At 45.1% G+C, this 70,799-nt stretch overlaps 8 protein-coding genes and 1 pseudogene across 8 annotated transcripts in view; 2 read left to right on the top strand and 7 right to left on the bottom strand.

Moving 5' to 3' along the window:
* Positions 1–4,204, bottom strand: part of Sras (Ras converting CAAX endopeptidase Sras) — a 12,297-nt gene extending 8,093 nt beyond the window's left edge. Inside the window, exons 1-6 of the mRNA XM_089556653.1 lie at positions 3,998–4,204; positions 3,517–3,622; positions 3,337–3,417; positions 345–405; positions 163–221; positions 1–80 (exon numbers count right to left, since the gene is read on the bottom strand). The exon at positions 1–80 is cut by the window's left edge and continues 29 nt beyond it. Of these exons, the coding sequence (XP_089412779.1) occupies positions 1–80; positions 163–221; positions 345–405; positions 3,337–3,417; positions 3,517–3,622; positions 3,998–4,110 (500 nt within the window). The 5' untranslated portion in view covers positions 4,111–4,204. The remainder of the gene's footprint in view (positions 81–162; positions 222–344; positions 406–3,336; positions 3,418–3,516; positions 3,623–3,997) is intronic.
* A 207-nt stretch (positions 4,205–4,411) lies between these two features.
* CycC (cyclin C) lies at positions 4,412–6,960 on the top strand. The gene has a single exon (XM_089556654.1). The coding sequence runs from the start codon at positions 4,577–4,579 to the stop codon at positions 5,423–5,425; it is 849 nt and encodes a 282-aa protein (XP_089412780.1). The 5' UTR covers positions 4,412–4,576; the 3' UTR covers positions 5,426–6,960.
* A 3,678-nt stretch (positions 6,961–10,638) lies between these two features.
* LOC149331481 (uncharacterized) lies at positions 10,639–16,099 on the bottom strand (annotated as a pseudogene).
* A 5,170-nt stretch (positions 16,100–21,269) lies between these two features.
* Positions 21,270–29,361, bottom strand: LOC149331480 (uncharacterized). The gene is made up of 3 exons (XM_089556647.1): positions 29,321–29,361; positions 26,639–26,707; positions 21,270–22,639 (listed from the first exon to the last, which is right to left on the bottom strand). The coding sequence occupies exons 2-3, from the start codon at positions 26,640–26,642 to the stop codon at positions 21,975–21,977; spliced, it is 669 nt and encodes a 222-aa protein (XP_089412773.1). The 5' UTR covers positions 26,643–26,707; positions 29,321–29,361; the 3' UTR covers positions 21,270–21,974.
* A 4,092-nt stretch (positions 29,362–33,453) lies between these two features.
* Positions 33,454–36,847, bottom strand: LOC149331479 (uncharacterized). The gene is made up of 3 exons (XM_089556650.1): positions 36,623–36,847; positions 35,904–35,972; positions 33,454–35,653 (listed from the first exon to the last, which is right to left on the bottom strand). The coding sequence occupies exons 2-3, from the start codon at positions 35,905–35,907 to the stop codon at positions 34,998–35,000; spliced, it is 660 nt and encodes a 219-aa protein (XP_089412776.1). The 5' UTR covers positions 35,908–35,972; positions 36,623–36,847; the 3' UTR covers positions 33,454–34,997.
* A 2,185-nt stretch (positions 36,848–39,032) lies between these two features.
* On the bottom strand, positions 39,033–48,771 carry LOC149331478 (uncharacterized). The gene is made up of 4 exons (XM_089556646.1): positions 48,346–48,771; positions 46,688–46,755; positions 44,289–44,597; positions 39,033–40,967 (listed from the first exon to the last, which is right to left on the bottom strand). Exons 2-4 carry the CDS (start codon positions 46,689–46,691, stop codon positions 40,306–40,308), a joined length of 975 nt encoding a protein of 324 aa, XP_089412772.1. The 5' UTR covers positions 46,692–46,755; positions 48,346–48,771; the 3' UTR covers positions 39,033–40,305.
* A 99-nt stretch (positions 48,772–48,870) lies between these two features.
* On the top strand, positions 48,871–58,543 carry LOC149331477 (uncharacterized). The gene is made up of 3 exons (XM_089556649.1): positions 48,871–49,191; positions 50,222–50,290; positions 54,234–58,543. The coding sequence occupies exons 2-3, from the start codon at positions 50,287–50,289 to the stop codon at positions 54,893–54,895; spliced, it is 666 nt and encodes a 221-aa protein (XP_089412775.1). The 5' UTR covers positions 48,871–49,191; positions 50,222–50,286; the 3' UTR covers positions 54,896–58,543.
* A 4,475-nt stretch (positions 58,544–63,018) lies between these two features.
* On the bottom strand, positions 63,019–68,112 carry LOC149331476 (uncharacterized). The gene is made up of 2 exons (XM_089556652.1): positions 68,062–68,112; positions 63,019–66,582 (listed from the first exon to the last, which is right to left on the bottom strand). Exon 2 carries the CDS (start codon positions 64,375–64,377, stop codon positions 63,832–63,834), a length of 546 nt encoding a protein of 181 aa, XP_089412778.1. The 5' UTR covers positions 64,378–66,582; positions 68,062–68,112; the 3' UTR covers positions 63,019–63,831.
* Positions 68,113–68,895: 783 nt separating this feature from the next.
* The window catches only part of LOC149331475 (uncharacterized), a 6,507-nt gene continuing 4,603 nt past the window's right edge, over positions 68,896–70,799 (bottom strand). The window contains exon 2 of the mRNA XM_089556648.1: positions 68,896–70,715. Within this exon, the coding sequence (XP_089412774.1) occupies positions 70,054–70,715 (662 nt within the window). The 3' untranslated portion in view covers positions 68,896–70,053. The remainder of the gene's footprint in view (positions 70,716–70,799) is intronic.

Here is a 70,799-nt window from a genome sequence, read left to right as displayed (position 1 = left end):
ACAGCGGCTCGGTGGCCCAAGCAAGGCACCAGAATGGGAAGCATGCAGGCACGAAACGTGAACTCTTCTGAAAATGGTGCCTAGAAGAAAATGAAAATAAAGTGAGTCAGCATACACACACACTCATTACATGGGCTTCGTGAACGGTTGCACGGCACTTACCACAACATGGTTCCTGAGCCAGATGAGGTTCCTCAGGTTCAAGTACCAGTAGCGCGGTTCTGAATTTCGAGTAAAACAGACGACGGGGAATTACAAGAATGTATGAATTGTCTCGTGCTGCTATATCTGACTAAAGCACCACACGAAAATTGAAATGATGAAAATGGGAGGAGGCTACTTGCCCATGTAAAGGCTCCAGACCCCATCAAAATAGTGCAGTACCAGAGGTCCCGCAAAGAGCACCTACATTAATAAAAGAAAAAAGGAGGAAAAGAGAAATTAACGAGAAAAGGATGCAAGCCTGTCAAGTAGCTCATACAACAAAGTGCTAGTAATAATAGATTGGGCTGAACCCTGTAATGCTCGGGCATTAAAATGTCACGTGAAAGTTACAAACAACTCCATTTTGTCGACACAGGAAGCTAAAAAAACCTGCCCCCCCCTCCCCCCCCCCCCCCCACACACACACACACAAAGATTAGCCTATAAATCCACCCTTGCAAATGGTTGTCCAATCTCATACAAAATTTAGAGGCAACTGACGAATCAAAACATGGTCAGCGAAATATGCAAATGACTGCACACACCAATTAGAATTTGCCTGGGGTGCTATTTTACGCCTTTCGCGTTTACATCGATTTCCAGTTTATCTAAGACCTGCTCTTTATGAAAATGATTGGCCGGCAATAAGTGGATAATTGTCGCCACAGACTACCTGACACGCTATGCCGAAACCAAAGCGGTGCCGCGTGACACATCGTCTGAAATTGCGCCGTTCTTCATGCATCGCATTGTTCTGCGACACGGCGCCCCGTCCAGCGTAATAACCGATCGGGGAACGGCTTTCACAGCGCAGCTCATGCACGAGGTATTCAAGTTGAGCCATACCAGCCATTGCAAAACTACTGCCTACCACCCGCAGTCCAATGGGCTCACCGAGAGACTCAACAAAACTATAGCAGACATGCTTGCTATGTACGTAGACGTCCAGCATAAGACTTGGGACGAGATCCTTCCATACGTGACTTTCGCGTACAATACGGCAGTACAAGAAACCACTCACTTTACGCCATTTCGCCTTGTTTATGGGCACGATGTGCACACCATGTTGGATGCCATGTTTCCATGCACTGCTGACGACCGGGCGCTCACGCCACACGCCGAAGAATTTCTCCAAAACGCGGAGGAAGCCCGCCAACTCGCCCGCATGCACATCAGGAGGCAACAGGGCTCAGATGCACGCCGCTACAACCAGCGACACCGCCACGTCGAGTACCAACCGGACGACCAAGTGCGGGTATGGACCCCTGTCCGTCGCCCAGGCATGTCGGAAAAACTCTTATGCCGCTACTTCGGCCCATACAGAATGTTGCGTCGCATAACAGATGTGACTTATGAAGTTCTGCCGGACGGTTCTGTGCACAGTGCGCGCCGTCGACCCCAGCCAGAAGTAGTGCACGTACTGCGTATGAAGCCCTTTTTCACGCACTGACAGCGCTTGCACAGTTGTTTCGGTTTTTGTTTTTTCCGCAGAGGCCCGTTTTCCCCCTGTCATTTTGCCCCTTCGATTGTTGTTCCCCTACTTCCTTCAGTCACCTCGTGGCGTCGTAGTGGTTTTCCATATCCCCTTTCTTTTTTTCCGGGAGGGAGAGTAATGCCACCAGGTGGCCCCAGGTGGCATCAGAAGAAAAAGAGGAGAGAGTTGGCTCACGCGCCCTGAGGGCTGATTCTGTTAGTGCTGCTGGCGAACGGTGTCCCCTGCCTTGGTTCCGTGACAATATATATGCCACCCTGGAACACTAACCTACTAATTTAGTCAGGCTTGCTACTTCCCTCTAGTGCTCCTTTAATGTTTTACCCCATCCCACCACATGGAATCAGTGTCAACCTGTCTTTACAACACAAGGCCACAAACATGTCATAGAAGTTTAAGCTTTGTGATGCACAGCCCTCCCCTTGATATCAAGCTAGGTGTTGCAGAGTTGGGTGGGGTGATGAGATTGGTCCCTTTAAAGCGCTCCTCAACCCTTCACATTAAAATGGGTGAAATGGAGTATTCTGATCCCGTTCAACTGATCCATTCTGAGCCTCAGCCTCATAGCACTGTGGGGCACATTCAACCTGAAGGTGAAGTCAGGTTGAAGTGGTCAAGTGGTTACGCCCACTTTAGTACTTCCCACCAATCTCGGCGCAGGTGCAGAGCTGAAAATGCAATATTGCACGATTTTGTCGCGGTGAATAGTTACGCAAAAGTTCTCTGAAATTACCAGCCTGCGTATTCAGCTTATACACAGTTTCTCGAGCTCAGATCCACGGCGGATAACCAGCGCACAAAATAATGCGGACAAAAGAACACATACCACATGACAAGGTACTGTGCTCTTTTATGCACTGGTTACCCACTACAGCAAAATACGAATAACATGGCCAGCTTGCCGTTCTTGTTGAGATTTAGGGCTTCCATCGCATCTACACACTTTTGAGATGGATGATGAAAATGGTCATCTGAATGAGCCACATGAAACTTGCTTGGATAGGGAAGCAGCAGCTGACACAGGTCGCGGCTAACTAGGAAACAATGGGAAATGCTTTTGTCTTTCCATGGACTTGACCTGGCTACAGCCGACAACAATGTATAGCCCTCTCACAGCGATGGAATTTCAACCATCAGCTTGCAACTGGATGAGACGTAAAGCAATTTGCAGGGGTTATGACTGGACTTTTGAGGAGCTTGCAGCCTCTGGGCTTATCAAAGCACGGTGTTTAGACGTTTAAAACTTAAGCTGCGTTTACATACATTCCCTGCACTGGACAACAAAAGGCTATACAAACGAAACATCACAGTGATTCAAGCACACAAACGAACACACCTCAGCTACCAGAACATTCCCACATGCCTCGCTTTTAGCAGTCAAGGCTGCACACTGTTACCAAAGGAAATCTTGTTAAAAAAAAAAATACTACGCGGGAAGAATGAAGGCGGGTACCATAAAGAACCTTCATTTTGAAAAGAAATTAGAATATTTTGAGAGTTTATGAGAAATGCGCATGATAAGCACGTCGGTATTAACAGCACGTGAAATGTTTGTTTTCGCGACGTGAATCAATTTTGCTGCGACTGCAGCTGCACAATTTTTAAACCTAGGTGTCGAATGAGACCTTCGAAAAGCTTACCATTGTGAGAGCTAGCGGTAGAACAATGGCTTGTAGCAGACCTGCCAAGCGAAGACCCATCACCGCTGGCACGCTGGCATTCTGTCAATGCACAAAGGGAAAACAAATGCCGCGATTAAAATGCCAAAGCGCACTTACACGGGCGTATTCACGGCGCTAACATTCACACAGGCTACGCACCTTCTTGAAATGCCCAAGATCCGCGCCAAAGACAACGAAAAGAGGCGATATGCATATTATGGCGAACACGCTGATGAACCTTTTCTTGATGGTGGCCGGATGATCCCTGCACAAGGTGACGGATATATATCAACATCGCACTCTCTCTATGCACTTCAATGCACGTGGGACTGTAAGTAGAACGCGACATTGCACCGGCAAACCGGTGAGGCCGCACCCGCGAGATAAAAGTTCACCGCTACGTAACCATGAACTTCCTCGGCGTTTGTTGACCTTCTTTTCAAAATCGCCGGGTCGCGTCGTTTACCGTTCCAGGCGTTCTCGGAGCCCTCGATGCAACTGTCCAGTCTCGGACATTCAGTCATTGCAATGAATCGGGATGTGCGCGGATTAAAAGAAAGCTGTCAAACTTGTTAAAAAGTTCAGCCGGCAGAACATTGCGGTCTCGAGCAAATCTCGGCGCGAGAACGGCACCGCTCACCTGTGATCCTTTGTCCTCCAGATGTACAGGCTGCCCACGTAAGTGAGCGCCAACATAAAGGTCCAGAGTATGGCACTGAAACAACTGCTTCCCGTATTCTCTGCAGAGACCATAATGTCATTCTCGTTGTGCAAGCTGACCTACTCGCTTGACTGACAGTCCATTGGAAAGGAAGCGGCCATACTGTTTCGTTTCGTGCTACTGGAGTGCCGTCTAGAAGCTGCTGCCAGCGCGAGCGCTGCTAAGAGCTTGGCCACAGTTTTTTCTGTGCTGTTTTCTTGCAATTAAATTTTTATTTCTTCGATAAAAATTTTTGAGCGTTTTACGAAAGCAGTATGCTGCTTAAACACTGCTTCTTTTATGACTGAAGAGTCGTTAGCAGTAGGGTGAAACGGCGAAAAGGAACATCGAGTCTGGACACACTGAGGGCAGTTTTGGTTTTGCGCTCGTAGTTTTTGTTTCATCCTTGACTCTTTGTAGACGGTTTCTTCTTGCGCGTTTTGCCGGCTGTGCATTTCGCTTGAATATCGTTGTGTTTTGTGCAGCCGCGACGCCACCCTACCAGCAGCAGCAGAAGTCATGGCAGGAAACTTTTGGCAGAGCTCGCAATACCAACAGTGGCTGCTGGACCGGCAAGACCTCTTACGCGAGCGACACGGCGACTTGCAGGTGCTCAGCGAAGAAGAGTACCAAAAACTGATGATCTTCTTCGCCAACTTCATCCAGGCACTGGGCGAGCAGCTTAAGGTGAAGCAGCAAGTGATCGCCACAGCCACCGTTTACTTCAAGCGGTTCTACGTACGGAACTCTCTCCGTTGCGTCGATCCGCTGCTGATGGCCCCGACGTGCATCTTCCTCGCTTCCAAAGTGGAAGAGTTCGGCGTCATCTCCAACAGCCGCCTCGTGACCACCTGTCAGACGGTAGTGAAGAACAAGTTCTCGCACGTGTTTCCGCAGGACTTTCCGTACCGCATCAACCACGTGCTCGAGTGCGAGTTCTACCTGCTGGAGATGATGGACTGCTGCCTGGTGCTGTACCATCCGTACCGGCCACTCGTGCAGTACGTGCACGACATCGGGCCCGAGGACAGCCTGCTCTCGATGGCCTGGAAAGTGGTCAACGACTCGCTACGCACCGACGTCTGCCTGCTGCACCCGCCGCACCAGATCGCGCTGGCATGCCTGCACGTGGCCTGCGTCATCCTGCAGCGCGACTGCAAGCACTGGTTCGCCGACTTGAACGTCGACATGGAGAAGATCCTCGAGATCACGCGGCAGGTGCTCACCCTGTACGACACGTGGCGCAACATGGACGAGAAGAAGGAGCTTCCGCCCATCCTAGCCAAGGTCCCCAAGCCGAAGACCCAACCGTCCAGGCCGCCGTCGCAGGGACCCAACGACCAGACGGCGGCGCCGCAGCCCAGCTAGCCCCACTCGCCCGTGGCTCCCGCTTCACCGGACTGCATGGCGTGACAGATGGCGTGACCAGACAGTGAGGTGCGACGTGGGAATGCCACCCTTGAAAGCACTTTTTAGCTGCAACAGTGATTTGTTTGCTTTCTGGCTTCGTAGTCTCTGACGCGAAGGACAGGCTCACTCCAACCTGCCTTGCGGAGCAGCGGTGTTTTACGTCACCGACGGGGCTTGTTGCTGTTCGGAGCCGAGCAGCCTAGCAGCAGGGCTTCCCGCAGAAACACTGTGTTCTGCTCTTGGATGTGATTTTACAAAGCAGCGAGCTAATCCGGTGTACAATTCGCTTCGTGTGGTGTTTGTGAACAGTCATGACAGAATGTAATATGTGCGCTCGTCGAATGGAACTTGTGTACTACCTCAGATGTTCGTTGAAATGACCTGCAAGTTACGACCATGAAGAGGCTGCTGTGGTTGTGTTTGCAGCAATGTAGTTACAAGATACGTAATTGTTTGTTTCGAGACCACATTATGTTTCTAGGACTCCTTTTAAGCATGCCAAGTAGGAAAAGCACCACAAGCTCATGTTAATGTGTTCACAAGCCTCTATGTTTGCTTTGGTTGAAAGAACGAGAAAGTTCGCCAACTCATTGTGCAGTTTTTCCACATCTCAATTCGAATAGTTTGGTGCCAGAACAGAAGAGATCATGGAAAGGCGCAGAAACACAGCTTCTGGGCCTCTCCATGTCCATGCTCCCTGTTGTTCCATGCTTTGTTAGGCTACAAACCAGCTAGCCCAGACCAAAGTATTATTCATGTGCTGCATGTATGTTGAAACCATTCGAATTTTTTTCACAGAAAAAAGGCACGTCTCATATATGATTATTACAAATCCACACAAGTGGCTTTGTTCTTAGCTGCCTCCCATCCAGCGGGAGCGATGCCGACACGTCCTGTTAGCTATAAAAGTTCTTATTAAGCAGCATTTTCATAACGAGCCTTGTTTACGAGGTTAGATGCTTTCAAAAATGCGCTTCTACCAGGCCGTTGCGAGAACAGCACAGACAACTCATACTTTCTGTGCTTGTGCTGTGGTGTGGTGTGCTTTCTCCAGAATGAATTGTCGTAGTTTTCTTCATCAACAGCATTGAAGTGAATTAATAAAACACGGTACAGGTTTGATTTATGAATGAACAAACTTAAAATTTTTCCCCGGTGCTGCATTTTTTTATTGTTGTTCTTGAGTCGTGTAATTTCTGGAAGGGCCATGCTGTGGAGCTATGAGAAGGATAACTGTCACTGCTCAGTATTTGCTGAAGGGTTCTGTGATGTGCAGTGGGTAGTGTCTGCCTAACAATATTTCCAGTAAAAACGTCTGGGACCATTGGCACCTGCTCACGTTCTGCTGCTGAGCGCCAGGTTATAGTTTGGCTGCCTAACCAACCTGCAATCTGCTGCACAGTTGTGATGGCTTTATGGCTCATGGCCTCAGTGCAAAGATGTCCTTGTCCTGATGTTTTGGGTGATATTAAAAAAGTCCTGGCAGTGTCCGATACTAACCTGGAGTCCTTTACTGCTGCACACTTCGTAAGGGTAGCTCATGGATACTGAACTTGACGACAAGTAACCCTATCTCTGTATCGAAACTACCAATACGTTTCTCCGACCTCAAGCCGAGACCTGGGAACCATGGTCTCAGTTTCAGGTTACCTTTGATTATCCAGCAGGCAGCAGCATTCAAGGGAAAAAGAACTGCTGTAAAATATGAGATGGAAAACATATGTATTCGTATTTCATGCTTCTCATAACCAAAGTGAAACTTGCAGTACCCCAAATGAAGAGTGCCATTCTTTAGGAGACTAAGAGACACACAGAGCATATTGCTGTTGTCTCCTGTGTAGGGAGAGATGTGCGTCTGTCTACATCCAAATGTTCAAGCTGTCCCCACAAATGGACCTCAAATGAGTATATTCTGAGCAATGACTAGTGAGTTCAGAAGGGGAGAGCAGATGTTAAGGTGTTCGTGCCAAGCACAATGGCAAAATAAATTCATCACTGTCACTATCATCAGCCTTAGTACACCCACTGCACGGAAAAGGCCTCTCCCATTTCGCTCCTATTAACCCTGTCCTCTGCCAGCTGCAGCCACCTTGTCTGTGTAAACTTCTTTACCTCATCTGACTGTCGGTTATCTTGCCTTCACATTGCATGCCCTGCACAAGCCAATTCTTCCTCTTGATTTCGACTAGGATGTCATTAACCCGTATTCCCTCATACACTGTGCCCACTTGCGGTCTCTTAATGTTACACCTATCATTATTCTTTCCATAGCTCGCTGCATTGCCCTTAATTTAGGTTGAACCCTTTTTGTTAGCCTCCACATTTTTGTCCCATAGGTGAGTACCGGTAAGATACAGCTGTTATGTACTTTTGTCTTGAGGGATATTGGTGAACTGCCATTCATGATCTGAGCGAACCTGCCAAATGCGCTGCACACCAATCTGACTTTCTAGTTATTTCACTTCTGCCAGCGCCTCGCTACCAGCGATAAGCTGCTGTTTCCTTCCAAGGCTGTTAAACATTATTTTGGTTTACTGCATATTAATTTTTAGACCCACCGCTCTGCACTGCCTGTCTTAAGCCATTGATCATTCTTTTCAGCATTCCCTGAGCAGCATAGCACAGTAGTGTCATCAGCAAATCGCAGATTACTGAAGTATCCTCCATTAACTCTTGCCCCGAACTGTCCCAAGTATTCTCAATTTAACTCCTATCCCGAAATGTTCCCAATCCAGGCTTCTGAATACCTCTTGTAAATAGGCGGTGAATAGCATTGGCGAGTTAGTGTCGCCCTGCCTGACACCTTTCCTTATTGGAATTTTATTGCCGACTTTATAGAGGACTATGGTAGCTGTGCAGTCGTAGATGTCTTCCAATACTTTCTCACAACGCTCTTCTACACCTTGATTCCGCAATGCCTGCATGACTGCTGACGTTTCCACGGAGTCAAATGCTTTCTCGTAATCAATGAAGGCTATATATAGGGGTTGGTTATATTCTGTACATTTCTCTAATATGGTCTATTGTCGAGTATCCTTTACGAAAGCCTGCCTGATGATTTGATTGATTGAAGTCTAATGTTGCCTTGACTCTATTAGCGATTATGTAGGCAAAGGACAGTAAGCTGATCTGTGTGTGATTTTTCAAGTTGTTGACGTCCCCATGAATTAAGATGATGTTAGAGTTCTTCCAAGCTCCCAGTAAGTTCAAGGTCATAAGGCATTGCTTATACAGGGTGGCTAGTTTTTCTAGCACAATCTCCCCTCCGTCCTTCAGCAGAGCAGTTGTTAGCTGATCCTCACCAGCTGCTTTCTCCCTTTTCATTGCTCCTAAGGCTATCTTTACTTCCTCTTTCATTACTGGCAGGATGTCCCATTGCTGTGCGCTATTGTCTCTCTCATTAACGTCCCGAGTACACTGGCTGCCGTATAGATTTGTGTAGAATTCTTTGGCTAATTTAAATATCTTATCCACACTGCTAATGACATTGCCAGCTTTGTCTCTTAACGCATACATCTGACTTTCACCTGTGCCTAGTTTCCTCTTGATCACTTTTAGGCTATGGTATGATGTGATAGTGTTAATGGCTGCTTTCAGTGGTGTGGGTCCCTCTTTTTTATTTTTCTTGTTTTTTAATTTAATTTTTTAGCTCATTTTTTATTCATTACAAGACGCACAAGGTCTCCCTTTGACCAAGCCCATCGATCGTGCCTTAATGGCCTGGGGTTAATGCGTCTGACTTGCAACCCAAAAGTCCCATGTTCAACTCCAAACGGGCGCTTTTCAGCACAATTACATTCTTACATGTCATTATGACGAGTCATGCTGCAACCTTGTAATAAGAATTTATCTGATCTTTTAATCAGTTTCAGTTCCGTTTGATGTCACGACCCTGTACACCAATGTGCGACTCGCGCTCGATGTAGGTGGTCACGTGATAATTCTTGGTGTGACGGCATGCTCCTCGTTAATTGGTCTAGAACCTGTGATGTTGCCATAGTCATAATTGATGTCGTCGACCAATGGGAATTTCGTTAACATTCCAGGGGTTGCTGCTGAACGCAATTTCATTCTCACTACCCAGAGGCTGCCACCTAATGCTATATTGCGTTAACAGTTTCATGTAGGCCTAGAACCGTCATCTTGCTCACTATATCAGTGTATTTGGAGCACACAGCACGAATCTGAGTTTGAACTTAGTACCGAAAAACACATTTGAAATTGACAGCAGACTAAGTTATCGTGCAACTGTGGCCTGCACTTGTGCTCAGAAGTGGGCCTTGTTCAAGTGATCTCGCAATTGCAGCACGCAGTTTAATGCTTGGCCAGCACTGCCTTCACGCACGAAGAATGGTACAGCATGGTATAGTATGGTATGGTATTTAACATCCAAAAGCTGCACATGGGCTACTAGAGGTGCCATAGTTAGGGGGGGATCTGGCTTAATTTTGGCCATCTGGTGTTCTTTAATGTGCACCGACATTCCTAGTACATGGGCTTTTTTGCATTTTACCTCCATCGAAATGTTGGCGCCATGGCCGAGACTCAATCCTGCAATCTTGGGCTCAATAGCTGAATGCCACAGGCATTACACCACTGCGTTGGGTGTACGAAGAGTGATTCTGAGAGTCCAAGTGCATCCTTTGTTTCGGAAATTGTTGATTGTACGTCCTTGTCACATTGTCTAGGAAGTGTACACATGAACGACGAGACATTCTCATCCAGCTGTTCATGCATGGTGGCGTGCTTGAAGCGACACAGTTCAAGTGGTGTTGGCGAACTGTGTCTGCCAGTGCAAGCTGCATAACATCAGCAGAAGTTCCTTTTTTCAGGAGCTCTAGTAGACTGGTACCACTTGTATCTACCTCTTAGCATGCAGCTCTCTGTACTTCACATTATTTTATATTTTAGCAGATTTAATATAGTGTGATAACAGTGGAAATCAATAAAAGGATACGAACAAGACAGTGAAACACAGATAGAGTATGTGCTGAAGCAGTAACAGCCAAAACAAGAATGACAAAAGACATGCATACAAAACAGCAAAGCGCTTCACCGTGTTGTGCATCTCTCACCTTTATATCAGCTGTTACTGTTCCAGAACCACTCTTAGATCACAGTCTAATTTTAAGCTTTAGTGATATTCTATATTGCAAGCTTGAGCTGCCAACTGACAGACCTGGCCATCGCTAAGTACTCGGATCACAGGATTTCACCTAAAATACTTGTACTCCCATGAAACGGACGTGCAGGTTAAATGTCACTGAGACATCAGTATCTTATGAAATGGCTGAGCAATAACTGCTGCGACAACTATAAAGTGAATATATGCCAGCAAAACTGCAGCTTGATTTTAATTATTTTAATCAGGAAATAACAAGCTGCAAATGTAAAATTTGGAGGCATCGTTTTTTTGTAGTGCAAGACACCAAAGAGAGTGGATGAATAAGAATTGTCTGGCAAAAATTAACACTGCATTTGCACTGCAGTGCTTGAAAATAAAAGGCAACGCATCACTTTGGGACTAGAATTTTCGCTCTCATTTAAATGGCACCAACACATAAAAATATGTGCCTGAGCTGTATTTTCTACATAACTTGTTACAATAGAAAAAAAAAGAAGGCGTACTAATGTCTCATTAGAATAAACACAAGCATTTCTCATTGCAGTAATAACAATTAATGCAATTTTACAGATACTGCTAAACAGCAGGTCCCGAAACAAAACTGTTGGGGAAGGAGAAATGTCAGTTAATATGTGCTAACAAGCAGTAAAAACAAATTTAATGGTCAAAGAGAATAAAGTACAACAATGCAGAGCTCTAACATCAATAGAAAAAGAGAAACAAAAGCATAAACAGTTTTTTCAAATAGTAAATATAGAAGATACTATGGTTGCCTGAAGATAGCAACAAAATTGAACCGCGTGATTTTGTTGTCAGCTATCCACATGGCTATGCATCACAAAGTTTGAGACTACTTTCCATAATTTGTTTTAACTGCAGAAGGAAGCAGTCTATCTTGAAATCAGGCTCACATTACACTTATGTTTCTGCTTGTGTGTTCAGAAACCAGGGAAATGACAATAAACTCCCTACCAGAAGTAGGCATTCAGAGCACACACACCATGCGTTTTCTGTATAACTTCTCTAAGATATCTCATTTTCATGACCACCTTTTGTTTTGCAAATCATACAAGTTGGCCCGCAGCAAAAAATATTCACAACCACACTCCACGGCAAAAACTGTCCATGGCTAGTGCACTTTATTCAGCCATTTTTTACTGTTCACGAGTGTGAAAAAAAAAAAAGACCATTCACACTGAAAGTTTATCACATCTTATAATCTTACAACTAGTTATTCTCACAAAACAAGCATTGATATGGTCCTTATCAAAACATCCTCCTAAGAATGACAACAAAGATCTTGCAGACAAACACCCAATGGGCACTGAAACTCCCCTGGATGTCCTGGGGAGATCTGGACGTCCTGGGGACGTCCATTGGAGTTTCGGTGGCCATTGGGACAGAAGTATCCATAGAGTGAACAACGGACACCCACCAATGTTTCTCCGAGATCTGGCAGAATAAATTGCCAGGTTTAAGGTTTATGGAGCAGTGAATGCCTCTGGGTGACAATTATATTCATGGGCCTTTGCTTGCCGACTGCGTGAGTATGCCTTAGAGCAAAAGCGACAGCGGAACGGTTTCTCGCCCTTGTGGACTTGCATGTGCTCTACGAGGTTTCGATTTTGCGTAAAGGCCATGGGGCACAGCTGGCACTGGTACGGCCTCTCTCCGGTGTGGGTGCGGAGGTGGTCCTTCAAGTGGGTCCTAAAAGCAGTGGCATAGCTGCACTCAGGGCACTGGAAACACCGCCTTCTTAGTCTTAGGTGGTGCACCGGAACATGGACAATGTGAGTGGCGACCAAGCCTGCGCAAAAGAAAGAGCACACAATTCCGAAAATGTGAGGGATATGCCTCAATATAGAGAAGCTGTAGCTCACCTCACATTAAGTGCTAATGAATATCGATACATTGTAAGGATGCTCTTGCTCAGGACATCTTATGTTCCTGCATATGAAGAGCCAATTTCGTTAATTAAAAGTCCACTCAGCACTGAAGTAAATTATTTTTCAGTTTCAAACTTCAAATATACATTGAATGAGTGCAACAGGTCACAAAAAAAGCCTGGTACTGCAAACAGATGATTGGAATTGTAATCAACTTAAAAATAACATATTCTGAGCCACTGTGCGACTCTGATTAGTGTTCACAAGAAAAAGAAAGTATACATGGGGCAGCACACCCTATCCTATGTCACGCCTTCAACATGTCATCAGATTCATCGCAAAAAAAACCCCCGAAGACATGAACGCATCTTTTAGAATAAATTTTACAGACCAATTTTACAGTCCTAGAGTTTTTCAGGATTTCTATGTGCTACAGAGAATGGTTTGGTTTATGGGGTTTGACGTCCCAAAGCGACTCAGGCTATGAGAGACGCCGTAGTGAAGGGCTCTGGAAATTTCGACCACCTGGGGTTCTTTGACATGCACTGACATCGCACAGTACACGGGCCTCTAGAATTTCGCCTCCAAAGAAATTCAGAGCCTGTTTGATTGCACCAATATTTGGGTAAGCTATATCTAACAGCACTGTTCTATCTTAAGACAGCTCCAACCATGCCAAAAGAAAAAGCATAGCGATTTGCCTGCCAACAAAGCATCGTTACTGTCAGTTTTTTTGGCACAAGTACTGAAACCAGGCAATGCAGCTATGACCGGGGATTTACAGAAGATACAATCTTGCCAACAAATTTCTATTAAAAATAAACATCACTGGTTAATAACTCTTAGGTAGGGCTCAACAGAAGCTGCTGGAAAAACAAAAATTGGGAGAAACATTTAGGCATAAAAAAAAAGGCTCATTTTTAAAAATACACACTGACAAAATTACCAGCAAGAGGCCTAAAGTGATACTAACAATTATTTTTAACATGCCAGACCATGTGTAGGAGTCTGCCTTTGCACATTGTTCAAGAGTGGAACAAGGAACATGAAAGCACATAGGCATCATCTCGAAACTTAGAGAAGGGAACAAAGAACAGAAATTTTGTTCGTCATAGTTCTTTATGCCACTCGAAATTGACATCGCTTGCCCCTTCTAAACAGGCTTGCTTGTCAGCCATTTCCTATGTGCAGTCTGTGCAATTACAAGAAATGTCAAACATAAGCAAACACATCATGGCCACTCAACAATGGAAGATGAATGCAATCTATTTTTTTTCTTCTGTGATGACATTACATCATCAGCACAACATGTTAATGAATACCTCTGTTCATTCCTGTCTTGTGCTAGCGGTTTCAACAGTACAGCAAGCTGTACAGAGTGACCTAAGGGGCTCAAGGTGACTACACGCCTAATAATAGCCATGAACTGTCACCTGCATGGAAGACAGATACTTCAGATACACACGTGCCCTACACGTTTTAATGCTGAACGTGGGAGTCTCACAGAAAACACTGAAGATTCTTCGCCCATGCCTGTTCAGTCAAGCAGGTGGCAAGGGCGTCCGCAGAACTTTTTCCAGGGGGGGGGGGGGGGGGGTGCACCTGATGTTCGGGGATGGGGGAGGCGGTAGGTTTGTAGTTGTTTTCTACTAGGGGATAAATAATATCCGTAATTTCAAGGGGGGACAACAGCCCCCCCTTCTGGACGCCCATGTCAGGTGGTGCAGTAACGTTAACTAGTTGCAAAGGCAACCTCACTGCAGCACAGGTAGCATGCATTAATTCTCCCATTCAAACAGAAATGCAGCCTTCAGCAGGTGCCTACCATAGCAGCTGCATCCTGAGCAGAGTCAATAAGAACTATGGTCCCTGAGAAGAACAGCGCAGCAGCATGCCCTTCATGCTTGAGCATGAGGGCTTCATGCACACCATAAGCACCGTCAGAGTAGGAAACACCAGCATTGGCATGCATAGGTACACAGTACAGCCATAGCTCTTAATTCAGGCAAAAATTTGAAATCACATTCGCACTTTATTTTCGAAATTGTTTTTCACTCAACTTCACAGTGGAATGGGTGCTACAAGCATGAGGCAATGTGCTCTCTCCAACAACATGTATGGAAGTAGCTGCCCATTGTGTTGAATGTACTTCATTCTACAGAAGTCATAAGCGACATTCAAAACAAGCCACAAATTGTGAGAGGGCTGAGCGGTTTGCTCATCGACGATGCCGCGTAACAGAAACATGTATGCAAAAGACATGTGGAAAAGAAATAACTGCACTACAAAAAGGTTTCCGATTTCACTCCTAAATGAAGCAATAAATATATATATATTGTTTCGTACTCTGCTACCATTTTCAAACGCCTAATTGCACCATGGCATATGAAAATAACCATTAATTAAAAGACCTGGTCATCAGTGCAAATGCTGGGACTATAGAATTTCACCTAATACTCGACCACTCTTAAGTTACAGACTGAAAGTCACTTAGAAGCCAGCACAAGATGAAATGGAAGCAATAATACCTGCTATGACCAGTCTCACTAAAAAAAGGCACACACTTTTGAAAGGAAACAAACATTCAAAGCAAAGGTCACACATTGCCTAACTGGTTTTCCAAAGTAAGTTCCACAACCGCTTTTGCCATCAGAAGCAAGTCAGCAAGCATGCAGCAAAAGAATATTCAAAATCTTAACAAAGCAATACAACAAAGAACACTAATTCCCACATAACCAGAGTGCTTTCTCTACCCCACTGTTCGCTGTCCACGAGTAAAAACTGAAAACCGTTCACAATAGGTCACCCAGCACTATTACCACTCCTCACAACTCTTCACTTGAAACACTGCAACACGGTTCTTATTAAAACAACCTCCTCATCCTATTTAACAATGAACCCAACAACAAAAACATTACAGCTAAACCGGCAGGTCCATGCAATGTACCATGCCTACCCACAGGTGTTCCAGTTATGCCAGCAGAACAAGCCACAATCATTAAGGAACAACATATGCATTGGGCTACAATTCTGTTCATGGAATTTCAATGGCAGGCAGGGCCACAAACTTCACTTACAACAAAGAAATTGCAGGCTGCATGTAAAAGTCAATACAGTGGCTCTCCATATGCTTCTGGCCTCACACAGGTCTTGCCTGCAATCATGGAACACAGCCAGCATCAGTGTTGCCGCTCACCCAGTAGATGTGAAGGTGCCCGCTCAAGTCGGCTTTTGTCGTAAACCTCTTGCTGCAGTGAATGCACTGGTAGGCCTCCTAGCACTGTGAGTACGGATGTGTTTCCTCAAGTTGCTACTCCTTGGGAAGGTCTGGCTGCAATAACTACACTGGTATGGCCTTTCGCCGGTGTGGATCCGGAGGTGATCTGTCAGGATGCTCTTCGTTGAGAAGGCCTTACCACAGTGCTTGCATTCGTACGGCTTTTCACCCGTGTGGATGCGAAGGTGGTTCTTGAAGTGGGTGCGATAGATTGTGTCATAGCCACACTCAGAGCACACAAACTGCCGACCACCTGCTTGTGATTCTTGTAGAGAGTCAAGGCTGCTGTGAGTGGTGTCCAAGCCTGCAGAGTGGGGGAAAGTATATTTCTTAAAAGATACTTTTAATCATGCTTCTGAAAGCAAAGCAAAGCAAACACCTCTTGAGAGAATTAATCGTGAAGCAACTCTCAAGAAAATTAACTACTCCATCCCCGATTCGAACTTTGTGTCTGTTATTCGAAAGCTAGTAGAATACTTGTGAATGCATTCGATTCGCTCAGAATATTTTTGAATGCGCACTATAGCTGATTCATTCAGTGAATCGAATAAGAGGATATGCTATTCGATATTCAAAAATTTCAAATATTCCTTCACCCCTAATAAAATGAGAATATGTTAGGAAAATTTGCATAGCTATGGGCAAGTTGGTAAAATATCATGCCAAACTCGAAAGGCAACACAAAGCAGTCAATATTCTGTTGCAGCAGTTCGTGAGTGCGCAGTGTACACAACAGGAAAAGCTGTTGTGTACACTGCGCACATTCAACAATGTGCGCAACAATGTGCACATTCAACAATGTGGCGATTAAGAACGGATTGGCCGTGACTAAACCACAGAATGGTGCAGCAGAGACTTGTACTTCATCAAATTTGTGAGATGACAGGCTTCCAAATGGCAAAGAAGCAAAATGACAAAGCACCTCATCTTGAACTGGAATTCCCTTCATCCCTTCTACATTTTCAGACTGCTCCTGCATAAACACAGAGAAAGTGGCAAGCTGAGGTTGCTCGGAGCAATGACAGAATGCAGGAACAAGAAGAAAATAACTACAATGAATATTAAGTAATTCCTGCAGCACTGATAAATTTCGATATATGCACAAAAAAAAAGGCCGATTCCAATACCTGTTAATGAATACAGACACTTATGCAATGCAGACGAGCTTCAAAGCTCTGTTATTGCTAAAAAACTCCCATTTTTCAAAACAATTCTTTTGCTTATGCGTGTGTACAAAATGAGCTAGATAAAATGTAAACACAACAATCTTTTAGGATACAAAATGACATACACTATCAAGCAGCCAAAAGAAAACAAAGCCTCATTTGTTGCCCTAAACTGTAGAAAAGGCAATAGTTACTAAACGCTTGTTTGTATGTCTCTCACAATTGTTACTGAGAAGTGCCTAAACTTTGGGCACTAGCAAAACATGACCAGGACATCATAAGACGGAAAAGACCTGGAGAAAAGCCAAAATAAGAAACTCATCACAATAGTTTAGTGCAGCAATTATGCAGGGAGGTAGCATTTACACTGCATTCTCTACACTTAAAAATATTTCTTGTTTGGATTATAAGAAACACACCCTCAACAAATCATAGCCTCAGCATCCATCAGATTATTAATGCACCAAATCATAAATATAGTGATTAGCATTAAGGTTGAGAGCACAAGCAAGTAATTACAAAAAAAAAGTGGCCAAATTACGGAACGATCAAATCACAAACCTATCACACACCAATCCATTAAGCCTGCTCCTATTGGTCAATATCTCTGCCACTCCGTGGTGACCAATAGGAGTGGGGCTTTGTGACCATTTTGAGATGGTGATCATTCCGCAACATGGCGGCAACTTCATGCGAAAAGAATTTGGCCACAGGGCAGGACAATCACAAGTCAGCAAAGCAACCATTTATTAAAATGGCAGCAGCAACAACCTCAGGCATAGAGGGCACCACTAACAGATATGGTAGAGAAGTTCGAGTCTAATGCTCTAGGTGCACTTGTACACAGGGCCAGACAGGTACAGTATGGGACAAACGTCTCTATGACGCACGATGCGCAACCAAAGCTGATAGCTCCATTATAAGCAAGTAACTGGAGGCCATACTTGTCAAGACAAAAGTCAGACTCACGTGCTTTTAACCTGTGCAATAGAAGCAAGCTGACTGATAACCAATACGGTACCTATCAATGAAGATCACAATTTGCATGTCCCAGAGACTTTTGCCCCTGTATTACATTTGCACAGTGCCTAACTTTGCATTACATGCATGGATGTGCCAGTACCCACAGCACTAAAGGATCAAAGCGCAAGAGTGCCTTTGTGGCCATGTGAGACACAACAGGTGTCGATATCACCAAATGTGCTCCTTAACAGATGACTCCACAGTTATGATCAACCTATGAAGATGGGCACAAGTTATTTTGGAGCAGTGCTAGCCTGTGCACTTTTTTACGTTGGCCTCTTGATATCAGCTCCAGTTCCTGCAAAATGAGCAGAGAGAAGCAGCATGCATGACTAAAACCCTATGCAAAACATGTGTGCTTGGTTGATCCATGCAATCCACAAGTATATTCCGAGCGCTCATGATCCATCTGGAAGGCAGATTCATAGGGTAGAATTAAAGAGTGTCTAGGATCCTCCGCTGAACCTAACACTAGATGGTGGGAACTAGGAACACAGCTGGAAATTCTTTTCAAGAGGCACCAAAAGCACTTTCTTGCATCGAGATGGAGTATGGAGGTACTAAGAAGCCTAGCAAGAGCACTGCCAAAACAACTAATGGGAGAGAGTGAAGCCTGCCCCCCCCCCCCCCCCTTTATTGGGCCCCTTCTCGGATACATGCCCGGTAGACACAATCCTTGAACAATAACACAGTAGCACTGAAAAGGGCCTTTCTTGACAATGCATGACCTCCTGGAATATGAAAGGCAGTAGCAATCTTTCACATCTTGTCTGCACTGATGGCTGGCCCTTATTTATTCGAGCAATGTTTAACCAGCACAACAATTTCTACAGCCTCTTAAATCATTAGTGTATCTAGGTTGCTTTTACACATGCTGCCACAAGTGCCGGGGTTGGCAGTACCGCAGTTAGGGGGCCGCATTGGTAGGTAGTGGTGGGCTTGGCAGACCGGAGGTGATGGTTTCTGCAGAATAACACTGAAGAGAAATCTATATGTGTACTACCTCAATGTCCAAGTGCTTCAAATGACTGGATGGCCCAGAAAATTCGTGAATTATGAGCTCACATTGTCCTTGGCATATGCAATCTTTGGGGCAGTAGTTAAAGTTCTTGCTAATGCATTCTGCTGCACACGGATTGCATGAGTGAACACCCTTTCACAATAACTGCAAGAACGAAGACGATTGCAAACAAAGCACCCTCAGCTCTTTCAATGCACTCTTGCCAGTATTAGCAGAGATCGGAAGGGAAGCAATGCTCTGCTAGCAATCTGCTATATGGTCACACCGTGCACAGCAAACGGTACAGCATTGATTCAACTGCAGCTGCATCGCAGCTGAAACTCCGCACAATATTTGTTTGTTAGTATGGTTATGGAAGCACGTGATGAACTAAATACTTCTGCAATCACTGCCACCCTGACTGTGGCAAATCTAACCTCCTTTACCAGGGCCAGCATATCCCCCGGTGTCCCTAGTGGAGTGGTGTAGAGAAAAGGCCGAGGGGGGGGGGGGGGGGGGGGGGGAGATGATCATCAAACAAACAAAATGCAGTGGCAATAGCTGCATAACAATTCTCATCAAATCCGACCAGTGGGAGGGTTAAACTTTGTGTTGTGTGGCAAATTTTGGGGGCGCCAGCCACCACCTCTCACCTTCCCTTAGTGCCATTATAGTACCTTTTACAGCTGACAGCTCATTACGACAGCCTGAAACATCTGTTATTGAGCGCAGATGTTTTTACCAAATCAAACAGGATGTTTTTACCTTCAAGACAATGGGCGCTCAGGGGCACGCATTGCAAGCCTTGATGCAAATATGGAACAACAATGTCCACTGCATTACAACTCGAAACTACAGAAAGCAACAAACTCGTACTGCTTGTATGCAGTGCATACTAACGTTGATGTGCACCGTGAGGACATGGCAACAGAGTGCCCACAAGAAAAAATTTAGAGTGCAATAGATTAAAATAGCAGTCATATATTGCAGCACAGCCTTATTTTTTACAAACGTGATAACCGAAAGCTGGCTCTTGATTGTAAGAGTTAACAAGCTTACAAAACGCAAAAACAAAATCACAATGTCTAGCGTCAGCTCTATGCAGAATCTATCCGCACGTTTTCCACTAGACATGTCTGAACCACGACACATTTATATACGAAATCAAAAAAACGTTCAGAATAACTACCTCGACTGGTTAATTCACCCCGACCGTTTGCACCTTATAGGACCGGATCCTGATTCGGAGCTCCACTTGCCCACGAGGCATGTTTTTATCCATGTGGGATTTTGAGCGCACAACCAGCGGTGACGGCTATGTGCGATATTTCATCCCCTATACCTCCTCTCTTTAACCAGGCCACCGAGCCATGTTGATTCCAACAAAAAATGTTCAATCATTTGTTCTAAAAACTTTCGCTTTTGCAACCAAAAAAGAGCATTATTTCGGACTATCCCAAGTTTTGAGATAGCTGCAACTGTGCAAACTGCAACTAGTACACACGCAAATATTAAGGAACAGTACTGGCCATCACTGGATGCTTTTGGCTGAAACACAGGCACTCACTCTTAACCCTTAATCTGCCACTCCCGAGATAACTCAGGCTACCACATATGCACACCCCCTGCCTCTCCCGAGTTAACTCGTTTTGGCTTTTTAACTCACACCCTGCCGTTCCCGATAATACTCGTGTAAAAAAAAACTATGCAAACATGTAGCGCCATCTATGGAAAGACTCCATAAATTCATAGATCTTGTAGGATAAATTTTAAACAGATAGCGCGCATGTTTCCACATCCGAGTCACTTCGTTCTGGTTTGCGCACTCCAGCCATCAGGCTATGTGCCACACTCGTTCGCGCTTTGACGGACGAAGAAATTAAAAATTGCTTGTGAATTTGGAGTCCAATGATAATGAGAACGAGGAAGGAGCCCACCAAAGTGCCTTGTCGAGTCATGACAGCGATGAAGTCCCCCTGCCACCGAAAAATCCGCGTAAGAAGAGGAAATCCGACAGGCCATATTGGTGATGGAAGATTTCATTCATTACAACTAATATATATAAGATTATCCTGAATAAACATGTCTACATGTCCTGCAGAGCATTTTAGTGCGTTACTGGCAAAAAATTTGCAGGAAACTAAAATGCAAAAATAAACCGGCAGGGTGTGTGCAGATGTGAGAAAAAAACCTGGCAGCAAAAGGGTTAAACAAAAGCCTGCCGACAGACTGTCACTCAGAAGCCGACACAACCATAATGTGAGCATGCGTTGGCAAAACTGCGGCTTCAATTTAACCACGACACAATGAGCACCAACCACGATAAAGAGCTCCCAAACATGCTCTTTATTCACCTCAAGACATAAGCAGAGTGGACAAAAAATGCTGCAGCTAATACTAACACTGCATTTCACTTCCAACACACCACCATATACTATAGAGGGCCTGTTGAATCCATCAGCAAAAAAAAAAAGCCACCTGTCTCACTGAAAAAAGCAAGTGCATTAGAAATTTCTCAAAGGAAGCATCACACTGTCCAGTTTTCCAAAGCGTCGTAAACATATTGGCCAGTGCATGCATGAGAGTCCAAAAGCATGCAGCAAAAGAATAGTATATATCTAGTATATATCTAAACAAAACCATATGAAGGAAGCCCCATACTCATCTCTCCTGGGCGAATGCATCTCTTTTGCAACACTGATTCTTTGCACAAGTACAAAAAAACTCTTCACCTTAAAATTTTACATCTTGAACCCCTTCACTGGCAATATGGCCCCATAAACACGTTTACATGGTCCTTATCACACTTCCTACTGGATCCCCTCGAAAAAATGACCTCCTACAACAAATATCTTAAAGCCAAAAGTGGTAAAACTATGGAACAAACAATGGCTGCCTGCAGGTGCTCCCCTGGACAGCGGGTGAACAAGCCACGAGCTTTTGAGAACAGTGGGTGCAATTCATGAGACAGTTATGTTCACTGTATTTCAACCGTAAGCTGCACGCAGATGCACTGAAGCAAAAGTGACACTAGAGTGGTTTTGCACGCTTATGGTTCTTCACATGTGCGTTTAAGTTCACTTTGGATGAGAAGGCCATGGGGCACAATTGGCACTGGTACGGCTTCTCGCCCGTGTGGGTGCGAAGGTGACTATTCAGGACACTCTTCGCTACAAAGCATTTGCTGCACTGAGGACACTGGTACGGCTTCTCGCCCGTGTGGGTACGAACGTGCGCTGTCAAGAAGTTCTTCCTCGTAAAGCTCTTGCTGCAGTGACTGCACTGGTACGGCTTTTCACCAGTGTGAATGCGAAGGTGGGCTCTCAGGGTGGCCCTCTCTGTAAACGTCCCCATGCAGTGCGGGCACTGGTAAGGTTTCTCGCCTGTGTGGGTGCGGATGTGCTTTTTCAGGCTGTCACTTTTTGGGAAGCGTTTGCTGCAATAACTGCACCGGTACGGCCTTTCGCCAGTGTGGACGCGGAGGTGGGTATTCACGCTGCCCTTCGTTGTGTACCCTTTGCCACAAAGGTTGCACACGTAGGGCTTCTCCCCCGTGTGGAGACAGAGGTGGTGGATGATCTCGGTGCGATTATCCGTGTCATAGCCACATTCGGAGCACACAAACTTCCGCCCTCCTGCTCGCGATTCACGTTGAGGCAATGAATCACTGCTGCTGCTGCGTGTCGTGTCCGAGCCTGCACCGAGGTAGAAGGCCCGTTTTTTGAAACATGCTCTCGCTGCAAGTTTTTTAGAAACAGTAGATGGGCAAGACCTGAATCACATCTCGCAAAGACATTATTCCTTCAAACAGCACAAAAAACAAGGACATGGAAAGAAAAGACACACACAGCGCTGACTTGCAACTAAATTTATTCATGAAATTTACGTGTATATATACACACGAAATGATACGCGAGAGGCGGCAAACTGGTACAATGCGCATAAAAATTTAGGCCCAAAGAATATTAGCTCCGGGTGACCTTTGCGTCAGCACCCGTTCTCCAGCGCTATGTGGAAAAAAACGGATGTACTTGGCAAAGTGCGCGACACGTAATTAGGTTTTTCAATTTTTTTTGCGTATTGTACCAGTTTGCCACCTCTCGCGCATCATGCCATGTGTATATTTACATGTAAATTTCATGAATAAATTTAGTTGCAGGTCAGCGCTTTGTGTGTCTTTTCTTTCTGTGTCCTTGTCTTTTGTGCTGTTTGAAAGAATCATGGTCTACCAACTACTAAGACATGATGTTGGGCTAGTCGGTTCATGGTTAGAGCAAAACAGAACTGCGCGAATACGACGGGACAAAAGAAGGCACGAATACACTGCGCTTTGTGTGTGTGTATTCGTGCCTTTTTTTTGTCCCGTCGTATTCGCGCAGTTCTGTTTTGCCCTACCAACTGGCCCGCACGTCTACCCTTGGAAGAAATTATATCGCTGTCACATGGGCACCTTCAGTCTTGATTGAACTCACTGAATATTCATTGTGTTCGATTTCTATGGCGGTTTCTGAAGCGTGAGCAATTTTTTCAATCCCGGTCAAAGGCTGCTAGCCTCGTTCTCAGGAAACGTTTAAATGAAAACTAAAAATGATGGTATGTTACGGTACGGTATATGGGGTTCAATGTCCAAAATGGGGACACGGGCTACAAGGGATGCCATAGCGGAGGAATAATTTCGACCACCTGGGATTGTTCAACGTGCACTGACATCGCAAGTATGCAAGCAAGCAAAATGTGGATGCCACAGCCCGGACTGAACCTGCGACCTTTGGTACAGCAGCCGAGTGCCCCAACTATAGAAACAAGCAGAAATGCATTCTACTAAAGCTAAAAATCTTAAAAGAACCTTATTCATTCACTTTGAGTTGATTTCCAAAACTGCGTTAACGTTCACAGCACCACATGCCTGCCCTCGCAGAAGTGAACAAGCGTGCATTGGCAAACACAACACCAAACTGCATGGGCCAGTGGCCTGCTTTGCATTTGCGATTGAGCATCTGAGGCCAACTGCTGAGACCAATTGAGATTGCGGCCAACTCTCTGTTCAGGATTGAATATGAATGTGCAGCAGCGATGCATGTCGAGTGCACTTAAAACAACAACCAGGATCAAAAGCGCCGACCTTTCACCATGCAAAAAGTGATGAGAGGAGAGATAAAGGCGCAAACACGCTCAAATTCCAATTTTGACTGTACATAACTCAGCTTCTACAAAGCGCATCAAAAAAAATTCTTGCTAGACGGCATTTGTGAAGCGGCGTCCTTTAACATTCCACGCATACCTCAACATTAATAGAGCCCCTTTAACAATACAGGCCAACTTCTATTTGCCTTTAGTGTTCCTTTAAGGTAGACATGCTCTTTGCATCGCCATGACAGGCCGCAACCAGCTTATAATAGTAAAATGACATTTTAAAGTGTAACTGAGTGTAAAGCGACAAACTCACCCAGTCACTCTACAACTTCTAACCAGCGCCGTTACAAAAAAGTGCAAACAGCATTGCATACCATAGCATCTGTCATATCTTCATCTTGTCACCAGCTTCATTACATGAAGAAATCAATAATTCTAGAAAAACTTCCAACAAAGCCATCTTTAAAAGTGAGGCATGCCTACAATTTCTCAGTATTTTCTCCACATGCACCAAAGACATTTATTTGATGAAATAAATATTCCAAGACGCTATGTGAAAAGACACTGCTCGATGCAGTGAGCGATCAAAAAAAGATCTACAATGAGCCTCGGAATGTCAATAGAGCCTCGTTTATTATTTATTTATTTATTTATTTTACCACCACAACTAGCTATGAAGTACAGCCCAACAGAAGCTGGTGGAAAAAATGGACACTGCGAGAGAAATGAAAACCACACATAATAGTACATGCCACTGAACGTAGCTCAAAAGCAGAACAGCGCACATGAAAGCATGCAGGTTACATCAAGCTTCCCAATGAGCACACACAGGACACAACAATCATGGCCATGCCATGTGCCGAGGCACCAGGTGATGCCCGAACGCAATCTAGCACGTTGCTGTGCTAATTTACCTGCCAAGCATAACTATAACAGAAGCATTTCTGAATGTAAAGAGAGAACATGTTGGCAACATGTACAGGTACACTTCGACAGCCAATCGTTGTTTGCGTGAACATAAAGTTTGAATATGTAGGGGAAATCTTCACAAATATAGGCAGTTGGTAGGCGATAATGCAAATGTTCAAAAAAGAAAATCACTGTGCATTGCTGTTGATTTCTGCGACTAAATGAAGCAATTTTCTTAGTCTTTTTTTAAGCTATGTGAAGTATTCGACATTTTCTTCAAATTGCACATCTCTCTTTTTATTATATATTTTGCATTTTTTTATTCACAATACAAATCTGCCAATTTCAACTTGTCTACCTGTACTCATCGTGAGCTGCGTTGCTTATACATAGACTGTGTTACAAAATGATTTTTTTCTTCTTTAAGCTGCACTAAGAGGTGTTTTTTGTTTTCTTTAATTTGTACTGTTTGATTCATTGTGCTTTTTTTGTACTGCTGAAAGATACTTATGCAATGATGTTTGCATGACGATGTAAATTGCCCACATGCACAAACTAGAGGTAAGATTTTTTTTGGTGTTAATGTGTTTTTCTCTGAATTGTTTTCTTTTGTTTTCTTTGTTATTTTTTTCTCGTCACCTGTCACTGCTGCCCGGTATAATGGGGGCTGCGGCTCAGTCAAGCTGTCTATGACAGCTTTTTCTGCAGCTCCTCTGTCACTTTTTGAGGCAGAAATAAAATGATTGATTGATTGATTGATTGATTGATTGATTGATTGATTGATTGATTGATTGATTGATTGATTGATTGATTGATTGATTGATTTCAAGCATACCTTTTTTTCTCTTCTTCAGAAAGACAAAAGGCCTTATTGGGGTGTGTGAAATCAATACTTTTGTGCTCTAGCTGTTGTGAAATGTTCGATCCCACCACTAAAATTCGAGCCAGATTCACAACGCGTGGCCCTTGACAGCATAATATATATCTCAGGTGCCCTACCATACCACGCCATACCATGCCATGCCATGCCATGCCGTACCATACCATACCATACCATACCATACCATACCATACCATACCATACCATACCATACCATACCATACCATACCATACCATACCATACCATACCATACCATCACCTCAGCCATTGAAGATAAGCATGCAAGATTTTTCTATGCAGATCATTACGAGCGCCTCGCACTGCCTGCATTTCGAGCCACAAAGATGATGAATGAAGGACACTCTGGCTAGTCATGTCATCATCATCAGCCTGACTACACCCACTGCAGGGCAAAGGCCTCTCCCATGTCTCTCCAATTAACCCTGCCCTCTGCCAGCTGCGGCGACCCTACCCTCACAAACTTCTTAATCTCATCCGCCCACCTAACTTTCTGCCGCCCCCTGCTACGCTTGCCTTCTCTTGGAGTCCACTCCGTTATCCCGAAGGACCAACGGTTATCTTGCCTTTGCATTACATGCCCTCTCTGTGCAAAGCAACAATAAGGTGATGGGAGTCTTCATCCCAGTTTGGCTCCGTATAACAGCTTTCATTGCAAAGCAGCCACAGTTTCATTGCAACAGTCAGCGAAAGGGTAATGGACATGATAGCAAATGCTCAGACAATCTTCAAAGGATAGTAAGAATGGCTTGCCCATGACTAATCCGCAGGTTGGTTCAGTGAAGACGCTCTCAGCGAAAATGTGAGACGATAGCTTCCAACCTGAAAAATAACGAGAGGAAGTTGCATCACCTGCAACTAAGCATTTATTCGCTGCTGCTAATGCATTGTTTATCACTATTTCCAGACAAACAGTAATCAGAACACGACATGGTGAAGTTGGTCGCTGCAATAGCAGAAAAAAACGGCAGAAAAGGAGAGACCAAGTCCAGTGTTCACTGAATAATTCAGCTATCTCTCATGGGTTTAGACAGTTAAATATCAGCCGAATTCTAGGGCTTGCTAAGGAATTTAGATACCTGCCTAATGCAGACCAGCTTCCAGGGACATCATTCCCTTGATGATTGCCTATCTTTGAAAAAAAAAATCTATGGGCAGCATTGCTGTCCTATCTTCGAAAAAGAACTTTCCTAACTGGCGCATACTAGATGCACACAACAAGGGCCAACTCTACACTCTTTTGAGACACAGAATTACACAAACTATCAAAAAGTCATCTGCAGCAGTGAAATCAGAGTATACAATATTTGCAAAACGTTCACTTTGTCTCACAGGCACGTTATTGACGAGGTGTGTTTGAACTTCAGGCAGAAGTAAGAAACATGACCACAAATTCACAACAGATGAGAGTGGTGGAAAAGACAATAAGAGACTTATCGCAACAGCCTGCCATTGTGATTATGCAGAGTAGCTTTCACGCTGCATTCTTCCCAGTACTATCAATTTATCAAAATTTTTATGTTTGAATATGGGCAACATGTGAACAAATCAGCGTTCCAGCATCCAACAGGTTTTTTACACACGCTAAAATACACGCATTCATTAACATCCAAGCTGAAAGCATAAGAGAGAAAAAAAACAATCCCCATGAAAAAAAGAGTTTATATACAGGGCACGCCAACTACAAAGAAATCAGCAAGGGAGCCATTCATGAAAATGGCAGCAATGACGACCCAAAAAACTCAAACACGAGCGGCATCTCAAACGCAAGTTCACTTCATAGGAAGTTATTTAGCAGCACTTAAAGGGAGCAATACCAAACATTAACAAAACAAGGAAGGTCATACCACACCTAACAGTAAGGTTGGTAAAGCTCTGTTGCGCTGTTCTAGCAGCTCTAATGCTCAGGGCCATAAAGGAACACTTGCACAATGCCCGGATTTCAATCACACTCTATACATGATCTTCACTGACGTCATAGTAGCTGCCATCTTTGAGACCGGAGAAAGTGAAAGCCTGGGCATATCGTTAATCTGCTTATTACCAACCGATTCCCATGTACACTGTGGAAGCTGGAAACAGAGCCCAAAGACAGTGCTGCCAATACCCGCGGTACAAAGGGATGAGAGCTGAGGTGTGCCTTTGTGGCCATACAGTCTATATGTTGAAATCACCATATGTGCCCCTTTCTAAACGCCACAGTTACGATTGTCCTGTGAAAATACACAGGAGTTATTTTCAAACAGTCTTCCCCGCCAAATTTTTTTCTTTGGACTGGTGATGTCAGCTACAATTTCTGCGAAATTAACAAAGTTATGTGGCATACACATGAAAACAAAAATGCTAAAGGCATGCACACTTGGTTGATCCAAGCATGTGTGAATAGCTAATGTTCCCTTTAGAACGCAGACTCATGAGGCAGAATTAAAGAGATAAATGGGGTTTCCAGTTAGCTCAATTCTTGTATAACGACGTGGTAGCACTCAGGAGGGTCTTTCTCTGCGATAATGAGTGGTTTCTTGGAACGCTAAAGGCAGGACCCATTTTCACGTTTAGTTGGCATTTACAGCAGGCCTGTGCTTATTGGAGTAAGCAGCACAACTTCTACGGCCCCTCTTTAAAGCTCGCCGGATCCCGATTGGTTTGTAAGTGTGCACAGCTTGGCAGTACCGTAGTGTCGGCAGTGGTAGGGAAGGTGTGTATGACACGGATGGTTTGTGCAGAACAATCGTCACAAAAAAATCTATGCCCGTACTCATTTGAGTCGTCAGACTCAAATGACCGTAAAGCCCACAGAAATCATAAACTGGGAGTTCATGTTGTCATGGACAAGCATTGTCCTCAGGGCTTTAGTTAGGAGCTCGTGTTAATGCACTGCGCATCACACCGATCGCGCGGCGTTGAATTGTGCAAGCTTCAGCGGCTAAGTGCGAAACTGCAGAGAAATGTAAACAAAGCTCCCCAGCTCTTCTCGCTGCATCATCGACTCTTAGCGGTACAAAGGGATGCGAGGTTGCACAGTAAAGTGCAGGGAGCGTGCTTTGATCTAAAAGCACAGACACAAACCGCGGCGAATCTAACCTCTTTCACAGCTAACACCTCGCAGGCTGAGCACTCGCGCGGGGCTGCGAGGAGAATTAAGCAACGCCAACGAGGAATTTGCCTGTGATCTTTGGTGCAAACGGCACAGTAATCACATCTAGTAACGTTGGCAACCACTGCATCGAACTGAGAGGTGTCGGTTTGATTCCCAGTTCCGCGGCGGTGCCGCGATTGCGCACTGCCATGACGAGGGGTCAAGCGCAGGCATGGAAGAAGAATATATGCAGCTCTTCTCCTTGCTAAGGGCCTTCAACTCCGGCTACAGTGGCTATTCCAGCCACTGTACTCCGGCTACCTTGGACAACGGTAACAACGGTCCCTAATTGGACCTACCTTCCTTGGCGTCGCTATGGTAGCGTCGCCACGACGCCACTGGCCACCAACAGACCAACAGGCCGCATCGCGTGAAAAATTTTCAAACAGTAGATGCAGCAAACCACACCAGCCCCAGGAAACCGATTTTTTTTTTTTTGAGAAAAAAAAAAACGTTGCGAGCCAGCCAAGAACTCGCGTTGCACTTCTGAAAGTGCTGCCCTCGCAGTTCGACCTCTTTTCTATGTATTTTTTTGAAGGCGCTGGCTACCAGAAAAAGAGGAGGCGGGTGTTTCAATGGGCGATTATATTTCATCGCGGCAGGGGAGAATCTGATCTCGCTTCGGCGAGCGCGGCTTCGGCCGCTTATCTGATTTTTTCAGCCGCGTCCGCTCCGGCGGACGCAGTTGTTGCTGCGACGCGCGTCTTTTCTTGCCTTTTTCTCTTTCTTCTGATCTCTTAACTCTCCTCTATCTGCACGTTGGCAGCGGTGGTGGCTTAGCTAGAGCCAGTAGCAGGCCCGTGCAATTTCCTTTTCATCCTTCTCTCAGTCACAACAACAACAACACTAGTTAGTCTTCAGATAAGCCGCTTTCGGGCGCACGGTAGCGTTTGTGCGAAGTGACACCGTAAAAACGAGTAGTTCTTGTAACGTGTAACGTAGTCAGGCTGATGATGATGATGATACATACGTGATAATGCGGCCAAGCATATAACCGCGATGCCATCTGTTTCGACGGTTGAGTTCTAGAGCTCTACATCGCGCTACAACTTCCCATTTCGATGTGGATGAGGCAATGACCTTCAGTGCCTCACAAGGTCAAACCGAACTTCACTGCGTGGTAGCATGACCACGTGATCATATGACTAAACACGGGTACCTGACCTTGACATATAGTTGATTTGAGAGAATGGGCACCAAATCGACAATCACCTTCAATGCCTCACAAGGTCAAACTGAATTTAACTACGTGGTGGTATTGCCCAAGCTATGGTAGTATGACCACGTGATCATACGACTATCACCATTGGGTACCTCACCTTGACCTTCACTTGTTTTTTTGAGACAGTGGAGACCATGTTTAACAGATGTTTCGTTTGTATAACTAGGTTCAAGCCACGCTGAACCACAGCCATCTTTTCACGAGCTTTATTGTGGCTGGTTCACGGCAAAACTTCATCATGGTGTGCTTTTTGAATTTATTCACGCTCTTCCAGCTATCTGCAGCCGTTGATGTGGGCGGCATGCAGCGACGACCAGGCTTGCACTCTGCAACCTATTCCTTCTGGAAGCGGCAAGTGCGACGCTGCCCGATAGCGGAACCATAAACAGCGAAACGTTACAGAACTGGTGATGGTATTATCTGCTGCACCTTTTGAATCACCTGGGCCACAGTCTTTACTTTACTGTTCGGCTAAGACAAATGAAATTTTTTGGTGCTGATGTTTATGTGGCCTTTCTCCTTTGCAGCGGGGGATCACAAAGTTCCGGATTAGTCCAAGAATTTAAAGTTCAAGATAACAGGAGATGCTGTGGCTATACCCAGCGTCCAAAAGCAAAACTTCTGAGAAAACATTTACGTGTACATAATTAAAAAAAAACAGCCGTACTTAATTTGTTCACAAACATGCCTATCGTTTGCAAGTCTACTAAGGCTCATAAAACGCGAAAACGAAACTTTATTTAGTAGATATTAGGGTAATGGTGACGGCACTGAAGTGCGAGCCATATATTGGTAATGGTAAAATGGAATGGTAATGGCACTAGGGTGCCATTTTATGCATGGCCAGCACCACAGTAGTAGAGAAGGAGGTTATGATTAAGAGACCCAGCACAGATCTGCGGCCTTGACATCATAGAATATTGTCACGGCTATGACTTGATAAAGTGTTACAGCTCTGCTGCAGAGCTCCATTATACCAGTTGGAAAACTCTGACTTCGAAACACTGCGGTGGTTAGAAGATGGTCTCACCACCTATGAACTGGGCTGATACCTAACCTACATGTACAGACTGCCTAATACACATGTCAGCTGTCACGCGACACCGGCACAAACTTAAATATACAGGCACCTGTCACCTGGCCATTAACGAGTTTTTACCAGACACTATACCAACAAACCGACAAACAGAACAGCACATAAAAGCCAACACTTTTCCAAGAACATTTTTTGATAGAAAAATACAGAAATGTGTTAAAAAAGAATTTCTACTTTAAAAAGTACGAACTATACATTTGACACCAGCAGTCATAACTTTAATTTAGTTCATCACAAGTCAAATTGCTTTTGCTGTCATACACATAAAGACAGGAGCTGTGCAATGAACCAAAATAACTACGATATGATCCATGGTCATTGTGCAATAGTGGAATAACAAAAAAAAAAAAATCTTTTCATATAGGAATCTTTTGAGAAAAAATGCAGCAATAAGAAAACAAATTGCATGATTTCACTTATTGTGGTTTGTTGCACAGCTAGATATATACAAATAAGTGTACTAAGTTTCAGTAAACAGTCTTGTACAGGAATAAAGTCGACATTGCTCGCGTAAGAAGGAATGGCAAAAAAGTGAGTTTTGAGAAATATGAGAAGACTTGGAATGACTACAAAAGCCATAATCCAGTGTCCAGGAAGGTTAAAATCCAACATATTTATAGCTCAGCTCCCAGGTGGTCGAAATTTTTGTAGCCCTTCACTACGGCGTTCCTCATAGCCCAAGTAGCTTTAATTGATTTTATACGCGTGGTAGCTTACTTTGCCCACGAACTTCAACACCGGGTGGGCGCCTGGGATTCCCTTATCCACCCATGTGGGACACTACTCTCCAATACAAACAAGAAACAATATTCACTATGACAACATTATAGGAACTATTCGTACACTTTCTGTTCCAGACAAATCTCTCACCACCACTCCAACTAGGCATTCTTCGACGCATACACCTAAATACACTCCTCACTCTTGTCCGTTCTTCTCTCTACCATAGTCGACTCTCCCCAGCTTGCCTGAATCGTCCTGGACCCTATGATAATCTTGCCCCATTGCCATTCAGTCCCCTCTTTTCACACATCCTTCTCCCTCAGTGTGGTGGGTTTGGCTAGTTTTGGACCGGCTGACGGACCAGTTGGCCTTGGTTAACCTGGCCCAAGACACCCTTGATGCTTAATTGGCGTAATATTTCGTTCAAATGGTTCTACATCTCTTTTCTTGTGTTCTCCTGCGGCACCAGTTGACTGAAATGAAGATTTCCAGATATGCTGTTGGTCACGTTTAGAGCAAGCTTTCTGTGCACGCAGACCAGTGCTCCATGGCATGACACATGCCATCACACAAACCGAACTTCAGTGTTCGCATCTTGACATAACCATCCACTTTGTTCCAAACTTCGCACGTCACTTCTGCGAGTTATCAAATACAAGCAAAAACATAGATGGTAAGAAACAGTTACGTCTAAACTGAAAAATTAACAATAAAAATAACTAACAATGCAAAAATTCGGATTTGGCTGAAAAACTTTGTTTCGGTTTCGCGAGATGCACAGGGGGTTTCAACCAGTGCATAATGTCAGGTGGGTACCGAGGGAGGTTGTCTCAGAGCCCCCCCATCAATACTGGCAAGGGATCCAAGACCCCCCAGGCTAGAATGTAGAGGCTGCATGAATCCGAAGCAAGCAACTATTTTTATCCTCCTTGTAGTAGTTAGTAGGAATAATTAACACGCTTTCTAAAACCAGAGATGGAGAAAATACAAAGATGGCAGCAGTATGCAAAGGGTGGAAGCAAAAGGGGAAACCCGTGTCCTCACACTAAGACTCATGCCAGATTCATGTCCGTGTCAAAGTGAGCAAACAACGACCTTTAAAAATGATTTCTCCCATTTGTACAAAACAATGTGTGAAGCAACCTACCAGTCACTTTCTCTACTTCCATCTTTACCTGTGCTCCAATCACTCCTTTTGATGGAGCCACACCTTAAGCACTGGCTACAATTTTGGCTATATCTTTGTAATGATGCTGATTACAAAGAATTTTTGCTGCACTTCATTCAGGAATGAATCCACATTTTTATGAAGCAAAATATGAAGAATAGAAATTTATAAAAAACTTGAAAACTGCAGCTTCTTTTCAAACAAAAATCCACACACAACAAGCTTTGCGGCATGCTTTTTATTCGCTGGAGGAGGTGAGCCAAACACAAAAACCATGGTAGCACAAGATCAATTGTGCATGTCCTCTGCAATGTACCACATTACCTACAGTCAGATACAACTTAAGTCTGCAATGAAGCTCCGCCCACAATAGGGACCACTGCACAGAATTCTTGCACTACAAAAAAGTAGTCCGTTGTTAAAACTTTTTTGTTACCCAACAAGCTAATCACATGAAGAGAAAAACCTACAAGCTCTAGAATTATGATACGTGGCTCATTTAATAAAGTCAACCATTAAAAAGCCGATTACGTTCACTGTTGCAATTGGCTAGCAGAGTAATACAGGACAGTGATCCAGTGTTGCCGGCTGTTTATTTTTAAGTTGTATCCTTCTATAGAAGAAATTCTGGATCCAGCAGCAAAGTAAAAATTAAAAAAGTCACATACCGCACGTTGTCTTTTCCAAAGCATGCCTGATAACCACTTTTGCCATTGAAAACATGAGTCAGAAGCGTGCAGCAAAGGAATATTTTAAGTCTAAACAAAAATCAAAACCAAAAAGCAGCAAACCCACTTGTGCACGGCAAATGCACCTCCGTCAAAATTCCTCTTCACGAATATAAAATGAAAAATTTGCTCGAAATCATTCACTCTAAGAATCCACACATCTCGCACCTCTTCACTGGCACTATGGCTCCACAAAAAACACATCACAAGAACACAATACTCGTTAAACTGCTCCCCCCCTCCTTATGCCCTTTAAAAACTGAGCCACACAACAAAACCTTCAAACCAAACTGGCATAGTAATGCAATGTACGAAAGCTCCCTGAAGGTGCAAGATTTAAAGAACAGTAGGTGCCTTTGGTTGACCATTCTGTTCACAGAATTGCAACTACAGGTTGCATGCAAATCATCATCATCATTATCAGCCGGACTATGACCACTGCAGGGCAAAGGCCTCTCCATTCTCTCTCCAATTTACCCTTTCCTTTGCCAGCTGCGGCCAACGTATCCCTGCAAACTTTCTGCTGTCCTCTGCTACGCTTGCCTTCTCTTCGAATCCACTCGTTTACCCTTTAGGACCAGTCGTTATCTTGCCTTCGCATTGCATGCCCTACCCAAGCCCATTTCTGCCTCGTGGTTTCGACCAGGATGTCATTAATCAGCATTGGTTCCCTCACACACTCTGCCCGCTTACGGTCTTTTAACGCTACACCTATCATTTTTTTTTCCATAGCTCGCTGCGTTGTCCTTAACTAAACCCTTTACGTTAGCCTCCATGTTTCTGCCCTGTAGGTGAATACCAGTAAGGTCATTTTTAGTCGCACAATTGGGGCTCTTCCACGTCCACTTCCTGTTCTTTCGTATCTGGAAGAAGGTATTCATGATCCGTCAATTCTCTCCGTGAACCCTACTAATAACTCTCCCCAGCTATTTATGGAGCCTATGCCATGGTCGCCTACCGCTTTGTCTCCGGCCTGCTTCTTGCCTACCTTTGCATTAAAGTCGCCCTTTAGTACAAACGTCCTGAAGCAAAAGCCCCACTAAAGTGGATTTGCACGCTTGTGTTTTCTCATATGTGGGGTTAAGTTCGCCTGGAATGAGAAGACCATGGGACACAGTGGGCATTGGAACGGCTTCTCGCCTGTGTGGATGCGAAGATGCGCTTTCAGGACACTATTCGTTATAAAGCTCTTGCTGCAATCAGGACACTGGTACGGCTTCTCGCCTGTGTGGGTACGAATATGCACAGTCAGAGGGGACTTCCTTATGAAGCACTTGCTGCAATGGGTGCACTTGTATGGCCTCTCCCCTGAGTGAGTCCGAAGGTGGACTGTCAGGAGGCACTTCTGTGAGAAACTCTGGTCGCAGAGAGTGCACTGGTACGGCTTCTCGCCAGTGTGGGAGCGGATATGCTTTTTCAGACTATCACTTTTTGGGAAGCGCTTGCTGCAATAACTGCAGCGGTACGGCCTTTCACCAGTATGTTTGCGGAGATGGGCAGTCATATTGCTCTTGCTAGAGAACCCCTTGTTGCAGTGTTTGCACACAAAGGGCTTCTCTCCTGTGTGGGTGCAGAGGTGAAGCATGATTTCAGTGCGATTATCCGTGTCAAAGCTGCACTCAGAACACACAAACTGCCGTCCTCCTGGCTGCGGTTCTTGGCGAGGTGATGGGTCACGGCAAGTGGTGTCCGATCCTGCACAGTGCAAGAAAGCAAGTTTCTTTGTTGCTTGTTGTTGTTTCTTTGTTACAAGTTGCATGTGCAAACAAAGATTGCATATGTGGGGCAGATCTGCACAAATATAGGAAGCTGGCAGGACAGCATGCATAGCTTAAGCTTAAAGTGGAAAAAAAAAAAAACTGTGTGTGTGTGCGTGCGTGTGTTTCAACAGTCTAAAAGATGAGTGCACATGACAGCAACCACAGAGACAGTAAGAATGGCTTGCCCATGACTATTCTGCAGACCGGAGCAGTGGAGGTGCACTTATAGAAAATGCAAGATGACAGAGTTCGACCTGAAAAATAACAAAAAAAGAAACACACAATCTTGAATTTCATTCATCCCGTCTCATGTGTCTTGCTTTTCGCTTTTCCGCAAAAACACCGATGAGAATGTGACAAGGTGAACTTGCTCTACATATGCAGACCTGATTAATGTTGACGCACACATAAAAGAACGAGGCTGATTCTTGCGTAGTTGCTAAGGGATATCGATACCTGACCAGTGCAGCCTAGCCTTCAGAAACTGTATTCACGTGAAAATTGTCCATCTTTGAAAAACCCTTCATCACCGCGTGAGATGAAAGCAACACAGGGCAAACTTCATCCACACAGGGCCAGTACTCCCTGAACACGCTAGGGCTCAGATTACCACACAGATTGGCATACCCTCGACTGGCAGAAGGCGCTCTCGCACTTCTCAGCTCGAACTCGCGCAATATTCAATTCGGTTGTTTTGTCTCAAAGAGAATGCGTTGGACTATGCGCTTCAAGTCGCTGCATACATCGCGTGGCACTGCGCGAATGACTCTGAAAGTGACACTAAACTTGGCAGTGTGAACAGCTAGCTAACGGTTCGTTGACGCAGCACGACACTTCGGCTTCAGCTATTCAGCGCAGGTGTTTGGGTCGTCTACCGCTCAAAGAAAGGAACAGGCTGTTTTACCTTTAGAAATGGCACTGAGGCGTCAAGCATGCCTCAAGCTTCATTTGAAACACAGGACCTTCCTCCGTGCGCAGGACTATAAAGGCAAATGTCAAAGTATCTTCACCTGTAGCTTACAGCATCCCTAGTACAACCAGACCGTTCGATTAGCTTGCATGGCTAGCCTTGCACCAACGCCTCCGCGCATACACGCGCGCACAAGCACACCCCAGTGCCACCGGAAGTAAGTAGCCTCGTACCGGAAGTCAGCTTTGGCCGTGCATGACAAGGGACATTAGGGCGGCTTTTCAGTTTTTGTTTTTCTCTTGGCATTTCGGCTTTTCGTCGTCCTAGTGTTCTTACAAGACAATGCTTACCTGTTGCGCCGTCAACTGCAAGAGGAGACCAGCAGACTCTTCGAGAAAAACGTTTCAAAAAGATTTGTCCTTAGCACTGAATGGACGGCCCTAGCAGACGACAGGACGTCTACACAGCTAGGGACACAGCTGTGTCGTCCCGTTTGGTACCATATATATATATATATAGCATTCGTCCTTTTCATCAGTTTTGGTTTAATTCATGGGGGTTTAACGTCCCAAAGCGACTCAAGCTACGAGGGACGCCGTAGTGAACGGCTCTCATGGAGGAAGGAAAACTTCATCCATGGCTGTGTCCTAGGGGTAGCTCGGTAGGCACCGAGGCGATGGGCAGGCCGTCGTCAGGACCGGCGCGCGGTGCGGGCGCCATTTCACCCTGCCCCGCTCAAAGCAGTGCATCCACAAAAGGGTGGCTGAAGGGTGTTTCGCGGAGGGCTGGGAGGCGGCCCTGTCCAGCTCGGACCTCGAGGAGAGTTGGTTGTATTAACTCTATGTCGAGGAGCAACGAGCCCTCGTCGCCAGAGCACGGGCAGCGGCTTTCACCAACGGCGTCCCGGACTAGCGACCCGATCAGCCTTCCCTTAACTAAGGCATTGTGGCTTTCAATAAATGTTTTTATCATCATCATCCCACATGTAGTCCCAACCAGTGGCATTTGGGCGGCAGGGAAGCTGCAGCCGGCACTACAGGCAGGTCACGAGCTCGCCCAGCGGTTGTAAAACTTTATTGTCATAAAGGCGAGGGTGAGAGATTAAGGGTCATCTTGAAATACCTTGCTTGGGCACTCACGACGGCGTCAGGTGCTTCCGGGCGACCTCTAGGGCCCAGCTCACTGTCAGTCTCCGGATTCGAGCGGTCTGATATATGGGGGGTACACGAGGGAATATGCAGAGTTCCGCAACTGAATGCGTGCCATAGAATGCTTGTCTTAGCTAAACTGGTGAATTGTTCAAGCCCAAATTTTGCACAAAAATGACATTTGCCTGGCAGAATTGTTTCATATACCACATTTGTTTGGTGTACGCGCTTGAATCAGTAAGCATTAAGTCGGCTATTTGCATCGTCTGGGGTGATGACGGAACAAAACAAGCCGCTCTTACAGTAGCTGCACCTGTGAAGAATTTCTCTGGCCGTTGCTTAAACTTTGGAACTAAAGGTCGAGGTGTCTGCAGACTCATTTCTTTCTCGGTGAGCCCTTTCTTTTTTAACCCTTTACGCATTGGAAATAATGTGAATATTGCTTACACCGAGCTCATATTTTTCCTCACAGATACAGTACACAATGCGGATGCCTTTTTAAGTTGTATGGTCATATGAATTCCCTTACGCTAAACAAAAAAAAAAAGGCTGTTCTGCTGCGACTGGATTCAAGGACTGTCGGACAGTTTTTTCTTCAAAAAAAAAAAATTGTCAAGTTGAAAAATCGATCAACTAAAACAATTCAAAATGAGAATTTGTACGTGCGCAATATAAACACACGGGGCTTTTTTTCTGTTCCGAGGGCAAATTCTCAGACCATGTAATCCCATCTCCTTGCTCAGCAATAAGTACCCAGAGGCTGAACTTTTTTCATATACCGAGTGTTTCAGCGAACACTTTCAAAAATTTTCAAAAGTAGGCTTTTTGGGGTAAAATATGGCTTTTGCAGCACACTATTACCAGTGTTGGTGCACACCAGAAAAACCAGTGAATCGTCTTAAGTAGTAAGCTGGTTAATTCATTTTTAATAATTTTTTTAACTAGTAGAGCTAGATGCTCAGTTGCAATTAGAGATTTGTAGATGGTCTTACTAATAGCCTAACGTTCTTAGAATTTCGAAAACACGATTACCCTTGGTCCTGTGGCTTGACAAAGTTACATGCACTGAAGGAGTTGCTTGGCCTGCATGCTTTCAAAAGCACATGTATTTTTAGCCTGATGCAGCAAAATTTGTTTTTACTGTAAATCTCGACATGCTTTCCGGTAAGCACAATGCTGCACTGATAAACAAAAAAAAAAAAATTGGCATAAGCTCTTGTAGGAATGAGAGTGATGTGAGAAAGAATGAAATCAAGTCATATTTCAATCATTCATTTCATTAATTATTGGGTCTTTATGGAACTAAACACATTACAAGCAAGAAAAGTTAGAGGCATCCCATTGTACACTTTCCATTCAAAGACTTCATTCAATGGATGCATTTAAATTGTGGTAATTTGTGTTCCAGAATTTCAAGAAAACTTGATGCTATGCACATGGGCGTCCGGAGGGAATTACAGATATTATTTATGCCCTAGTAGAAAACAACTACAAATCTACCGCCTCCCCCATCCCCGGACATCGGGTGCCCTCCCCCCTGGAAAAAGTTCTGTGGACGCCCTTGGCTATGTGTAAATAACACCTGGTTGTCTTTTCCAGGTTAAGTAATGGTGTTATGCTATGTACTGTGAGCACCTTCATTCCTCGTTGTTTGTGTTTTTGTGCTAAGATTTGAGGGGTGATAAAAACTGAACTGAATGAATGAGATTAAAGGGAGGTACAGCAATGGAAAATGCGAGATGTGCTGTTTTCTAGTTGCTGCCACAGATGGTGCTATGATCTCAGGGTGGTAGCAGACCTCACGAAATCTCAAAGCATGATGACCAAGAGCTAATGCTCTTAAAAGCCCTTGACAACAATACTATCAATAACTTGTTTGTGTTTTTGTGCTAGGCTATGAGGGGTGATAGAAAGTGAACTGTACATCAGAAAATCAGAAAACTGTACAAGTTATGGCAGTATTTTGGATGTGCCTCCTTTACTATGCTGCTATTAGGACAGTTTCTAGTCCGACTGTTACTGCCTAGCACGCAGCCTTTGCTCCCTCATTGGACAACAAACTGCCACCGCTCCTTCATTACCAGAAAACATGAACAGGGCTCTGTAAATGTTCAAACTGTACTGAGTATCAAAAGAAAATATTAAAGCAAAAATACTTACAATCAATTGGAAAGAAAAAGCCCTTGACAACAATAGTATCAATAACTATGAAAAAGTTCATCTTTCCATGACAATGGACGTTTACTATTAACCAGTATAATGTTACAAATTGTTCATCTTAATATTTCACATCTCGCAACCCTTTAGTGGCAATATGACCCTGCAAAACACACAACAAGAATTAGGGCCTCAACAAGATGCGTCCCCCCTCCAAAATCCATGTAATCTAAAAAAGCTGCCAGCAAGTGTTCCAGTGCATGCTGGCGGAACAAGCTACAAGCTTCAGAGAATAGTGTGTGCCAGGCAATGATTCTGTCGACAGAGCTCCAGCCACTAGTTGCATGAAAATGCTCCAAAGAAAAAATAGCACTAAAGTGGTTTTGCACACTTGTGATTTTTTACGTGCGAGCTTAAGCTTGACTTGTGTGAGAAGACCATGGGACACAGTTGGCACTGGAATGGCTTCTCACCTGTGTGGGTGCGAACATGTTCTCTCAGGACAGCGTTTGTTACAAAGCACTTGTTGCAATGAGTGCACTGGTACGGCTTCTCGCCTGTGTGGGTACGAACGTGAACTGTCAGAGAGGACTTCCTTACGAAGCTCTTGCTGCAATGACTGCACTGGTACGGCTTCTCCCCTGTGTGATTTCGAAGGTGTTCTGCCAGAAGGGGCCTCTGCGAGAAGCTCCGGGTGCAGTGAATACAATGGTACGGCTTCTCGCCAGTGTGGGTGCGAATGTGGATCTTGAGGCTCTCACTCCTTGCGAAGCGCTTGCGGCACTGACTGCAGCGATATGGCTTTTCGCCAGTGTGAATGCGGAGGTGGTCAGTCATGTTGCCCTTCCATGAGAACCCCTTACCACAATACTTGCACACATACGGCTTCTCTCCGGTGTGGGTGAAAAGGTGATGCATGATTTCGGTGCGATTATCGGTGTCAAAGCCACACTCGGAACACACAAACTGCCGCTCTCCTGCTTGAACTTCTTGGTGAGGTGATGAGTCACGGCTGCGACAAGTGGTGTCCGATCCTGCACAGTGCAAGAAAGCATGTTTCATAAAACACGCTCTCTATGCATATTTCAAACAAAAAAACAGAACATACACGACAGCTGCACCACGTCTCGAGCGCTAATGAATGGTGAAGCAGCTTTTAATGCGAGAGCATTATACTGTTCATGGGTTTTCTTGCAATAGCATTATAGGTCTCGTTCATGAGTTTCATGAATGGGACCTCTAATGCGATCACATTAAAAGCAGCTTCCCACCATTCATTAGCTCTAGAGATGTGATGCAACCATCATGTATGTATTGTTTTTAGAAAATATAGGAGCGGTGTAAAACTGCCCACTATGGCCTGGGGCAATGAAATTATTTTAAATAAATTGAATGCAATTGCCACCTACCCGTCCAGGCACCACATATCACCTGATTGGTCAAGAAATAAAGAGTCTCCCGAAGAACTATCCATGCAAAAATGAGCCTCCCGGGAGCTTGGGAATAGCAACCTGGGCCCCACAAGCCCCACTGATGGCTGCATTTGAAACAGCCACCTGTAAGGGCATTGGCAAATAGCTTAACTACCCCGCTACTGTGCCAGTAGTGGTACGAGGACTCCCCACAACCTATGAATCTGTGAAGGAAAAGGACTAAGTGTGCAGGAGGGATTTCTAATGCAATTGCACTATACTCTTAAAGGGTCCCTGAAAAGGCTGTTAGAGTTTGTCTATAATGCGCTTTCATAACGTAGAGTGCAGGCCAGCTAGTGTTCATGCCACATACAGGGCCTCAAAAGCGAACCGGTAATATATTGTTAAAAATTTGCACTTCCGTGCCTCACGGCAACCTGCAGTGCCGGGCGGAATGCAGTGCTCGTTACGTCAGCAGCGAAGGGCTGTTATATAACCGAATCAAGAGTTAGCCTCAGCGGCTGTGCAACTTCTAATCAGCACTGTTGACAAAAAAAGTGCAAGCAGCATAACAACCCAGTGAGCACATAGCTTCATTTTGCCATCAAAAACTAAGAAAAACATCGAATGTTATCTGCGCTCTAATGATTTTTCTTTCTTTCTTACTGCATGTAATGATTCATAGTGATGACTCAACAGCGCAAACACACACAGACCAAGAAGGAGACAAGACACACACAGCGCTGAACTTACAACTGCGCTGTGTGTGTCTTGTCTCCTTCTTGGTCTGTGTGTGTCTGCGCTGTTGAGCCATCACTATGAATCTACACCAACTAGCCCAATCTGCAGTTCTTCTGCATGTAATGATGCCTCTAAGAGTGCTGTAATATCCAAATAACTTGCGAACCAAAGGTATCTATTGATGTAAGCAATATTCCAGGATGCTGCGTGAAAACACACTACGCAATAAGTGAACAAAGCCCACCCACATCAAGTTTTGTGTCAACAGAGCCTCAGTACTGTACATATTCTTTCTGCCATAAGTGCTGGGAATAGATGACGTATTTATAAATGGGGTGTGATGGATTGCGGACCATTGGTAAACAGACCAGCATTGCTTTCATATGAGAGGAGAACGTGGGCTGGAAAAGCAACAGGAGAAGGAAGAATGGATGATCCAGTAGGCACAGCTGACGTAAAAGCCCTGCGGACAAAATCAGGGAGGAGAAAAGGTTGCAAGGGACACAAAAGGAAGAGGTAACTGATGTGAGGTAAGTGAAGCAGGCCAAGTAGCGACCGGCAGAGGCATACACAGACACAGCGAGCTTTTTCGATGCTACCACAGACAAACATAGAGAAGACAAACCTACACAGATCGCTCTTGAGAACAGAGACTGCAGAAACCACAGTGCTGGTAAGAAGGGGACGAGCTTTGGAGAACATAGTAATGATGTTAGAAACAAAAACGTGGACTCTAGTGCTGTCACATCATTTCATCATCATCATCAGCCTGACTATGCCTACTGCAGGACAAAGGCCGGAGTTACTACATGCCCTGAGCAAATGTATTCCCTTACCACTTCCAGCGCCTGGCTACTTATTGTAAACTGCTATTCCCTTCAGAGACTGTTGACTATTGCCTTAGTTTCCTGCACATTCATTTTTAGACCTACCGTTCTGCTTTATTTGTCCAAGTCATGGATCATGCTTTGCAAACTAGTTTAGTTAGTTTAGTTTATGGGGTTTAACGTCCCAAAGCGACTAAGGCTATGAGAGACGCCGTAGTGGAGGGCTCCGGAAATTTCGACCACCTGGGGTTCTTTAACGTGCACTGACATCGCACAGTACACGGGCCTCGAATTTCTCCTCCAAAGAAATTCAACCGCCGCGGCCGGGATCGAACCCGCGTCTTTCGGGACAGCAGCCGAGCACCATAGCCACTGAGCCACCGCGGCGGCGCTTTGCAAACTGTCTACAAAGTTATTTAGCAAGGCAATTACTAAGACATTCTCTATTAACTCTTTTTCTCAACTGTTCCCTGTTCAGATCTTGGAATGCCACCAGTAAACATGTGGGGAATACCACCAGTAAACATGTGGGGAATACCACCAGTAAACATGTGGGGAATACCATTAGAGAGATCGTGCCTCCCTGCCTGACACCCTTTCTTACTAGGATTTTATTACTTTCTTTATGAAGGACTGCGATGGCTGTGTAGTCTCTATAGACATCTTAAAGTACTTTTACATACGGCAGCTCTGCACCCCGATTCCTTAATGCCTGCACGACTGCCGAGGTTTCAACTGGTCGAATGCTTTCGCATAATTCATGAAGGCTACATATAGGGGTTGGTTAGGTTCTGCAGATTTCCCTATCACCTGATTAACAGAGTGAATATGGTCTATTGCCGAGTAGCCCTTATAAAAGCCTGCTTTTTCCTTTGGTTGATTGAAGTCTAACGTTCTTCTGATTTTCTTAAGAGATTCCCTCAGTGTTACTTGTAGGCAATGGAGAGCAAGCTGATCAGTCTCACAAAATGCACAACAGGAATCATGGCCTTAACAAAATGCATCTCCTCCTAGGCAAAAGTGGCACTAGAGTTGTTTTGCACGCTTGCGATTTTGTACATGTCTGTTTAAGCTCTTCTTTGATGAGAAAGTCATGGGACACAGCTGGCACTGGTGAGGCCCCTCGCCTGTGTGTGTACGAAGATACTCTTTCAGGGCGGCATTCGATATTAAGCTCTTATTGCAATGAATGCCCTGGTATAGCTTCTTGCCTGTGTGGGTTCGAATGTGTACTGTCATGGTAAACTTCCGTATGAAGCTCTTGCCACAATGCATTGATATGGCTTCTCCCCTGTGTGAGTTCGAAGGTGGACTGCTAGGATGGACTTCTACGAGAAGTTCTGGATACAGTGGGTGCATTGGTAGGGCTTCTCGCCTGTGTGGGTGCGGATGTGGGCCTTCAGGCCATCACTCGTTTGAAAGCACTTCGGGCAATGACTGCAGCGGTACGGCTTTTCGCCAGTATGGATGCGGAGGTGGGCAGTCATGTTCCCCTTCCATGCGAACCCCTTGCCACAATGTTTGCACACATAGGGCTTCTCTCCTGTGTGGATGCAAAGGTGATGCATGATTTCGGTGTGATTGTCTGCGTCATAGCCGCACTCGGAACACACAAACTGCCGCCCTCCTGCCTGCAGTTCCTGGCGAGGCGATGAGTCATGGCTTCTATGAGTGGTGTCCGATCCTGCGCAGTGCAAGAAAGCATGTTTCTTAAAACATGCTCTCTATGCACGCTTTCGAAAAACAATACACAAACGTGCAGTCAGCATTACAATCCAGTGTGCACATCACGTCTTCGTTTCGTCATCAAAAACTAAGAAAAGCGTCAGATGTCATCTGTGCTCTAATGCTTTCTTTCTATCTTCCCCCATATAATGATGCCCGTAAGGGTGCTGTAGTATCCCAATAAATCAATGAATACACATAACAAAGAAAGAAAGAAAACAAACAAACAAGCAAACAAATATTTTATAAGTGAGATGATCTACAAGCTTTCAACATTCTTCATGTGCTGCAAAAGCGTCTATTTGATGGAAGCAATGATGGGGCTGGAAAAGCAACAGGAGATTGAAGAATGAATAGAAATAGCAGGTACAGCTGAAATAAAAGCACTGGAGAAAAATCACAGGAGAAAAAGTCGAAAGGGACACTAAAGGAAGAAGTAGCCGAAATGAGGTGAGCGAAGCAGGTAGAGCTACGACTGGCAGAGGCGTACACAAACACGGCGAACTCTTTAGACGCCAACACAGAGAAATGGACAAAAGGCAAGCCCGCACCGATCTCTCCTGAAAATAGAGACTGCACAGACCATAGTGCAGGTGAGAAGGGATGACAATTGGAGAGCAGTCTGAAGAATGTCAAATGCATGTGAGTGCATAGGGCTATCAAGCGGTAAAAAACTGCAACTGGAAAGAATGAAGGACACGGCAGATGCAACAGTCACAGCCAACATCGCTGAACCTCCCGTTTCAAAACCAGGTCCACCGACCGAGAATCCTTCCAATGTGACCAACAAGAAAACGATACTGTTTTGTGTATGGGGAAAACAGTGCTCTCCATCTGAAGTGCTCAATCATTTATGTAGACTATAGAACAGATCTGTGTAGTTCAGGATGAAGAAAGAGGCCACTTTTCAGGAAGTGGTGGTGGATGTGGCAGCTGACTTGCAGAGCACTCCAGAAGCCATAATTGTTAACAACAGAGGCATCAAAGGTGCACACAGGGGTGTGTCAACAGCCAACTCTCAGTAACCGCACCGCACAAAAATGATGACATGGCTGGAACGGGACATACAGAATCGGTTCCGATCTGAACAGTGCCAGAAATGTAAGCTTCAAAGTTTAGCAGTACTCACCCACTGCCAATATAAAGGGTGGAATGAAGACATGACAAGTGTCAGTGGAGAACTAGGACCACGGGAGGAGTTGGTGAACGTGCATGGAGAGCTAGGATGGCATAAGCGCAGTGCAAAGGCTGTGGAGATGCTGGGTCTGTGACTGGGGCAACAGCGGTGTGCTTTTTTCTTTTTTAAACTTTATGAACACAGAGGCCCCTAGCAATGCCATGAAAACCAACTACACAAGGCAGCCCTCTTTATGAAGGCATTGAGAGCAGTTTTTGCTGCAGATTGTACGAACACTACTTCAGCCAAGGAATGCAAGGAGGTAACCACAGAGCAGCAGCGAAGTAAAGTCCCCATTGTAAGAGGGGGGGGAGTCGAATAGTGGGTGGGTAAAGCAAAGGAGAATGCGGTCTACCAAGACAAACACAACATGAAGTGCAGTTGTGAAACAGTCAGCAGCAAGTACAAGCCAGGCCCAAGGACAGCACAATGCAGGAAGCAGGGCAGAATTTAACGGTTGTTCTATCAAACTCTTCATGAAAGCTGCTGGGGCAAAAGTGGGAGGAGCTACTCCATATCTTAGAAAACTGTGACGTTTTTGCCACATGGTTCTCAGAAACCCACTTATGCAATGTAGACAGAGTTACCATGTTGGCAATGTGCACAGTTGCAGATTCGGGATACTTCAAGGTGCAGTTGCAAGGAAATTAAAGATGAAAGGCTGAAGGTGAAGGTGGCATCAAAGTTAATTGATTGTGTGAACAAGCTGTGTGAGTGTGTAGGGGCTAACCTGAACAAATAGGGGAAGTTGGCAGCATATGCAAAGGTTAAAATGAAAAAAGAAAAAAAGGCTAAGTTTTGTTGCAACACGGCAGTGCACATGACAGAAAATTCCCGAGACAATTTTGAAGAAGATGGTAAGAATGGCTTGCCCATGACTAATCAGTAGTCAAAGCAGTGGAGACACACTCATCCAAAGTGTGAAATGACAGCTTCCAACCTGAAAAACAAATAAAAAAAAGGAATTACATCATCGCTTACAGAACTTCCTTCATCCCTTTTCACGAATTCGTTTTTTGTTTTTTGTTTTTCACTTTTCTGCATACCTACTGATCCCAGCATGACAGAGCGAGGTTGCTCAGCGCAACAGCTGGTTGAAAACTGAAAAAGCCATGCAACAGACGAGGACACAGGAATAGACAAAACGAGCACAGACTACTGCCGCAGGACCCTAATGTTGTCCGTTCCTGTGTCTTTGGCTGTTGCGGTTTTTTCTATTCCTGCAAATAAAAAAACTAGTCCAGATTGCCACTCTCAACTAGAATGAAAAGCAAAAATAATGGAGAAACTAAGTTCAGTGTTTGCTGAATAGTTCTGCTAGATCTGACAGATTTCAACAATAAGAAAATGAAAAGGGCTGCTGATTCTATTGCTTCCAAAGAGAATTCAGATATATGACTAGTACAGGCAAGCTTCCACGGACTGCATTCACTTGAAAACGATTTATGCTTCAAATAAGAAAAAAAAACGACTTTCTTATCAATGCCACATACACGCAAACTCCAAACTCTTATCACATACAAAACTACACACAGCACCAAAAAGGAAAAAGTCACCTTTCACTCCCAAATGCAGAGCATACAGTATATATGCAAATTGGTTGCCTTGTTTGTCTCCTTCATGCTTGTTATCGAGAAGAACTATTTAAAATTTGGTCACAATTACTCAACGCAACCATAACTTCATGATGGAAGAGAGTTCGAAAACAGCTAGCAGATTACTGCATCAGGCTGGTATTGGGATTATGCAAACAAGTAGCTTTCGCATTGCATCCTTCCCACTGACAGTCCGATCTTGACAAGTTTAATGTTGGATTATGAGAAACACATCCTCCACAGATCTGAGCTAGCTCTAGCATCAACCAGATTGATTACATACCCAAAATCCACGTATTCCATTAAAACTGTGAGGATAAGTAAGATACATATACAAAAAAAAAAAACAAAAAAAAACCGGGCAACTCGATAAGCAAGGATTTGATCACAGGCTAGGTCAACCACAATGATTTAAAAATGCAAGCAGCAACGGTACTAGTAAGACAAGAAAAAAGGCATGGAAGGCATCGCAAGCACTTGTTCAATCCAAAGTATTTGCCCATTTGTACAGGATAAAGTTTATGGTTTTATGGGGTATACCATCCTAAAGCGACCCACGCTATGAGGGATGCCGTGCTGGAGAGCTACGGATAATTTCACCCACTTGGAGCTCTTCAAACATCACACAGCACACGTACGTGTTTCGCTTGCATCTAATTAAATGCGACCGCCGCGATCGGGATCGAACCCGCGTCGTTCGGGTCAGAAACCGAGCACCAGACGTCACAACAAGTGAGCAGTGCCAAACACCACGAACAAAACACACTACACAGGACTACAAAAGAGCAGATGCACAGCCCAGCTTTCAGTTGCACTCTAGCGATAACCTGTGCCCAGCAAACACTGCAGCCAAAACTCCGGTGATTTTGTCTCGGGGAGCAGGCGTTGGATGCTTCCAGACGTGAATACGGATACTGAACCGCGGCGAATCTAACCTTTCAGGTAAATTTCACAGAGCTGCAACGACCGTAAACGAAAGCACATCGAAACTGTTTTTTGCTTCAAAACAGCAGACGCTGAATCGTCCGCACCATAGTCCGCACTCCGCACAGACGCTAGTGCGCGGCATTTACAACAGCTGATGATACTGAACATGTGCTGATCTATAAAGGGGGATCACAGTGTACTGGATTAGGCCGTTAAAAATGGAAAAGGAATCAGAAATGCAAAAGTAAATGGGTGTGGGGTTATTGTCTTTGCTATGACGGCACTTCATGGTTTCCACAAAAGTTCTTAGAGTTTGTTGAAAAAAAAAAATAACGTGGCGCACGCTACTGTCCGATACAAAGGATAAAGCCATTTATTTATCCGCTATTCGCCCTGCCTAATCTCCCGCCGTGGGTACGTGCCACCAAGCCCGAGAACATCATTATCATCATCATCATAAAGCCGTTATCATCTCTCCATCTATTCGTTCGTCCATCTAGTCCATTCATCCAGCGTTACCATGGAGAGCGTTACCATGAGCGTTATGTACTAGTACACTGTACTAGCGTCTTGTCATAGGGTTTTGTCGTCTTGTATCTACTACAATCTACGGTCCTTAAACAAGAGGGCGAAGGACCTGCGGCTCTGCTGCAAGCTCCGGCTACAACAACGGTTGAAAAACATCTCCATCACTCCCGATTGTGATGGCCAAGAAAGCAGCCCGTTTAATCGACGCGCGAGCTAACCGAGCTTAGAAACTGTAGAACAACGCCTGAGCGCTTGAAACTAAAAAAAAACGTGTTTCGTCTTGCGCTTGATGACAGACGTTGCAGGCTGTCTCAACGACATCTAAGGTTAGATTCGCAGCTCAAACAGCCGAAGTGTTTGCTGTGCACAGGAAATCGCTAGAGTGCGACTGAAAGTTGGGCTAGCTGGGCATCATGCAAGTGTTCCTGCAGTGTTTTTTTGTTCACAATGTCTGTGACCGTTTCCTTGGCGTCAAAAAATACCGGCGCTGCCTCGGCGCTGTGATCAGATCCTTTTCTCAAGTTGCTGGTGCCCAGATGTGTAGAGGATGTGTTGCTCATAGCCCAACAGCAAGATTTCAAGTTTGGTTTAGATTTGAGCTTCAATGGCGAGGGTGCAGTATGAAAGCTACTTGTTTGCATAATCCCAATATCATCCTGATGCGATAAGCCGCCTCTTCTAGCTCTCTTCCATCGTAAATGTGATGGAATTTATTAACTGTGACCAAAGTTAAATACTTCCCGGTAACGAGGACAGGGAAACGAGGGAAATATGCTGCATATACTGTGCTGTGCATTTGGTAGTGACAGATAAGACTTTTTCTTTTTGATTCTGTGTGCAGATTGTGCATCTGGTAAATACCGTTCTGTGCATCTGGTAGATAGTAACGAAGTTATATATATATATTTTTAGTAAATGCAGTCCCTTGCTGGAAGCTTGCCTGCTCTGGTCAGGCATCTGAATTCTTCTACCAAGCACTTTTCCCACTTTTTCTTTTTTGCAGCATTCAAAATACTTCAGATCAAATTAAATTACTCGGCAAACGCTGGGCTTAGTCTCTCTTGGCCTTGGGGCAGCAGTCGGCTCTCATTTTTTTGTGTTACGCTGCCTTTTCCATTGTTGTTTCTATTTAGCTGTTGGACTGAGCAACTTCATCTTGTCACATTGCGATCAGCAGTTTATAGTTTATGGGGGTTTAACATCCCAAAGCGACTTCGGCTATGAGGGACGCCGTAGTGAAGAGCTCGGAAAAGCACAAGTGTTCGTCCAGAAAAGTGAAAAAAAAAAATCATGAAAAGGGATGACGGAAATCCTGTCAGCGCTGATGTAGTTCCATTTTTCTTTTTTTTTTTCCAGGTTGGAAGCCGTCCTCTCGCATTTTGTATGTGTGTGCTTCCATTGCTCCAATCTGCAGATTAGTCATGGGCAAGTCATCCTTACCATCTTCTTGAAAATTGTCTGAGCATTTTCAGTCATGTGCTCTGCTATTTCACACACTGGTGCAACAAACTGTGCCTTGCTTTTTTTTTTTTTTCGCTTTAAGCTTTGCAAGACCTCCAGCCAACTTACCATACTTGTGCAGCTTAGCCCCTCATTCGCACATCATGTTCGTACAAGCAGTTGCTTTGCTGCAAATTCGTGTTCAGCTTCAACTGTGCCCTGAACTATTCTTGATGTGTAACTGTGCCTATTGCCAATATGGTAACTGTTTCTGCTTCATGTGAGAGGGTTTCTCCAAAGCAGGCAGTGGTAACATGTACTTTTTCCAAGATATGCAACATCACTCCTCCCACAGTTGTTCCGAGTGCCCCCATGAAGGTTCAAAGTGAAGGACTCCTGTTAGCTCCTGTCCTGCCTCTTGCTTTGTGCCGTCCTTGGATCTGGCCTGTGCTTGCTGCCGACTTTCACGACTGTTGCGTCCCGTCTTGGTGGCATGCATCTTCTCTTTTATCTACCCATGCACCGTTTGTTTTCTCTCTTTCCTTATGTCCTGAAATTTGCAGTAAATGGAGAAAAACTAGCTTTGCGAAGCAAACTTCCGTAGTGTACTTTCTATGCCGTATGCATGCGCGAGTAGTCTCCAGTAGTGCACTGCACGGGCTCGGGCCAGCCCGCGGGCTGGGTCGGGCCAGGACATGATTTGTTTTGCCAGGCCTGGGCCGGGCTCGGGCTTAAAGCTACGGGCCCGAGCCGGGCTTGGGTCCGTACAGAAACGGCTGGTGTGCGACTTTTCATTAACTATTGCAGAGTGAAGTACACAACTGTGGCATTGAAGCAGCGACACGGATGAGCTATGAGTTATAGTACGCGCTGAGAGAAAGGCTAAGCTTTATTCGTTGACTTATTTATTTCCTTATTTCTACACCGCGGTGCAGTAAGAGTAACATTCAACCAGTTTTAATTGGCCATTGATTGTTCGTCATCCCAAAACATACCTATACACTGTTAGAAATGCATTCGGGAAGAACATATTACTTTAGGACGCTTATAGTCTTCTAACACATACCGTGAAATACTCATGCCTTTTAGCTTGTCGTTTCTGCTGAATGGCGACCAGTTCGGCTGTGAGCTCAACCTGTGAGATCGTGTTCTTTAAGAAAATGTCATCCTACTGCTTGCTAGGCTGATTTCATGTTTATACTATGCGGGGGGCAGAATATAACTGATGACAATCATGGGGGAACACAAAGTAGACTACTATGCGTGTATGCGGCCCTTTTTATTTAGCTCTCAGAACAAACGGGCCTGGCGAGCACGACTCTTAATCACTTCCTTCTGGGTTAAAAAGAAGCAACTTTCTGGAAGCCAAACTGCGGTTTCAGAACCTTTGTCGGCCAGTTCCTTATCGGTGTAGTAGCAGTCTACTTGCTCAGAGTGAGCAGTGTACCTAAAGCGTTACTCTGAAACGGACCGGGCCGGGCCTGGGCTGGGCTTCACGGGCCGGGCCGGGCTCGCTGGAGCGATAATTTAGCGAGCCCGGGCCGGGCCCGGGCTTGAAGCTGTGGGCCTGGGCCGGGCTCGGGCTTGAGGTCTCGGGCCCGGGCCGGGCTCTGGCCTCAGATTGAGGCCCGTGCAGTGCTCTAGTCTCCAGTACAGCGAAGGTATGGCACTTGTTTTCGAGTCACTGGTAGTTTGTCACCTACAAAACATGAGCAGCGCAAGCATTGAGGTGAAGGCCGGTCGATGTCCTGAAGCTTGCGTGTCTTTAGAATCTGCCTTTCAACAGTGTGATTCCAACTGGCCAGCCAGTTAAGCTTAGCATGAGCATGAGGTATAATTTAGGGAGTAACACGCACACGTACGGCTACTTCCATGTATATGATACATCGCATCAACCAGAATATCATCTTTGCTGACGGTGCTCTTTTAAATGCTCCCTATACACAGAAACACTGTGGATCATTGATGAGCGACAGCTTGCGAGAGAGCTCGCCTTTGTGGTACGCCTTGTACGGCGGCTATGCGTATACAGTGTTCTGTGCTGTGCAGTCAATTTTTTGTACCAAGTAGATAGTAGTTATTCTTGGTAAAGTCCATTTGTAAAAATCTCACAGGCAGAGTGGCCAGTGGCAAAAATGGCTGCGAGGCGCGATCCGTCCGTCCACTTTGGGCTAAGAGCCTTGCAGTTACACAGGTTTGGAAGGACAAAAAGGGTTAACAATGCGTCAGTGTCAATCCACTCCACATCCATCTCGTGAGATTCACACCTTACTTGGGTAGCCTTATAGTGATCTTGAAGTTCCTTTAGACAGGGCAGTGCTGGGCTCACGTGGAAGTTTTTTTTTGTCCTTTCTGCCGTGTACGTGTAATGCGCATCGTTCTCGGATTGTGCTTGGAATATTTTTTATGTTTATGTACAGTTGGGAGCAAAAGTGACATATAACATTAATAGCTTGGCTAGACTTGATTGTTGTGCCACTTTCCATCAGTGCCTACTGTCCCGACAGACGAGAAAGTGACCGTTTTCATCCAAAGGGATCTCATTTTGCTTGCTTCGATGCACTCCACTCTAACTTGCCGTAAACCCAAAAGGCACCGCAAGAGCAGTGAGCAATTCAGCCGCCAGTGTTGTATACCACTTTTGCACATGACAGTACTGCATGTTGCAGTGAAGATCGCGGCCACATGGTGCATTTACGCATGTGGGCTTCTGGCGCCTGCATCTTCACTGCGACCAAGCGCCGCGTCCTGGGACTTTCAGTCTATCCGATTTCAACTGCCGCATCGATCTCATTAATGCGAGGTCATTGTTCTTTGTACATGGGCACAGCTGCATAGAGTTGCTGCATTTGCACTTCACTGTTTGTGTCAGTTGTGCAACGTGGTGACCCTGGCACTGTTCTATGCACCGTTCAGGATTCTTGCAGGCTTTGTGTGCTAAATTGCACACAGAGGCTGATCAGCACAGAGGCTGATCAAACCTGGCCTGGCTCGCAAGGGTGAGGAGGTGACTGAGTGCGATTAATTGCTTCTGAATGAGGGAAACAGAAGTATGCAAGAAAGCGTGACTGAGCTGGCTGACGTAAATGAAAAACTGGAGAGGTTTTTAATGGAGAGAAGATTCAAAAAAGCATTTTTAAGCTTTGGAACAAAAAGTGAAGAGCCACACATCACCACAATTGAGCTGCTGTGCTCAATAGCGTGTGCAGTTTATGGGCTGTTCCAACTAAACATTATATGACATATTTTGCTAAAGGCCTGCTCATACAGCATAAAACTTAGAATTTAAGACCTCTCAGATGCCACTCTTTGTCAATAATAATCTTAATAGTGTAGCACATCTTTACGTCACACTCAAGCTTTTCTATCGCTGTTTGCCAACCTAAGAGGTTCGGAAACTAAAGGCTACATGCTTCAGAGGGCATCTAAGCCAATGTTTTATTGCTTTATTGCTCCAAAGTGCTCCAGATTCGAAATTTTAGTGCTCCGGACTGCTCCTAAATTGATGTTCCTCTGTTCTAATATGCTCAAGATTGCATCTTACCAGTAGCATTACTTAGAAAGCACTAGAGCACAGATGACATCAGAGGTTTTTCTTCGTTTTTGATAACCAAACGAAGATGTAGTGCACTGATTAGAAATCGCACTGTGGCCGATACTGTAGCTCCTGACTTGGTTACACATTGAACCACAATTTTGTGATAAGCTGTTTGTGGCCTTCCATGGCAGTGTCACTTGCATGCCTGCTTTAAAGCAAAGCTTTGTTTGGCCATCAAGTTTTTAATGTTGGCTTGTTTGGCCCCCATCTATGCCTGTAAAGACAGTGACCAAGCAAGAACTGCTTCACCGTTCATTAGCTCTTCGTGTGATGCGATGCAGCTCTTGTGTATGTGTTATTTTTTAAAACATGCTTTCTTGCACTGTGCAGGATCGGACACCACTCGTAGCAGCCGCGAGTCATCACCTCACCAAGAACCGCAGCCAGGAGGGCGACAGTTTGTATGTTCCGAGTGTGGCTTTGACACAGACAATCGCACCGAAATCATGCGTCACCTTTGCATCCACACCGGAGAGAAACCATACGCGTGCAAGCACTGCGGCAAGGGGTTCTCATGGAAGGGCAACATGACTGCCCACCTCCGCATCCATACTGGTGATAGGCCGTACCGGTGCAGTCACTGCCGCAAGCGCTTCGCAAGGAGTGAGAGCCTGAAGATCCACATCCGCACCCACACAGGCGAGAAACCCTACCAATGCACCCACTGCGTCCAGAGCTTCTCACAGAGGTCTCTTCTGATAGTCCACCTTCGAACTCACACGGGGGAGAAGCCGTACCAGTGTACTCACTGTGGCAAGTGCTTCATACGGAAGTCCCCCCTGATAGTACACGTTCGTACCCATACAGGTGAGAAGCCATACCATTGCAAGCATTGCGACAAAAGCTTTGCATCGAACGTCGGCCTGAGAAGTCATGTGCGCACCCACACGGGCGAGAAGCCGCATCAGTGCCAATTGTGTCCCATGGTATTCGCACACAAGTCAAGCTTAAAGTCGCATGTGAAAGCCCACAAGACTGCAAAACCACTCTAGTGCCAGTGTGGCTTTGGGGCATTTGCGTGCAACCGGCGGTTAAAAGTCTGTTGACAGAATTTTTCTCAAGAGCACACATTTTTCTCTCAAGCTTGTAGCTTGTTCTGCGAGAATTCAATTAAGCACGTGCAGACGTGCTTATGTATGGAAGGTGGTACCTGGCCCGGCTTTCGGAAACGCCATCATCTGTTTGTCAGCGAGGACAGGCCTAGCCCTGGAAACATGACAAAGGAAAGCAGGACAATCAGCCCTTGCAGCCATGTCCCAAACGAGGCGGTGCAGAGTCACCTGGACAGGTCCTCCTTTGAAGCATGGCAGGCTGTGGCCAAGCTGTCTTACGAATGCCGCCTCAGCCAAATGCATGAGGGGCGTTGAGCACGCGAAGTCTTGAAGTACATCCTTTTGAGACACATTAGTACTTAGTAGACGCTGCGAAAGAAGCGTCTCTCGGAAAACTACGAACAACATGCAAGTTGCCCCACTCACATAGGCGTCTCCACCCAGCGAGCGGCACAATATCCAGGAACAGGTGCAGTGTGTGGAGCAGCTGAGTTGGCAGCAAACGGCCTGTGAGAAGCCAGCCGTGGCAGCGTGCCGACAAGGGAAAAACAAGATAGAAAAGAACCCCTGTATGACAACTCTAGGGGTAGCGAACTACTGTGCAAGGAAGGCTAGGAGCATTGTGCTTCGCGCTTGCCTCCTTTCCTTTGGGCGAAATATACGGAGGAAATGAGTATGACTTGCAAACTTTGCGGAGGAGCCAAATAAGTCACCGGGCACATCATGCTAGAATGTGCAGGCCTGCAACCGTCTGCTTTGGACACAAGACAGTCCCATACCCGACTCTATCGACGGATCCAGCAGCCTTGAAGCACGAACGATGGTGCTGAGTTTTCGCCGATCCGACGAGTCACCACAGTGGAAGTTGATTGAGTGAAAAGAGGCGCTGTGAACATTGGTAGCATGCATGAAACGGGCATCATGCTTAAGGGTTCCAAATGTGCTTTATTGCCAGCGGTGTTGTAGGGGTTTTTTTACTTTAGTTACTTTTTATTTGGCTTGATCCAATTTCGTGTCAGTGATCTCCCGATTCAAAGGGGCAACCAGGAGAATCATCATCATCAATGCTGGTCATGTGATGCTGAAGCCCGGTGTGTATGTGTGTTGTGTTGTTATGTCGTGGTTTCGTGTCAGTGATCTCTCGATTCAAAGAGGCAACCAGGAGAATCACCATCATCATCAATGCTGGTCACGTGATGACGAAGCCCGATGTGTATGTGTGTTATGTCGCGGTCATAGTAATCCGATGTATCTTCTAATATCCATTCGCCGGCGATTGCTTAATGTATCGCCTGATTTGTACAAGCAGACGCCGTCACCCTTCAACAAGATCTAACCCGAATCGAAACTTGGTGCAAATGTTGGTTAATGTCCCTTAATATTGCTAAAACATGTATGGTTTCTTTTCGTCGCAGGCAATCCCGCATTTCCTCAAAATATGTTCATTTCGGTTCTGAAGTGTCTTCCGTTCTTACCAGCAAGTATTTGGGCACTACGTTAACTCGTACCCTAACATGGTCTTCACATATCACAAACATCGCTAATGATTCTAACCGCACCCTTGGCTTTCTATGTCGCCATCTTCGTTTTTCTACTCATTCCATCAAATTATTAGCTTACCAAACTTTCGTCTGACTTCTTGCACTCTGGCGGTGTCTTCTACGGCCGTGCCTTCAGGCGCTCATCTCGGTTCTAGCGCCAAGCCCACAAACTCTGCGGCACCTCACAGCATGTCCAGGACTCTGTTCGTGACGACGATGGGAAGGGCAATGATGCAGGCTTTAAGGTGGGGTCTTCAAACCTTATGGAACATTTCATGAAGGATATGCCAGTGTAGATAGACGTTGCCTCATCACATCACACGGTCCACACCAGACAACTCGGTGCTTGTTCCTGTTCAAGCCTCATTTCCTTCAGACATCTCCATCTTGAATTAAGTGTATATCATACTGTTGTGTCCTAGATTATTTCCCTATGACGACCAGTCAATATCGTCCATGGTCATCATCGTCTGGGGACGGTGTATCTAGCACCAGGTGATGTTCATGGACACATCTAGCGTTCCCGCCATCGCTGGCCCTTATACTTATCATCCGGACAAGAGCAGCAGTCAGTGCCCTCTCATGGGCTGGGCTCCACTCAAAGCAAGAGTGCTGTACCACTTCAACAAAAAATGCAAGCAGGAGATGCAGTTTCCTGTGCCCCGATTGTGGTTGTGTCGCGGATATTCACACCACGATCACCATGAGCTTAGGATTTTCACCTTTCGAACTGCCGCGTCGGTACATAGCATACCTATGCACCACCAGCAACGTACATCAAGGGGCAGAACAGTCCCAATATGATTGAGGATTGCAGATTGTCTAACTCTTGCAAACTGCGCCTGAAAGGAAAAAGTAAAGTCTTACAAAGCACCCAATTGAAGGTGCCTATGTCACTATCCAAGCCCCTGTCGCAAGCTAGCCTTGTACTTGATTTAAACGGTAAGCTATATGCAAAGAGAAATGCTAGGACACCACCTGGTATGCTGTACTACCAACGGTTGCCCAAAATTTTGGTGTTAATGTAGTCAAGAATGCTACCACCACTTCGAGGTCAATTGATGATGGCATCCCTGGGATTTTATCAACACCTGCGGTACCTGTTGCTGAAACTAGCGTGGTTGCTTCAGCGTACGCAGTTTTGTGTTGTGCGTTTGTTGTTTCAGCCATTCCTCTCAAATTCATGAATTTTCGATTAGGAGGAGGGAGTGTGTGCAGGGCGGAATGCATGGTCCGTTCATTATGTTTGCTTCCTTTCCATTGTCACTGCCCCTTATGTGTGTGCGCACTCTAACTATGGCCATAAAGGTGGAAACGGCTTCCCAGAATGCATGCAGTGCTCGTGGGTAAACAGTGTTGCTGACGCCAATGTAAATTTGGTTGGTTATATGAACTTTGTCAAACTAGTTGAAAAAACGGTCCATGAAACGTGTAAACATAGGCTGTGGATTGTAGACTTTGACAGGCACAGCTGCCTATGTGCGACTATGGCCTAGTTGTATTGACCCGTGTAATGCAAGTAAATTATGCATAGTTTTCGAAGATGTAACCTCCACCTAGAGGGAAGTGACAGAAACAGAGGAGAGTCTTTACTTTTCCAGGCCAAATAACGTTGACATCATTCGTCAAAATTAACTGCATGCATTCTTGCTCTCCCCTACAAAAATACCTTGAGGCGCTGCTACACTGTCTATGAAACAAATAAAACCTCTTTGTGGGCTAGTTGGTGCATATCGATCTTGTAAAAAGCTTTAGTGCTGACACAAACCACGAGAAAGACAACACACACAACTGACAACTGTTTTTATTGGTGTAAGGTCGCACCTTATATAAGCCGAAGTTCTGCATGAAAAAGGAGGGAAATGTGCATAATAAGGGTTGATTATTAAACCAGTATAGCAGAACACATGCGCAGGCAAGCAGAGGAGTAGCGCATAAAATAAACTTTCTTTTGTTTTTAATTCGGTCAGCACGTAGCCGCTTCTAGAAAGTCAAGCTCAGCCACAATCAGCGATAAACACAGTGTCTAAAGCACTCGCACTCAAATTTCTTTGTGATGGTCACTAAATTTCCGGAGCCCTTCACTATGGCGTCCCTCATAGCCCGAGTCGCTTTGGGACGTTAAACCCCATAAACCTAAACCTCTACACATATCCACGCAGTCTTGTCAGTACCCATGCCATGAATCTTTTGCCCCTTTCAGCCACATATCATTTGCACTTCTTGACATGCGCAGTTAATGTGCGTACCTGTCAGCTAGGTTCTCTAATATTTGGGCGTGCTCTCCTAAGCGGTCACTGACACAACGTCCAGTTTGGCTGACATAAAACTTTCCACGTGGCATAGGAATAGAATGCACCACTCCAGTGGAACACTTCACAAACTGCTTTTCATGATTTTTCTCGCATCAACATTTTTCAGCATTGCAAATACGCAGCTACAACTTTCCCAACTTATTGGGAGTCAAGAAAACAATGGACAGACCGTGCCTGCTAGCACACTAAAACTGAAAATCTCGGATTTCGCCGATGTTTGTCAGTCTGAAGACTCTCACAGGAGCCAACTTGCCAGCAGGCCTTGTGGCAGAACAAACAGATAAGGTTTGCTGGCCACTGCATTAGACCACTATGCCATCACAGCAGCCTAACATCCCACATGTTTAACTGCATCTCTCTTGTTGCACTTCGGATGTCATTGCCTTCACCAACTTCCATCCATGCCCAAGGAATCCAGAACATACTGCTGTTGCAATGCTCTAACCGAGCCTTGAACTGAAACTGAAACAGAAGTGAAAACTGAAGTGTGAGTGCACCTAATTCGCAATTGGCCTAACCACGCTGAATTGTCTGTCATCTTTTTAGATTGTGCGAGATTTCGTGGATGTAGGACACAATCTCGGGCCAAGGGGCCTTCCGAAGACCTTCAACCATTTCTCTTCCTGTTTCACACTTAAATAGTTGAAGGAGGGCTTCAAAAAATGGCATTCAGTACTGAATAAAGGCATCCTGCAGCCAAAAGCCAGCTTATCCGATTCTTAAGACTAGAGCATTTGATGTAGGTACAATTTTTGGAGAGTGGATTCCAAGCACAGTGACGCTATTCCTCTTTCAAAAGTCTTAATTTTGTAACTGTCGTAATTTTGCAAAGTAATTAATTATGTTTGCTGTCAAAATACTACGCCAAGATAACTCATTACTTTGCTAAGAACAGGAAAAGTAAATTACTCTAATTGCATTACAGTAATTTAATTACTGTCATGTCTGCCCTCTAGCACCTGCAATACAAAGTTCACAAAGGGTCGTCGTCGAGGCATGTTTTGCAAAATTTTTTTATGTGATTGGTTATGCAAAATTTGAGGCTTCAGCTCTAGTGGGCGAACATAGAAAGATCGGCATTCATGCCTCCACAACACTGAATCCAGAGGCAAGCGCCACATATTTTGTTTAGTGTTCAATGGAAAATTAACTATGGTATCGAAGATATTAGAAAATCGGGGAATGAACTTATTGGTTGGTTGGTTTGGTTTATGAGGTTTAACGTCCCGAAGAGACTCGGGCTATGAGAGACGCCATAGTGAAGGGCTCTGGAAATTTCGACCGCCTGGGGTTCTTTAGCGTGCACTGACATCGCACAGTACACGGGCCTCCAGAATTTCGCCTCCAGCGAAATTAGACCGCCGCGGCCGGGATTGCACCCACGTCTTTCGGGTCAGCAACCGAGCCCCATAACCACTAAGCCATCGCGCTTACCGCGCTGAGTCACGCTCCATACAAATGTACTCCAGGAACGATCTTCCACTCATGGGTGGCCTTCTATAAATAGGTCGAAAATCAAACAGGTCGCAAACTGATGAAGCCTTGCTGAAACTCTTGTAAACTGTGCCCACCGCTGGCCTCCCGTGTCACCCCATTACCAGGAATTTGGGACAAGCGCTTCTAGCTTCCTTGGTGGCCATCAAGTAGCGCATGGCTTTGAACACTAAAAAAAATAGAGCGTTGACATCATCCGTGGTGTAAAAAAAAAAAAGATATGACTGAGTGGCTACAAAACGGAACTTGATAGGCCACTAGGCTTACCAGCACTGGCTGGGCGTTGTCCAGAATTTCTGCTAACGTTTGCGAATAGTAAAATTGGTTAAATTGCTTTTTTTTTTTTTTAAGAAAGGAAATGGCGCAGCATCTGTCTTGCATATCTCGATGGACACCTGAACCGTGCCTTAAGGGAAGGGAGGAAGGTGGGAGTGAAAGAAGAAAGAAAGAGGTGCCGTAGTCTCCGGAGTAATTTCGACCACCTGGGGATCTTTAACGTGCACTGACATCGCACAGTACACGGGCGCCTTTTGCGTTCCACCTCCATCGAAATGCGGCCACCGCGGTCGGATTCGAACCTGGGTGCTCCGGCTCAGTAGACGAGCGCCTTAACCACTGAGCCACCGCGGCTGGTTGCAAATGTAGGCACATAAAGGGCTTCCCAATGCATGGCAAGGTTTCTTTGACAGCAAAATATTTTTATATTTTTTTTAAGGTGCTCGTAATTGCTAAGAACCTACGCAAAAGCACGAGGCTGAAGCAAGGAGATGACAAACACTGTCCTCCTAGTGTTCTGTGCTAGGTTTTAACGCGATGACGTTGTGGTGCCTGTTGTGCAGAAAATCTGGTGTCGACGCTGCGTGTGAAATAACAGGTGGCTTACCTGCCGCCTAGGCCACATGACCTTGTGACGTCATCACAACCTGCCCACCGGATTGTAAGCAAACTGACCACCGAGGCAGGTGGCAGTTTAATTATTGGTCGCGTGCAACCTGGATCTCACAAGCCCCACCGATGGCTGCGTATAAAACAACCACCTTCCGGGGTTGTTTAATGACTGGGAAAGGAGTGGAATGAGAACTGCCAGCGATCTATGAATGTAAAATGGCAAATGACCATGTCTTCGCAGCAATATGCAAAGAGGACCCCAGGCTGCTGCAGGGACCCAATAACGCTAATGTGTCATACTTAAGGCGTGGATTAAATGTCCCCTAAAGTTTTAAAGCAAAAGCATTAAGGCTCCTGTTCTGCAGAAAATCTGGCGGCATTATCGCTGTGAGCAAAAAATACCTGGAGAAGCAACCTAGGTGGGCCACCTAGGTCACGTGACCTTATGACGTGATCACAGCCTGCCCACCAGATTGTGAGAAAAATAACCACCTTGGCTGGTGGTAGTTAAATTAACGAGAGTTTGCTCGGGGAGAGCAACCTGGGTCGCGCAAGCGCACCTGCCATCGCAGGACAGTGGCGAATCGCCTTAGCTGCACCACTGCACCAGGAGTGGTACGAGGATCTGTGAACGTAAAGTTGAGAATGATCAGTTCTGCATATATAGGCATTAACCCATTAATGCTCTCACGTCATACTCTTAAGGCATAGCTTAAGTGCCTCCCTTCAAAATTTTCTTCATAATCGTGAAACCATACCAACTAGCCCAAATTGCAGCATTAATTGATTTCACCTTCTCAAGTGTCACTAAGACGGAAATAGTACACGCATGCAATCAGTGCAGAGAGAGGAGGACTTTGCAGAAGCTCAAGCACAGTGGTATGCCGTATTTAAATATCTGTTTCCATAGCAGTAGATAGATAGAGTAGCTCTGTTCTCTATGGCCGTCAATCTCTGGAGCAGGCTTCCAAGGTGCTGATGCTCTGATAATAGTTTTTAGTCTTCAAGGTTTTATGGGGAACCAGGTCTATACAAACACAGGAGTGGCTTCAGAACTCTGAAGAACTGAATATAAAAATGAGGTTGTCGAAATTATCTGGAGCCCTCCACTACGGCATTCCTCACAGCCCCAGTCACTCTGGGACATTAACCCCTACAAAACAGAAATAAGGAATAGCCAGACATTTGAAGTTTTACTGGATTAGCAGTAGAAACACCAGTCCATAGTATGGTGGACATCCACCGCTATGGAGGAGGGTGCCGCTGGTAGACACACTCAACTTTCGCTTACACTACACATATACAGGCTGTTTCACCTAAGACTTTACATGATTTTAAAAAATAGGCTTTTTCAGTTAGAAGAGCGCTTTTTTAGCCTTAGCATTGGCAGTGGTGTAGTACATCAAAAAGCAGCTAAAATGTGATAACTAGCACCTGGTTAACTAATACTGAACAGTATTAGTTAAAAAATGACGGTTTAATCGTGGCTGGGCGAAATGCGAATCAGGTGCACTAGCTGTTTGGTTTGCACTTCGGTTTCGGTTCGACGCTTTGTTTTCAAGGTCAAGCAAGCTTCAAGGTCTTTCAAGGTCAAGCGAAGATCAGCGAAATTGTTTGGTGGGGGGCCTTAGTGCTAGAGCATTGAAACTAAGCTCCGCCTTAAGGGCACGAGGTGATGGCATTAATGAACTTGAGTAACACATCTCAATCTAGTTGGTTGTTTATCACAAACCGAAACCGCGCAGACTTCACAAAGGACACAGAAAGGGAAGCCGGTCTCTCGTCTTCCCTTCCTGCGTCCTTTGTGAACTTTGCGCTATTTTGCTTAGCATAAATGAGTTAATGTCCATATATGCGGAATCTATCATTTTCAGCTTCATATTCATAGACCGCTGGAATTCCTCATACCATTCCTGACACAAGGGTGCAGCGGTTAAGCGATGTGCCACTGCCTTGCAATGGCAGGCACTGCCGCCTGTGGGGCTCTTCCCGAACGACCTGTGTTACCAGAGACTGTGGCGACCAAGCAACCCTGGCCATCCGACAGACAGCAGCGACTGAGCAACCCACATCATCAGAGAGACACTGGCGAGATGGGTGAGCAGAGATCTTGGCGCAAGCGTGCTAACAGATTTTACACTGTACTGAGTAGCAAGACAAAATCCTAAAGCACAAGTACTTACTGAGAATTAAATTCGCAGAAGAAGCCCTTGGCAACAGCAGTATTAATAACTGTAAAGAGGTTCACCTGTCCATGACAGTGTTTACTCCTTACAGTGTTTATACCTGTCCATGACAATGTATAAAGTGAAAAATTGTTGGCCCTAAAAATTTCATCACATCTTGCACCCCTTCATCGGTAATATGGCCCCACAAAACAGACAACAAGAGTCAGGACGTTATCAAAATACAGCTCCCCCCCTGAAACCCCTTTGAAAGGGGAACCAAAGAATGAAAACGTAACACACAACTGGTAGATCCACGCTATGCAAAGCACGCTATGCCTGCAGGTGCTCCAGAGAAAGCTGGCCGAACAAACTAACCAGCTTCAGAGAGCAGCGCATGAACTTGGGCAACTATTCTGGTGACAGAATTCCAACCGCTGGTTGCATACGAATGCCCCAAAGCAAACGAGGCACTAGAGTGGTTTTGCACGCTTGTGATTTTTTGCGTGTCTGTACAGGCTCGACTTGGTTTTGAAGACCATGGGACACAACTGGCACTGGTACGGCCTCTCACCTGTGTGGGTACGAAGATGGTCTCTCAGAACAGCGTTTGTTATAAAGCTCTTGTCACAGTGAACACACCGGTATGGCCTTTCGCCTGTGTGAGTTCGAACGTGCACTGTCATAGGGGACTTCCGTATGAAGCACTTGCCACAGTGGGTGCACTGGTATGGCATCTCCCCCGTGTGAGTTCGAAGGTGGACAGACAAGAGGAACCTCTGCGAGAAGCTCTGGGCACACTGAGTACACTGGTAGGGCTTCTCGCCTGTGTGGGTGCGGATGTGGGTCTTCAGGCCATCGCTCGTTGAGAAGCGCTTGCGGCAGTGACAGCAGCGGTACGGCTTTTCGCCAGTATGCACGCGGAGGTGGGCAGTCATATTGCATTTCCATGTGAAACCCTTGCCGCAATGTTTGCACACATAGGGCTTCTCTCCGGTGTGGATGCAAAGGTGACGCATGATTTGGGTGCGATTGTCTGTGTCAAAGCCACACTCGGAGCACACAAACTGCCGTCCTCCTGCTTGTGGTTCTTGGCAAGTTGATGAGTCATGGCTGCTATGAGTGGTGTCTGAGCCTGCACAGTGCAAGAAAGCATGTTTCTTAACCTCTTACGACCTGAATTTTTTTCTCTGATGAAAAAAAAATTGATTCATACCTAGAAATCTTTGTGTTCTGGGAACATGCAAAAAAAAACTTTCAGATCATTTGCTGCCTTGGTGCACATTTTGTAGGTTTGCCGTGCAAAAGGCACCACAATTATCGGGTACAAAAAAGTATCTATACAGTGACCTTCACTTACAGGAGTGGTTCCTTTTACTTGGACGAGCTGTGTCTCACATCATGTGGCATTTGTGAAGCAGCTATTATTAATGCAAAGGTGATGCTTACAATTTGTACTAATCAACCCTGGCTGATGTCTGCATCATGACATCTCGAAGTGCTACCATTTCTCATTTATGGCTGGCCACTGTAGAATGCTGCGCAGTCCTTAGCACTGCAGCCCTGGACTAAGGGCACCACCTGTGTTGGACAACTTTTCTCTCTCTCAATAAATGAATAAATAATTTCACCACCATCCCTTCAGAGAAATCCTGTAACATGCCATCAACCCACCAAGTAAATCAACACAACCCATAAATGAGCTGTATGTGGCAACAATTGCTGGCTGAAGCACATCCGAGACTTTCCTTTCCTTCCCGTCGTACCTCTTGCGCTGTCCTATTGGCACAGCACTACCGCTTGTGCTGGTCAGTGTTCCGCCTAGGCTGTCGTACCATTTTGTGACTGTCACGCCTACTCCATCGGCAGAACCATCCTTCTCTTCTCAACTTCCCTTTTTTTTTCATGTCAGCACCACTGGCCAAATTGCAGCAAGGAATTCGCTCTCATGTGCTCTCGATGTGAATGTGAAATTCGCCTCATCAGCAGTATCCGCTCTGTGAGCACGATTGTAGTCCGAATTGCTGTCGCTACTACTCAGACAGCTGTTTTAGCTCTCGTCCTCACACAGCACACACTTATTATATAAATATCTTCAGGTCCATTCGAAACCGAAAGAAATTGCCTCTTAGCTAATATCATGCTATTTCTTGATGGTTAATGGTATTCCAGGGAGCAAAAAGACGGTACCTAAATGATTCCTTATAGCCTGATGATGAAAAAACACAACATACCGTTCCCAAAGTACAATCCCAAAGGACTGTAAGGAGGCCTAATCACAGGACAGCAGCCATCTGAGTCCCCATTGTGCGAGAGAGGGCAAATGGTGCGTGGGTAAAGCAAAGAGAAGCCGCAGGCTGCCGAGACAGACGCAACATGGAGCGATCTATGAAAAAGTCCACAACAAGTGAGTGCAGGCCACATCCAAGGACAGCACAACGCAAGAAGGAGGGCATGAGTTAACAGGTGTTGTTCTGTCCAAACCTTCATGGAAGCTGCTGGGAGCAAAAGTGGGCGGAGCTGGTTTATATCTATGGAAAAAGTGATACTGCTGCTTCCATGTTTATAGAAATCCACTTATGCAACGCAGAAACAGTTTATTTAGTTTACTGGGGTTTAACGTCGCAAAGCAACTTACGGTATGAGGGACGCCATAGTTAAGGTCTCTGGAAATCTCGACCACCTGGGGTTCTTTAACGTGCACTGACATCGCACAGTACACGGGCCTCTAGAATTTCACCTGCATCGAAATTCGACTGCAGCGGCCGGGATCGAACCTGCATCTTTCGGCTCAGCAGCCAAGGGTCATAACTACTGAGCCACCGTGGCGGCGGCAACGCAGAAACAGAGCTACCATCTTGGCAATGTGCACATTTACATGTCAGGAATACTTCAGAGAGTGCAGCTGCAAGGAAGCTAAACGTGAATGAATTGGCATCAAAGTAATTAGTTGTGTGAACATGATGTGTGAATATGTGGGGCTAGCTAATTTGCAAAAATATCGGAAGTTGGAAGGAGGTCATGAAAAGCTTTAAATTAAAAAAAAAAAAAGGAGAAGAAGAAAAAAAGTTTTGTTGCAACGGTGTGTAAAATAGCAGCGCACATGATAAAAAAAGGCTCAGACAATTTGCAAGAAGATTGTGAAAATGCCTTGCCCATGACTAATCCGTAGACTGCAGCAGTGGAGGCACACTCATCCAAAGTGCGAGATGACAGCTTTCAACCTGAAAAACAACAAATGAAGAGAGAAATTGCATCATCTCCGACCTGAATTTTCTTCATCCCTTCTATGAATGCATTCTTTTTTTCACTTTTTCTGCACAAACACTGATTCAAACGTGATAGGGTGAGGTTTTCTCAGTGCAACAACTGAATGGAAACGGCAATCGAAAAAGGAGCGCACAAAACGAGCGCAGACTACTACTGTCCTAGCGTGCTCGCGTTGTCCATTCTTTTATCCTAGGCCGTAGCACCGTTGTTTCCATTGCTGCAAATGAGCCAACTAGCCCAGGTTGAACAGAACATGCTGTTGGGCGAGTTGGTTCGATATGAGTGCATCATGAGCGCCTCACATTCGACATGAGCGCCTTACGTGTGTCGTCCAAAAATTTTTTCGTCCCTGTCCTGGCGCCGGTTACTACACTTTAGCCCAGATTGCCTCAGCCAGAATGAAAATGCAAGTCCAGTGTTTGCTAAGTAAATCTGCTAGATATGATTGATTTGTACGCTAAAAAAAAAAACGGAGCTCATTCAAGTACTTCCTAAAATAGTTTAGATACCTGTTCAGTGTAGACAAGCTTCCAGGCATTGCATAACTTGAAAACACTTATCCATCTTACCTTTCTCTTATCACATGCAAAACTGCACAGAGTATCAAGAAGAAAAAATCTCTCTCTCCAATGCACAGCATACAGTATACACAAAATGTTTGGTCTGTTTGTCTCTCTGGCGCTTGCTATCGAGAAATATTTAAACTTTGATCAGAGTTATAAAAATAAATTCATGGCGGAAGAGAGTCAAAAAGAACCAGAAGAGGAGGCTTATAGCACTAGGTTGGTATTGAGATGCAAACGAATAGCCTTGACACTGCATTCTTCCCACAGAAGCTCCCATCTAAACTAAATTGTCTGTTTAATGTTGGATTCTGAAAATCACATCCTCTGCAAACCTGCGCCCCGGCGTCAACCAGATTGATTCAGTAGCATGAAAGTAGTGAGCATAAGTAAGATACATCAGAGAGAAAAAAATAAACGGCAACTTGATGAAAAAATGCATACAGGGTGTATATATCATTGGGTAGGTAGAGCGCAATATTTTATGAAAATGCAAGTAGCACCGATCCCAGCAAGACAAAAAATCTCGTGCACGGAGGGCATCACAAACACTGGTTCATTCCAAGGAACACTGCCTTGTAACAGGTGAAGTAAGCAATGCAAAACATCGCGAACAAAACGACACCACTGTTCTTGGAGGAACGGTTCCACAACGCCCAGTTTTCCCCAGTAATCCCAGCAATCCCAGTAATCGCACTTTAGCGATTACAGAAAAAGAACAGTGTCACCGAGCGCACGAAGGAATAGATCGTTATTTTTTTTTAGCACCAAAAAAAGCAGTATTCAACAACATGCGCTGTTACAACTCTTATGGTGAAGACTACGAATGCCCATTATGCCCGTAGATTTGCTAAATATAACTGATACTACCTAGAGGGAACGCCGACGCCAAACAACATGCCAAACAACCACACGCTTTTTGTTTTTTTTTCTCCTTACTTGGCTTGGCTCGTGTTAGCTTTGAAACGTATTCGTGGTTGCAATTTTTGCAAGAACACTTGGCAATGTAAATTTAAAAAAAAATAATTAAAAGCTTGGTAAATTAACAACCAAGATGGCGCCAGACATAACATTTAAGTTCTGCAAATCCTCTTGACTGGTAAAGGAGGTCTCCAGTTACGGAGGAAGGAACGAACTCATGGTTGAATTCGACCATGCATCAGCTGTAGACCATTTTTATTTTTGTATAGTAGGATACAACTTAAAAAAACAGCAGTCGCTAACACTGGGCCGCGGTCCGCGGCGTCCTGTATTACTCCGCTGGCCAATCGCAACAATAAACGAAATCACCTTTTTAATGTTTGGCTATACCAAACAAACCTCGTACCAAAATTCTAGAGCTGATAATTTTTTTCTTGTGATAAGCTCCTTGTTTAGGTAACACGAAACGTTTAAGCAGCAGACTACTTTTTTGTCGTGGAGGAATTCTGTGCGCGGAGGCTGAATGTGGGCGGAGCTTCACTGCAGACTTAAGTTGTATCCGACTTTAGCGTGAGCTACATTGGCCACAGTCGGCGCGGAGCCACGTGACGTCACTGCTCACGCATAGCAGAGCTAAGCCACTGCCAACTTTTTTGCACAGACATATGCAGTAATATTTAAGGTGCAATTAGTAAAGACAGAGTGAACTCTTTGGATCAAGAAAGTTCTCAGGACATGACAAATACAGATGTGACACTGCCTATGTACAGGAAAAACGAGTGCTTGTGAAGAAATGTTTATTAAATAGAAATAAACAGAATATATCAAGGCAAATGAAAATGATTACAATGAAACGCTCTTGGACGCAGCCAACAAGCAACCAAACACATCTCATCAGTCTTTCCGACAGTCAACAGTCCTCACGGCTGTGCGACAGTTGGAGCTTTTATCGCGATGATCCAAATGAGCAACTGCACCAGAAGCTCTCAAAATGTTCAGGAAGCGAAATCCGTGCTTTATCCAAAAATACTGGATGGACAGCCATGTAGAGATAAATTATCTAAATAAATATTTTTCTGAATGCACAGTTTTACTCCGAGACTTCCAACAAGTGCATTCTTTGGACACGATTGAAACGACTAGTGAATTATCAACTGCATGCAGAAAAAAATGCTGCACTTGTTGCTTGAGGCCCATTATCTAAACAAAAAGATGGACAAAAGCCGGGACATGCGCTGCCTCTCTTCTGTCCGCTGCCTTTTGCTTTTTGTGCAAATACAACACAAACACTATTTCACCAAACGCTTGAACTGTTCTTGATGCCCCGTGAAAAATGGCTAATTCAGCTTGTGACGATGAATTGCAATGCGCCACGAGTGACTTTGGCATCAGAGCTCAACTAAGGTGCTAGATTGAAGGTCCAAAGCTCAAACTGATAGAAATACGGAAGAGAGATTACTGGCTAGACTTCAGTCTCTTGACAAAAACTGGTACAGAGTCTTAGAGCACAATACTAAAGCGCATGCACTTCTTGAGAATCAAATGTGAAGAAAAAGCCCTTGAACACATTAGTATCAGTAATTGTGAAGAAATTCATCCGACTATGGCCACTGCACCTCCTTCATAATTTTTTTGTTTTTAAAGCGATGTTTATTGCCTCAGGGCATAAAAGGGTATGTAATGATGTTTGACGAGGATGCTTAGTATAAAGTGAAAGGTTGTTCAAACCAAATTTTTATTACATCTCACACCCTTTCACTAGCAATATGGCCCCACAACACAAGCAGGTTCGTGCAATGTACAATGGCTGCTTGCAAGTGCTCCACTGAATGCTGGCTGTACAAGCTACAAGCTTTGGGGAACAGTGGGTGCCTTTGAACAGTTCTGTCCATAGTATAGTAATGACATGTTGCAAGCAAATGCCCCGAAGAAGAAGTGGTACTAGGGTGGTTTTGCACGCTTATGATTTTTCACATGAGTGTTTAAGCTTGACTTGTTTGAGAAAACCATGGGACACAGTTGGCACTGGTATGGCTTCTCGCCTGTGTGGGTGCGAAGATGGCCATTCAGGATGGTCTTCGTTTTAAAGTTCTTGTTGCATTGTACGCACTGGTACGGCCTCTCGCCTGTGTGGGTACGCACATGTTCTGTCAGGAAGGACTTCCTAACAAAGCTCTTGCTGCAATGAGTGCATTGGTATGGCTTTTCACCCGTGTGGATGCGAAGGTGGACTGTCAGGAGGCACTTCTGTGAGAAACACTGGGCACAATGAGTGCACTGGTAAGGCTTCTCGCCAGTGTGGGTGCGCATGTGCTTTTTCAGGCTGTCGCCCCTTGAGAAGCGCTTGCTACAACGACTGCACCGGTACGGCCTTTCCCCAGTATGGATGCGGAGGTGGTCAGTCAGTATGCCCTTTTTCAGGAACCCCTTGCCGCAATGGCAACACACAAAGGGCTTCTCTCCTGTGTGGATGCAGAGGTGGTGCATGATTTCATTGCGATTATCTGTGTCATAGCTGCACTCAGAACACACAAACTGCCGCTCTCCTGGTTGTGATTCATGTCGAGGTGATGAGTCATGGTTGTCATGGGTGGTGTCTGAGCCTGCGCAAGGAAAGAAAGCTTGTTGCTTAAAACCTCTAAAAAACCTCTTAAAACCTCTAAATTCTCTAAAAACAATACATAGGC

This window comes from Amblyomma mixtum, chromosome 8 (genome assembly GCF_055824585.1).
Source record: "Amblyomma mixtum isolate Tamu chromosome 8, ASM5582458v1, whole genome shotgun sequence".
Taxonomy (NCBI): Eukaryota; Metazoa; Arthropoda; class Arachnida; order Ixodida; family Ixodidae; genus Amblyomma; species Amblyomma mixtum.
This window is presented reverse-complemented; position numbering and strand designations above follow the sequence as displayed.

What these genes read in the sequence shown, in the direction of transcription:
- CycC (XM_089556654.1), top strand. Translation starts at nt 4,577, where the DNA reads ATGGCAGGAAACTTTTGGCAGAGCTCGCAATACCAACAGTGGCTGCTG.
- LOC149331478 (XM_089556646.1), bottom strand. An exon ending in CCACATCCGCACCCACACAG is followed by an intron (nt 40,968 to 44,288) that starts GCGAGAAGCCCT and finishes TGCACTGTGCAG; the next exon opens with GATCGGACACCACTTGTCGC.
- LOC149331476 (XM_089556652.1), bottom strand. Translation starts at nt 64,377, where the DNA reads ATGCGTCACCTTTGCATCCACACCGGAGAGAAGCCCTATGTGTGCAAA.